At 37.6% G+C, this 62,952-nt stretch overlaps 3 protein-coding genes across 3 annotated transcripts; 1 reads left to right on the top strand and 2 right to left on the bottom strand.

The window, feature by feature from the left end:
* Positions 1–1,950: 1,950 nt before the first annotated feature.
* On the bottom strand, positions 1,951–17,927 carry ASIC5 (acid sensing ion channel subunit family member 5). Its single transcript, XM_057375860.1, has 10 exons — positions 17,888–17,927; positions 14,447–14,753; positions 12,321–12,552; positions 11,080–11,199; positions 9,974–10,123; positions 9,276–9,423; positions 7,728–7,784; positions 5,495–5,663; positions 2,946–3,037; positions 1,951–2,329 (listed from the first exon to the last, which is right to left on the bottom strand). Exons 1-10 carry the CDS (start codon positions 17,925–17,927, stop codon positions 2,130–2,132), a joined length of 1,515 nt encoding a protein of 504 aa, XP_057231843.1. The 3' UTR covers positions 1,951–2,129.
* Positions 17,928–26,136: 8,209 nt separating this feature from the next.
* On the top strand, positions 26,137–36,961 carry TDO2 (tryptophan 2,3-dioxygenase). The gene is made up of 12 exons (XM_057375839.1): positions 26,137–26,234; positions 26,605–26,710; positions 27,800–27,890; positions 28,719–28,789; positions 30,500–30,627; positions 31,782–31,968; positions 32,756–32,863; positions 33,809–33,920; positions 34,042–34,099; positions 34,608–34,687; positions 35,240–35,330; positions 36,172–36,961. Exons 1-12 carry the CDS (start codon positions 26,200–26,202, stop codon positions 36,323–36,325), a joined length of 1,221 nt encoding a protein of 406 aa, XP_057231822.1. The 5' UTR covers positions 26,137–26,199; the 3' UTR covers positions 36,326–36,961.
* Positions 36,962–38,103: 1,142 nt separating this feature from the next.
* CTSO (cathepsin O) lies at positions 38,104–47,100 on the bottom strand. Its single transcript, XM_057375848.1, has 8 exons — positions 46,790–47,100; positions 46,056–46,161; positions 44,962–45,095; positions 43,132–43,299; positions 41,583–41,704; positions 40,212–40,375; positions 39,667–39,759; positions 38,104–38,308 (listed from the first exon to the last, which is right to left on the bottom strand). Exons 1-8 carry the CDS (start codon positions 46,931–46,933, stop codon positions 38,274–38,276), a joined length of 966 nt encoding a protein of 321 aa, XP_057231831.1. The 5' UTR covers positions 46,934–47,100; the 3' UTR covers positions 38,104–38,273.
* Positions 47,101–62,952: the final 15,852 nt, after the last annotated feature.

Here is a 62,952-nt window from a genome sequence, read left to right as displayed (position 1 = left end):
CACTTGTGAAAAGGAAAATTGAATAAATAAGAAGCAAAGTAGTGATAAACTAGGAGGTGATCTGTTCAAACCATTAAAATACCTTGTTTCTGCTGTCCTTACAGATAAGACATTGTCACCTAAGCAGTAAAGCCAGACATTTCCTTAAGACTTTTAAAAATTCTATTGCCATAATAGAGGAGTAGTCACACATCAAAATACAAAAGCATCCTTACTTCTGCTCTGTTGCACAGCACTCTTGCTAAATTTAGCTGTGCTGTGAAATCAATTGCTTTATATAATCTTATCACAAGCCATTGCTGAAAAAAAAAACCATCCAAGTCTGTCACTTGACCTTGGGCAAAACAAGTCTTTGTGCTTTCTGCATAGCTCCTTCTGCCTTGTATGTTTAAAGAATCTGTAACCAAGCAGTGATTTCAGCTGTCCTTGTCCAAAGTCAGTTGAGTAAGCAAAAGTTGTTTTAGTCTTCTTAAACTAAGCAAAGATTCCAGTACCTTCCCTTCCTGAGGTCTAGCACCTTTTTTTGGCTGATTTTTTAGCATGTTCTGTGCTTCATTTCACTTGAACCTTTGGACAGAAACAATACCAGTTTTGTTTTGTTTAGTCCTTACAATACTAATGTTCTTCTATTTAGCTCTTATTAGTAGAAGCAAACAAAACAAAACAAATCATTGTGATTGATAGCTACAAAACACTTTGATCTCTAAAATACAAGGTGTACTAGATTATTATGTTTAATCTTTACCCTGTTTCTATTTTTAACCAGAAGTCTGGTAATACCTGATTCSTATTTCCAAACCCATAATTTTTTCTGGCTTAAGAATTCCAGTGTTAGAAACTATTTGAGCCTGGGAGAAATCTTTAGAGAAGTATTGCATTATGTTTGCTTTGTTCTTTCCATTCTTCCTCTGTGTTGGCCAATACACACCTTGGGTTAAAATGACCTTTTTGTAGGGCTGCTGAGCCAAATGCGCCTGTGCTTGGTAATAGTGAGGGGGAAAAGTCCCAGCAGAGTGGAGTGACCAATAGAAAAGAATTGAGAGAAAAATCTTTGRGTTATGCTCAAGGTTAGAGGACAAAAATCAGGGCATCTCATTCTAGGAAACAAAAACATTTCCTGTATTTACTGAATTGCATATCCTAGGGCTTGTGTTGAGGGGAAGCTGTTGCCAATGATGGCCAAGTGGTGGCATTTTTATTACTTTGTATCTGTCCTTGAGGACTTGGCTGTTTATTAAATACACTTATTATTTTATTTAATCACTGAAGTCTTCTTAAAAAAATGTAAGACTAAACCCCTACTGCTCTATAGGCCAGCACAGATGCAGGAAATCACAGACGCTTTTCTGAACACTTTTAAAGAAATAAACGTTCAAGAAGCATGAATCAGCACCAAAGCCACAAAATTCTTACACTGACTGACTTTTATTAAGACTTAGATGAAGCCTTTAGCCTTTATTACCATCTTTCATGACTYTAAACACTGAACTGGACCCATGTTTGCCCACTTGCCATTGACYTGGATGCTCTGTGGTTCTCAGTAGTAGCTGTCAGACTGGTGGGATCTTTTTGATGTGTTTCAGACAAACACATCAGATAATCTGCAGATAATACACTGCAAATTTTTTTGCTMTTAGGCATATTCCCAATTCTGCAATGTGAAGCTACCATATCCTTCACTGGATTATGCTACCGTAGTAACCTACTGGAAAAGTTGTTAGTAAGGARCCTGCTTCTTAAGAATAGCAATGCTCCATATTTATGGTGGTAAAGAAACTTGTGTGACATAATTTGGTGTATGTATTACTTCTCATCACTCAAAATACAGAAGATAAAAACCGGGTCATGAATGCTAAATTATGTTGTATGTCAGCATCACTTGCTATGCTATTCAAAAAAATAATTTATTAAAATTTTAGGTGATGATTGCATTTTTCTTTACATGAGAAGGAAAATGAGACACTGAAATGCACTCTTAAAAGTTATYTAGCACAGTTAAATAGTTTAGGTAATAAAAGGGACAATAAGGAGTGTAGAGAAGGGGACAATGCAAAATATTACTATCTTCTTTGTATATTAAAAAGAAAGGGAATTTGCAAAACCTGTTAGTTCTGGACTTCTACAAGCCACTAACACTCTTGTATTCCCCTCTTTTTTTCCTTGTGTGTTGCTTGGTTCTGGGATGGATTGTTCCACTGAGGCATTTCMGGAGCTTTCAAAAGAAGAAAGATGCACATCCAACAGAAGTTAGTAAAAATGTACTCRAGCACTTCTATGATTGTAATCATACTGGCACCACAAAACAATCCAAGCTGGCCACCTACATCAGCTGTAATAGAAGGAAACAAACATAMGTCATCTGAAGCATCTGGTTTAGTCTAGCAAGCAAACAAAACCCTGCCAGGCTCAAATGTTAAATAGATTCAATACACATAATCCATCACTTTAAGAAAACAGAATTAATATTCTTAAGAATGTTTACTGAAGAAGACTGATGTGTTTTTGAAAATTCCAAATAAAGTACAAGACAAGACATCCTACTGWGAAACAGATACTTAAAATATTTCCTACTTCTATGTCCTTTTAACTGCTCCCTTGCTTCTCATCCCCATGTTTTCTCTTCCCTCCAAATCTCAAAAATGTCACTATTCTTAGAGTCCTGCTTGTGCTATAGCTATAAGCTGGTGCCAAACTTAATTTTTAGTCTCAGCTGCTGTCCATACTACAGGTTATTTAATGGAATGACAGGAGACAGTATCAAAAATGACCATGAGACAAACATGATTATTACTATTATAATATAAAAAGCATGTCCTCTTGTTCAGAAGCCCATGTAGTTTATTATCCAGCAGGAGAGAATTAAAAAGCAATTTTTTCTATCTGGCATTAAATTATTATTTTAAAATTAWTTATYAATAAATAATAAATATTAAACATTYACTTACCAAGCAACTCAGATATAGTCAAGGCCTTCTGCTGCTGTGTTATTTTGTAGCTCAGATCATGATATTTAATCTCAATACGCACAAGGTTTTGCCTAGTGACAAATACATAGAGTTTTTTTGAGACAGTCTCTCAGGAGTGCTGTTCATTTTTACCAACGTTTATCAGCATGGTCTGAGTTCAGGGAGAGTGATGGTGTTTTTTCATGAAAAATTAGATGAGTGTTATCAAAATCAGTTACATGACAGAAAGAAAAACACCAAAGTCCTATAACAGCAGCAGCTTATCAGGAGTAGATCTTCATGCTGTGTTGAAAAAAGTAGCTCTAGATCTGTACTGTGGGATAGGCTTTTTAAGGGTCGCTGAGAGAAACTTGAGTGGAAACGTAAAGCAAAGTGTAGTCTACCACTCTTGATTATGTGTAACCATGCTATGATTCTTCAGAAATGTGAACAGGTACAGGTTTTTGGGTTGACAGTGACAATGAGCTCACTAACAATATTCRTGAAAATGAAGTACTTTCTATACGAAAGCATCACAGCTGTCTCATTGGGTGGTAATTCYAAAACTCAGGTAGCACTGAGCATCATAAAAATAATCTTTTTCTCTTCTGTAAGGCTCCTGTCCTTGCAGGACTTTCTAGCAGAACTATCCAATAAATATTTAACTTTTCCCTCCTTACATCTTCAGAAATAAATACATGTCTATGTTTTATAGTTTGGAATATGTACTCATTAATGTGTTGGCTGGATTCCTATTGGTTAAAGCCTGGTAACAGGGGAATGTCCTGTATGTTCACTTGCTGAATTGAATAATTACTGAGTTGCACATGATATTTACAGACAATAAAATAATCAACAAAGATAAAATGTCCTCAAAGGATTAATATCTTTTGCATATAACAACAGGTTGAATTTTCATAGTGTTCATTGGGAACAGAATTTTTAATAGGGCCTGTTGATACAGGACAAGAGGTAAAGGTTGTACTCTAGGTATGAGGAAGGCAGTTTTTACAAAGAGGGTGGTGAAACACAGGGACAGGTTGCCCTGAGAGGTGGTAAATGACGCATCCCTGGAAACATTCAAGGCTATATTGCACTGGGCTCTGAACAACCTGGTGTAGTTGAAAATGTCCCTGCTCATTGGAGGGGATTCAGACTGCTTGACCATTAAAGGTCCCATCCAACCTAAACCATTCTATGATTTGTACAGTTCCATTTTCATGTATAAACATATGTAGTCGTTTGCAGACTGATGGCTTCAAAAGTGAGAAAACTGAAGCTGCTGAGTCAATGAAACTCATAGATATTTCATTAACCAAATTTTCTACAGTTGTTTATAAACATACTTTGATGTTGTATATACTATGAGTTCAAGTAGCATGTACCTTAATATTTATTTGTACTGCTGACATCTGTGGCTGTGTACAAGAGGCAATTCAGCCCATGAAAATGTATTAAATTCTCTTTGGCAACTAGATCATATCTTTCTAGCAATAAAAATCTGGAAATAATCCCATTTTTTGATTTATAATGCTTGTGTTTGCAAGGAAGTCTGATCTGACATCAGTTCATTATATCGTAACAGTGAGGCACGTATGGTCTATTAAAGCATAAGGATTCATGGCATCTCTGAATTTAAAAGTATACAGATTAGGTCAGTGCAGTCTGCATACTGAGCAACACAGTCCTATCAGCTTTTCCTGAGTAAGAGATATAGTCTGTACTGTTCAGATGTTTTTACATTAGAAGGTATCTTCTGTTGGGTGTAAAAATACCTTCTTTTGCTGTGTAGTGCTTTCCATCACACAAAACCATCCTGTTTCACTCTTTCACTCTTTTGTTGCCTCATGAGAATTAATAGTGTACCAAAGATTTTCTAAACAACTTTTAAAACAGAAATGGTATTAGGGAATTCTACTAATAAGAGAAAATATTACTAAATTTGTGGCATTGGTGCTACAATAAAACTTAGGTCTTCAGTGCTTACAAAGCTTCCTTTGGGAATAGACTGAAAGGAGAAAAACTTTATATCTATTTGTGTTATTTATATGGAAGTGTGAAGATTTGTCTTCTCCATTTGATGGATGTTTCACATGGATCATGGATAGATTTGATAACTGATTTTTTCCTGCTCTTTATTGAGACAGCAATCAAAAATCCTTGTTATAAGAGGTCAATAACATGGAAGGTAATTGAGAATATTATCTGTTAATTTCATTATGTATTTGTTATCCACAGTCTTAGACGTATCTAAGTACATTATATATATATATATATATATGTATCTATATGTATAATGCATACATACATATGTACGTATGTATATATACATAGAGGTGTGTATATATATATATATATATATATATATATATGAATTTGTATAAATCTTAACCAATTTTGTCCAAGAGACTATGTTATCTCACAGACAACATTATTAATACCACCCATAAGAATATCTTTTTAAGATCATATTTTCATCATGCATTCTGCTAGCACAGTTAAAAGGAATGAATATTTTTTTTGTTAGATAAAGTGTTAAGCAAGATTACCTGATGTATTCTGGGCTTTTCTTCAGTTTTGTAGAAAAGTATTTTATGGCTTTTTCTCCTCCAAAGCTTGAATAGGTGACAGTAGTAGGATAATCTGTTTCTTCACATGGGGTAGGGCAAGTGGAATTGTGTGTTCCTACTGTGCATAATCCTTTTATCTCTATATAATCTGAAATTTCAGGAGAAATCATTAATACAATATTTCTAAAAAAAGCACACAGTTGATAAACTTCCTTAAAAAACTTACTAAATTAATTTTAACTGTCTTCGATAAATGTGTGGGTTAATCATCCTGAGAAAAGTGAATACTTAGCAGTTTTGAAGGAACAAATAAGTATTTGCAACTGTCATTTGGGAAACTGGTGCACAATAAGAGGTGAGATATTGTTCTCATTTTTTCCAAAGAAATCCAGCCCTTCTAAATCTTTCTGCCTTCATCAGAGCTYTATGTACACATTATTTCTCACCCACAGTTAACAAAAATGCAACAGAAGACTTTCCATGTTCTGTGCCAGCTTTCTAATTAAATACCTGAATATATATCCTTGATCTTGGTGCCTTGGKGCCTGCCTGGCTCATTTCAGTGCACAGAAACAGCTTCCAGAGCAATTCCAATGGCAGTTTGCTAGCATCTGATACCTGTACAAAAACTGGGGTAAGCTAAGTTCACTTTACCTTAACTCCTGCCTGCCTTTTGATAAATGGGCTCAAGACAGCTAAGAAGGCTTAGGAAAAACGTTGTCTCTTCAAATACTGCAGAGAAGTCATAAAATTCTGCAGGTCTGGCTGGCTGCTCATGGACGTGGGGAGCCATTCCTCTAACACGGCTCTAACAGAAAGTAATCATTACAGAAATCTGGGAAAGCTAGAGAAAAACAATGTAGAAGAAAATATGTAAAGCATAAATGTTTCCTAAAGCATAAGCTGTGACTCTCAGGTGGGTGCTGCAATCTCTGTTTGATTCTCTGTTTGTCCTGTTTTTGTGGGGGTCGAGGTTGTGTCTGTTCCCTGTGCTTGTGGGCTTCTCACTTTTGCAAAACACAAAGAAGGARCTATCTCAGCCTGTAAGCCGATGATTTGAAATACTCTCCAGGGATGCTGGGGTTGTGGATTTAATGTTGGATAGGCAGCCTTTAGGGTTCCTAAAACAAATGCTCTTACCAAGAGTAKGTCCTGCAGATACTGGATCTGTGTGCTGTTACTTGAGATTTTGTTATCAGATGTCTTACCTCTCCTACACTGTCAAAGGAGAGTCAGCCCCTAAATTGGGATCCTGGGGACCACACACTTACAAACCAGGTTCACCATCCTTCTGGGGTCCAGCTCTTAATCCCATCCATCCTTCATAGGACTTTGGGGTCATTTTTGCTTATTGCTCTGTGGTTTCTTTGAAATTCAGTCACTGAATATCCATTAAGTAGAATAATAAATATCTTTCCCCCATGACAGGCTTTCAAAGATCATAGTTACATAAGAATGGGAATTTAGTGAAATCCGTGTCAAGACAGCCGCAGGAAAAAGCAAGTAATTGTTCACAGTAGCAGATCTTGCCTGACTGTTGCACACACCTAATCAAAACAGTCCCCCCAACCAACTTCTGGGTCTACTAATCACTCAGGCAGAGTCATGTTACAGGGTAAAAACTAAAGCAATTAAAAAGAAAGCTTTCTAAAGTTCATGAAAGGTTGCTTCTCAGATTACCACTTTAAATATTTTCCAGAAAGTCTGTTTTAGTGACTTACAAATTTCATGTCCACTGCATGCAGATTATTTGTTTATGGAAAAGAATTGCATTTGAAGTGTTTTCGAAATTTATAATTATTTTTAAAAAGACAAAACCTTGAAGTCCAGTGATTTATGTTTTTACCAGTTAACAAACCTGGTTTTACTGTGCTGTTTACTCTTCATGCACAAAGAATACAAAATTGGATCTAGAAGGATGATACCAGGAAGATGTGAAAATGCTATCCAGAGGCTTGGCAACTGAAAACAGATTCGTTGAATGTTCTTCTATTTTAAACAATTTCTGATTGCTAAAATGAATTCTATTAGATTTTTAATATACTCACATATATATATATTTGTACACGCTTATTTTTGGAGGGACTTTTTGTGTTTCATTTGTTTTTTAATGAACTGGAATGTACTCCATTTCAGATTACTTTCAGTATTTTGGTTTAATTGCCAGATATTGTCTACTGTTTGGCTTAGAAAACATGAAGTTATTACTTACAGACTGCTGGATAAACACATTTGTAAAACTTCAGCAAGTCACATTCTGTTCCATTTCCTAAAAATAAAAAAAAAATGCTTAGGAGCCTCAATTAACCATCTAACCCTTAGCTCTGTTTGYACTAAACAGAAATGTAATGTCATCAAAGCCTGCTCCCCACTTCACGTTAATGATTACACAACTGAGAAATCAATTCAGTTGGGCACAGTGCAGTTGCCARCACCACGGGGGTACAGAGCGAAGAGACACAACAGACCAAGCCAGGAGGCTGCTGTTGAGCAAACATCTTCATTGTGTCTACCAGCCAGAGCTGCCTTTAAGCTTGTGGCTCATTCTTTGTGTTGGCTTCCTAAAGATGGGAATTTCTGCTTTTCCTAGTGGAAATGAAAAAAGCAAAACCAAAGTGAGGTAGATTTGTTGTATAATTACATCCCCTGTGTTTCTGCAGAAGTTCTGAACTTCATGCAAGAGTTKTTTGGAGATCAAAGGGGTAAGACAGTATCCTGAGCTAGAAAATCTTCAGATTTCAGATGGCCTCAGTTTCACTCCTTTTAAATTTTTTTTTTGCCTCACATGGAAATGTTATGCAGCAGTTTAGCACACAGTTCGAGCAGGTATTGCTCTCCTTTATCTAACTGTCCTTGTATAAAGCTCTCACCCCAGGCATGGGAGGTGGGAGACCCAGACTTARTTGCCTTGGAAACCCCTCTCCATGACAGAAGACTGCCAACCCTCTTTCACAGGGGTGTTCAAACAAAGAGGCTACAGATTACACATTAGTGGGTCTGCTTTAGTAACAGCCTTCTACCTTGCTTGAGCATATTTTAAAAATACAGTGAGTCAGAAAGTGCAGGCTTTCTTGTGATCTAGTGGCTTTCTTGCCCACTTGTGAAATAAAAAGTRGTGCAAGAGCAGAGATTTGGGTTCCAGCTCTTGCATTAAGTGACAATACTGACATTTAATGCATAAAGGTGCGAGGGTTCAGTGTTACTGCTTTGTATTTCTAGAGTGATTAAGAAGCCTGGMTACTTGAGGGCAGTATTATGGTATGCACCTGGTGCTCCACATTTGAGGCTGATTAGAAGACTCCATCCATCTTTTTGGCTTTTGTAGAGCCTTTGCTGCTRCCAGGCTTACCCTGGCTCATGTGGGGAACCTCAGATTGTGTCTTCAAGCAAGCTCTTCTGCTCTGGCTGCTGAACACCTGCCTGCAAAGCAAGTTTTCTGGGGTATGTATAAAATATATGCCTTCTTATGGGRTGAATTCCAGCTCCTTAGGAAGTCAGGTTGATGACTACAGTCCTACCTCACACTCCTGAGGCATAATTGCTTCTTTCAGTTGTTTGGACTGTATCCTAAGAATAGCCAATGACCCAGATGCTAGGTCTAGACTTGACCAAATATCTTACTTGTTTTCTTGGAATTTTAATTAATCTGAGCTGTAGMTATCCCTCAAACATGTGCTGTATCTCCTTTGCTATTCAATATCATGTGAGGTCTTCCAGGAAAATGATCAGTGTGTGGTATGATGATACTCCTGAGAAATACCTGGAAGAATGAATGGCAAACAGCCACACCAGTCCTGTATGTAGCGGGCTTTGCATTCCAGCAAACATCCACTAGTACTATAAATCTTGTGGTGCTGCAGCTTTATATCAGGCTTGCACTCTCCCCATGGATATTCTTGGATAATTGACTGTAGGGTAATAATAACAAAAGATACAATTTTATTTTTTGCCTGTATTTTAAATTTAGGTATTTTTTTTTTTTTGCATTTTAAAGTCCTGAAGGAAGCCAGGTAAAGACATAAGCAGTAACTTTAAGATTTAATTGAAGGCAATTAAAAAATCATCTTCCCTCTCTCACAGAAAAAGTAGGGCCTAATCAGACAGCCTAGTCCAAAATGGTACTCAGCTATGCTTAGGTCCCACAAGGCATCTGAGACCCCCTTAGTGGCAGCAGAATGTGTTGATAGGAAAATGTTATCATTTATCATCATTTGTCAATGAAACTGCAAAGTTATAGGAAAGAAAGGCTGACTTTGATAGAGACAAATTAGGAAAACCAGTGATATCCTCCTCAAAATAGCAGGAATTTTGTTTATGTCTGAAGGAAGTGTTATTTTTTGAGTCATTAAGGCATAATAAATATTTTGCATTCCARAATGTCTATTTCATTGTCAGTGCTTCAGAAAAGAATTAGAGACATTAAAAACCACTACTTCAGTTCATGGACAAAGTCCTTACCTTCAGCTGGCGGATTGCGACCTGTGCGTGCGTTCCAACTGGTGTCAATAAACCTAAACCATCAAAGCGTGGAAGCTCTTGGGGTGAATGGATAACAAAAGTTATTCCAGCATCAGTATAACCAAGAGCAGGTTCATCGGTGAATTTGTCCTGRTACAAAAACAATTGTTTAAAGTAGTTTTGGCTTTGCTTACAGTCTGATGCTTTAGCTATATTTAACATAGTACTATGGTATTTAGTCTTATATCTCTAGTAACGTTTTTGGCAATTTACAGGAAAGTATAGAAGCAAACTGACTTGAATTTCCTTTGTTCATTACCTCTATGGGTTTCCTTACAGTTGCTATAAACTTTCAGCTTTTTTATTCCTTAAGGCAACCCCCAATTTTAAAAGCAAGAAGTCATAGAAGACCATTTACTCATAACTTAGACATTTGTTGCTTTTACTTGAAACTGCTCATCACATTTCAGCAAACTGTTGTTCTCTTCAGAACCTTTGACTCCTGACTCATAATTCCTAGAGAACAAAAGTGAATGTCTAAGCCATTTATCAATCTTTTTGTTTTCTTCTCTATGCTCACAAGGTGATATCTGTGTTTTCTGCTTTTTGTTGGTCAAAGACAATTCTAATGTCAGAAACAATTTACAGTGCAAAGACCAGGTCTTGGCTGGCACTGAGCTGCTGCAGCTGCTGTAACTACATTTTGGTGCTACTTAGAAACTGGCACCAGATGATTTTCCCTACTGGGCCTTTTATTAAAATGAAGTGATCTTATCCTAAACTGCTTGTATAAAATTATATCACTCATCTGATGACATGTTTCAGTTCTGATTGAACAGTGCATGTATGTGCTCATTCACAACCTTCCCCTCCTTAGCTTGGGACAGAGTCAATAATAACTCTGTATTTTTAAATCTGTATTAGGGTTTTTCCTTTAAAATACCCTCTCACTTGGAAATAGTATTGATTTAGAATTTTTTGCATGAAATTCTGGAGGTCTGTGTAAACCCCATCAAACAAAAATCCCAAACCAAACAAAGAAACCTCTCTGCTGATATATAAATTACTATGTGATTCATTTTGTATAATCCTTAGGATAGCTGTACCTGCTGGACATCAAAAAGCAAATGTAAGCCTCTTCCAGACAAACTCACTCTTCTTGCTGAAAGATCATTGTGATTAAAAGTAAAGCAGTTTCCATATTCAGTGAAAACATGTTCAAAATCCTTCAATAAAAGAAAATAGGGAAGAGTGAAATGAAAGAAAGAACACTTTTCTTAGTTAATTACAACACAAGAGAGGGACTGCTGGGGTTGTTGGATTATTTTGATTATTTTATTTTTTCCCCCGAAGTGCTGATTATTAGAAATAGAAAATTGATAATTGATGGAAATATTAAAAAGTAGTTCAGCCCTTTCTGTAGAAAATGAAGTTTAAAGGAGAAATTTCCTATTKTTTATTAATAGTTATAAACTGTTCAGGATAATTTAATGATATCCTGTGTTATTTCTATACCTGTTACATTATATAGAAATTAAATATTCAAAACCAACTTAATTTTTCCCCATTAGCTACTTAGTGAAGACTATTCCTAAACTAAATGTCATATTGCATATGAAAGTACAATATTTTCATTTTTTCCCAAAACTTCCTAATAATTTGATATGASTGTATCTCATTGCTTTAGTTTTAGTTATTAACACTAGTGTTTTCCAGTTGAGAGAAGACTCCAATGCCTAATTTTAGAACCTACAGCACATCTAAAAGTTAGATTAAACTGAAAGAATATAGGCCYGCCTCTTTTGCTCACATTTTCTGTTTAAGTTGGGAATTTCTTTACAGAAGAGTCAACATAAAAATGGGATGATCGTAATTTTTGGCTGTTGTCCAAAATTCCCAAAGATGGGCTATTTTCATTTCAATATGTAGAATTCCAGGGGACTCTGCATGTAGTTACTCTTTCTGTCTGTATTCTTGACTGCAAGAACGAAACTATGGAATCATGTCATGCAAAAAACTTTGTTTGAGCTGTCCTTCGTTGTMGGCCACTGATGGAAAAGGTTGTTAGATACAGCCTGGAGGTGTGGCAGCTTTCACAGGCTGCTGCCTGTGCAGAAGTGGCAGTAGGCAGAGAGTAATTTAAACTGAAGTCCCATCTTAGGGCTCAGAGTCCAGCAGAATGGAGGCTCTCAGGGATTTAATTTAGAGCAGGGCTTTTTGTCTCTTTTGTCTGACTATAAAGGGAACACAGAGGGAGTAGCTGGCAAAGTTAAATTTTTTAAACTGAGTTTGAGAACATATCCCCTTCCTCTCCAAGCTACTGTTTTAGTAAAATGAACATATTTACCTGTGGGTAACATGGCTTTCCAAAAAAATCACATTCTAGCAATGTGCTGCTGTTAAGATAAAACCCATTTTGCCTTGTAAACTCTTTGATACTGAAGTTCTGGTTGCCAAGAAGGAAATCATTCAACTCCTGGGAATATTTATCTTCCATAGCAAATTTTTGGAGAATTGCAGATACAATGTTCCAAATTAAAAAAATTACTTTCAGATTGCTCACTGCATCAGCCTGAAACCTGAGAAGGAGAAAGAATTGTTTGTAATTCTGCAGTTATAGGACTGGCCTCAAAGCTACTCTTGACAAAGCTGTGACACAATTTGTTGTCTGCTCACAAACAGTAAGTGATTCTTGCTCACCAGATTGCGGTTTGATCTCTACAACATAAATAAACAATAGTCTCTATCTCAAGGAATATATCTTCCCTATCTGGAAAGAGAAAATGGACACCTTCCCATGACTATTGTGGTCAGTCATATAGAAAACACTTCTGCTGTATGTGGTTGTTTATTAAAAAAYAAACCCCAAATCCCCTGAGTAGATTAACGTCCACATAAGCCAACAATCAGATTTGTGGAACTGATGACAAGCTGAGCAATTGCATTTACATGTGGAAAACTAGCTGAGAGGAGCTCTCCCTAAAAAAGCTGTCATCYGTAATTTGGAACTTAGAATTCTAAGCGTATCTTCAGTAATCACATGTACCTGYTTTGCTGAGGCACTACAGCCCAGTGTAGAGATAGCCTACCTTCCCGTGAGCTGGTGGCACAGTGCWTTAAATCAAGGATGATCCTTACTCTTTGAAACCTCTTGAAAAATCTTGAAAACATGATGAGTCTTTGGTGGTGCTTTCTTTATGTACAGAATTGAACTTCTTTATTGAAATAAAGTAAGGATTTACAGAAGTTTTAAGTTTGAAAAGAGAATAAGCACAAATGAAACTATAATGCCCTGTTCTTTAGAACTGACATATTATCTTATTTTAAAAAATGTATTAATGTATTTGTGAAATAGATCATAATGGCTGAGTTTAAGAAAGATTAGTAGGAACAGCTCTTCATAACCGAATTTGAGTCAAAAAGAAAGACAAAGGGAGTCATGTGCCTCTTTGTCCTGCTAACAAAAAAAACCCTGGTTACTAAAAACAGGAGGAGAGAATAAGCACAGTGTGACTGGCAGATGGGCATGGCAGCAAGCTGTTCCTTAGATGGAGAAATGCCATGCTCAGCAGCTGACTCCTCACAATGTGCTGCTGCTGCATTAGGAGAAGCGAGGCACGTTGGTGACAGCCATCCCTCTGCAAACAGAGGGACATCGGTCTGCAGAGCACCTTGTGTGGTGCAACCCAGGGGGGCTTTGTGCAGGTAATGGGAAGGTGGCATAGGGAGGCAGAATGGCTCCAGGCATTTGAGACTTGGACTTCTGGCTGATTATACCAGCAAAAGGTAGAAGATAAGAAAACTTACTATTTTTTGAGGACAAAATTTGGATAAAATTTCTGTATGCCTACAACTGTTCCTAAATTACATATTTGCTCTAAGAGCAGGCCATAGTTTTATTAAATTATTTTCAAAGTGGCTGTCGTGAATGTTGGGCATTCTCTTCAAATGTCGAAATGTGTAGTGAAGTTCATTCTTAGACACATGACTTCCRAACAACCCAAATGCTTCCCTCCTGCAAAAACCAGACATCAGCTGTAAAGGCTAAGCACCTCTGAATAAAGAGTGTCTGTTTTACCTGAAATTTCTACTTTTGTGTGAGTTTAAATTCATTTGCTAATCGTTGCTAATCTTGTCTTTTGTTTTTAACTTGGATGTGACTGATGGCTGTCACTGTACAAGCAGCACTCATACAGAGAACGCCACCACCAGAGGAGTTTTTCTACTCCAAYTTCTGTTGTCAAACTTAAAAGTCATGTCATCTGTTCATCTGAAGGAAGGGAAAGATTATAAAAGCAACCTTCCTTTCTTGAATCTCATTTTCATCTTCATTTAATATCATGTGGTGGTGTGGAAGACATGCCCCTCATAGCCATATTTTCCTGTTTCCTTTTGTCCAAACAAGTGGAACCTGACTCCTTTCAGGTAAAGATATGTTGCGTCTCAAGAGCCAACAACAAACGTAATTTTTACCTGTTCAAGTTGCAAAAGGTCACAGCGGGGAATTTGATGTTTTCCACATACTGAACCACCACTGTGGTTGTGGTTGGCCAGCTGAAGTAGTAGATGAAGCGGCTGCAGATCTGCCAGATGACAATGGCGAGGCAGCCCACGACGATGAGCAGCCAGAGCGCTCTGCGGGCTCTGCTCTGTGTGTGCACAATGTTGTGCACGCCGTGAAATGAGGTGGATGAGGCAAACTGCTCATGATACTTCCTTCTGTCTCCCAAACGTGGCAGCAGTTTCTTTATTAAACACAATCGTATCTTTTCCAATAATCCTGAATATGGAACAAAGAGAAAACATTTTTTTTTTTAAAATTAGCATTTAACTGTCACTTAAGAAAGAAATACACACAATTCTGGTACTGAAAAGCAGATGTAAAATTTCTCTTTAATTGTAAATTTTCTCTTTAAGTAGTGAATTTGCTTCTGAGGATAGAAGAATAGTGTGCTAAGAAATAAGCTCAGTGCTGCCCTGAATGCAAACTCTATCTATGTTTAAAGCAATGTTTAAGCACTTTAATTTAAAAGAGTATTTCCACTTCTGGGAGAAAGATTGGATTTTGACACACCTCAGTGATCTAAAGCTGTATGTTGCTGTGAACTTACTGAAAATAAGGCTAAAAAGGAATTACATGGAATGATGTGAAAGGGAATTTCAYTCTTTCAGTATTAATAATTTCAGGATAAGACTTGGAAGGTTCCAGCTTCAAAAGAATATCTAATCTCATTTTCTTGTATTTGTTTGATTCCATAACTTTGAAATGGGAATGGGTTTAATTTTCATTTGCCCCATGTTTTCTACAAACTGATATGAAAATAAACCAAACAATTTTAAATTCTAAATTTAAGTGCTATAACAGTAATGAATATAATCAATGCCTGTAACTATAGTAACTTTCTTGTGCTTGATGCGGAATAATCTTTTCAGCAGGGATTTACACAGGGATTTAGACCAGTGTTTAACAGCAATTAAATGCTTTCCTTCTTCTGTTTTTAACCAAAAATTAGGTTTAATAGTTTCCATGTGTGGTAGGAAGAGAATATAGTTTTTTAACGAATGGTTTACTCGAGGCTACTGCAGTTTCACAAAGGAACAAAGGGTTGTAAGAGTCATTTGCCAGARCCACATCAGCCACATCATGACCACATCAATACTCTGGGATGTGTCTTTGATCCACAGACCCTGGACCATGACAGTAAAATCCCAGATGGTGCTGGATTTCAAAATGTTTCTGAAGGGAAAGACTTTACTTTATGCTGTATGATTTTGATGAATATTACATAATCTACTAGGATCCCAATTTTATCATCAGACAGTTTTCCACTACAAAACTGTTCAAAAGTTTCTCTCCTTGCTCTAGTGACTGTTGGAGCCCACYGCGAATCTGTTCAGCCATGTGTGGTTTTGTACATCATGCTGGAATGCAGAGGATTTCTGGTTTTCTGTAGGCTTCTCTCTCCCCAGCACATGGGCAGTGGGATGAGTTCTTTGTGTGTTCCCTGACAAAGAGCAGAGGGGAGACATTCCTGACATGTCTTCATTTGCTGCCTGTGGACTCCAACAAGAGACAACATGTGAGTCTTTTCTCCAGGAATAATGCTTTATGTTTTTATTCCTCCTACATGTGCTGTGCTAGATAAGAAAATGATAGCATGTCCCTACAGTAAATAGTGGTAAGCAGAAATGATATTTCACCTGAAAGTTTTGCTTTTAATACATGAGATTATCTAATAATATCATGCTGCTGCTTTCATTACTCTGGTCTCTCACCAGAACAATTAGCACTGCTGTCTGAGTGTCTTAAAGAATCCTTACTCTACTTCCAGATTTCTTAAAAAAAAAATAAATTAGGAAGAACAATTGTTAGCTACTCCAGTTAGGGGTCAAATGGTAAACTTCTGGTGTGAAATTTCTCACATGGGATAGATTGGAAAATGGTATCAAATGTGTAAGTTAGGACTAGCCACTGATTTGTGATTTGGTCTGTTCATGAGGAATATATACATTCCAGTGATATATAAATAATAACAGAATGGTTAATCCAGGAGTCAGTGAGTAGTAAGGCAACACATCACAATAATGGATGGGTGTGAGATTATAAATGTTTAACATTTCAGGGGGGTAATCACATCCTATCCTGTGCCAGACTTAATGAGTCCCTGACCTAAGGTTGTGTAACCAACACATCTGAGCCAGCTGTGAGCCAAGAGTATCTGAGCTTCTGCTACATAGACAGTGCGGCCTTGTAAGAGCTTGGACATGTTAGACAATACGGTCTTGGGAGCACAGTGTTCTTTTAGTAGCAATACAAAATACATTTACTGTAGGTACTTGAAAAAAAGTCAACATATTAGTAAACCAAATTTTTATAGCAGATTCAAAGAGTAGAGAATGGATAAGTAAAAAAGCAAGGAGGTAACTAAATGAGAGGAATAGAGGAATCCAGGTTCAGAAGCAAACCACAGATTAGGAAACAAATATAGAACATGCTTGTAAGACCTAGTAGAGTAGCTAAGTTAGCTCGTATGTTCAGGGTGGGCTGCAGATGCTTTGCTTCAGGAAACACTGACTACTGGAAAAAACCTGAGAGTCATCATGGTTAAACAGATAAACCTGATTTCCCAGTAAATGTTGTTAAATGAGAAATTACTTCTTTTTATGTATAAGCAGGGATACATGGACATACAATTGCAGGCTTGTAGCAATTGAAATAGAAATTCACATAGTAATAGGGGCATTCAGAAATTAACAGTGTCTTTAATGTTCTAGATATAAATTGGATTTAAAGGTTCTTTTTTTTTTTTTACTTCAGTTAGCAGGCAACTGGTAACCATTTATAATTGTTTGTACAGTAACTGGTAAATAATAAGAATAGGCTCTTTGATCTGGGGGGCAAAAGATGCAACAGGACCAAGTGGGAAGAACTGGTTCTCTCCTAAGTAGGAGAAATAAGGTACAACACTTTTAATTTTGTGTTCCCAATGTTTAATTGTGATTGGATTTTCATTAATATACAAAAAAGAATGGCTTTGTAAAAGATCACTGATCTTCAGCCAGAGCTCTTACCTAAAAGGAGTTATTTCAGGAAGGTTGTGGGGCCCCTGTGCTTGCCTTAGGTAGTCCAGATAGATTTCTGATTTCCTCTTTGCCTTAATTTAAAAATTATTCAAGTATTATTCAGAGAAGCAATTGCCTAGTTAAAACTCTATTAACTTTATTCTAAATACACAGAGGGCCAAGAGCTAAAGACTTATTTCACTTCTTAAGTAAGCATAAAACTTTTTTTCTACAAGCTTTTCTGTGCTCTCCCTTCTTTGTATTTTGAAAAGGTGTGCTGCTGTTACTTTGGGACAAGGTGACAGGTAACAAACCCCTTGGTAAAGTGCTCTGGTATAGCTGGTCACGTACCTTTGGCATCCGAGTGAATGAATCTCCTGAGCTGGTCCATGAGGCCGTGCTTATTTCAGTAAGGGAGGGATGGATGACARGCTGCCTTACCCCTGTGACCACTGCTGGCTAATGGCTTTTATAGAAAACTGAATGGGAGGTGATACTCGATGACACACGAGACCAGGTAATTTACCTGCCAGGGTTGCTATGTTTTGCCTTTCATTAACACAGTCTGCAATGTAAAAGAGATTATTTTTATAACAGGATCAGATATATGCATTTATATGCATTTCAATTACATATTTTGCTAATAGTAGTGCAGGTGCACTCCTGTATTGCATCATCTTGCAAATTTCTTTCCTTTTGTTTTAGAAAGGTCAATTATCTTTACTAAAATACTCTGCTGTTCAGAGTATAGCTTTTCTTGAAGTAGACCCTTTCCAGGTCTGGAGGGCAGTCAGTGTCTCTGACTAAGTTCCTACCAGGAACAGCACGCAGTTCATCCACACTTTGCATAGCTCATAACTTTGCATTGCTTCATAACCAGCTCCAGGTTTCATGTTCTTCTGGACTTCTGCAAAAATGAGCTGTTAAGAACTGAGCTCCTCAGAACTAACCCTGTGGATGAGGATGAAAACACATGCAGAGTCAGTCATTCCAGCAACTCTGTATACAAAAGGACAGAGACTGCTTTTTTATTAGATGTGCAGTATTGTCTTGTTTGAAATTTATTTCAAGAAAACAACTGAACATCTAATAGAAGTGAATAAAAATACTAGAAAATTGAAAGCTGGCATGTACTTGATTAATGCTTTAGTAAAAAATAAGTAAAAAGCCCACCACACATATTTTTCTGATCTTTTTTATGTCTCTGTTAGTAATTGTCCAATTATACCTACAGTGTTCTTGAGTTATCACCTGATACTACCTTGGCTGCCTGGTTAGTTCTAGCTGTGTTGTTAATGCTACAAGCAACAATGTAAAGCACTGAACTCCATTTAATTATTCCAGGCTGACAAGATTTCTGTACTCTACTTCTTGGAATTCCCAGCTCCGTTTGTCACTGTTGCCTCACCGGTGGAACTCTGCCAGGGCAAGCTTTGCACAGCACTCAAGCAGTTTCTCGAGATCTGTTTGTAATTCTGATGCTCTGCTGAGCACTGCAGATTCATTGAGTCCTATTAATGCAAACCACTGTCATTCACAGAACCCAGGCAAGGCCTCTTGCCTCAGTTGATTGCATTCATAARACAAATTATATCAATCTTTTACACTGTTACGTGCATAGAATTAAGAAGTATGAACTTGCTCTAACGAGTAAGTTACTTGCTCTCTATCCAGCAAAGTATTCAACATTTTTTTTGTTGCTGCCTTATGAAGAGTTGTTATACTAATCTAATACTTTAGATGAACAAGGCTTATGTTTTCCTGTGGTGTTTTATATTCRAAATTGGTTTAAAATTTCTTCTTTCTTTTATGGTTGTTTTATATTAATTCTGAAGCAAACACTAAGGGGCAAAGGCCAACCATCTTATGTTTGTTCATCCTTCCCAAATGGCCTGGGCAAACAGCTTCCAGGTTGTAAATTGGTCACAGGGAGCTTGCTCTGTCCATTCACTCCTAGCATGTATATCTGGTTATTTAAACCACACATTCCCTAGTACTTAATGCARTAAAGATTAGAAAAATCAACGGTTGACAGAGGTGGTCACTACTTTTTTTATTAATACATAATGTAAATTTTGTACTCAAATCGTTATTTGAAGTCAGGCTTAAGTGCTGTTCAGTCCTTCTGTTATGGTGCTAAATTAAAAAAAAATAATGCTGCAGCTAGCATAGCTACATAGCTATTTCCTGAGACAAATAGATAACATGTTTCTGATAAAGTTAATTCTTYATAGCCTAGTTGCAGCAAAATGTCTTCTGAGAATTCTTATGGGCTGCTGAGATAAAATACAYGCATACGCAAGTATGTATTTGGTGTATATTTAGCTTTCATTGGACAATTTTGTATTTTTAGAACACRTTAAAGTGTTTCTTTCCAATGTCTGTTACTTGCATGACACTCTGAGTGCTTTCTTGACATTATTGGTTCTGATGACTTGCTTATGTCTTTTAATAGAAGTATCACAAATATCATCTACTTTAAGACAGAAGTRATGCATTCTGTGATACAGCAGACTACAAATACTTTTACTCAATTAGTATAAAAATATTAGCAAAAACAGGAAAACAAAACAAAAAAAAATGGAGAGATCACCATCTGGATTGTTATGATGTATTGTCATTGTCATTTCACGGAATGCTGGTGACTGATTGTATATGCAAGCATCTGTTTTGCTCCTGCATTCAAGCATGTACTGCCAGTGGGYTCAGCAATGGGGGGCAGAAGGGGCTGCAGCAGAAGGTGCTCAAGGAGAGTTTGAGGACTCATTGAGTCTCTCTCTACATCAAGGAGGAATTGGCTGTGACTGGAGAAATTATGARCTCTCATCATTATTTTTTAGTGCTTACAGATAGTAGAAATTTCCTTACTCTTTGTTTTCTTATGCCTATGTTAACTTGCCATGATTTAAACTGGTTACTACTTTTCCCATCCTCTGGTATACTGGAAGCTGCTTATAACTCTTCCTTCTGAAAGGGAGGTATTTCTCACTTTTAGCCCACAATCTTCTTTTAGTTATATAGGTCAATTCTTTCCAGCTTTCTTAATAGGCCGTATTTTCTACATCAAACATTTGTTGTTCTTGCCATCCTTCTCAGAGCCCTTTCCACACTGTGCCCAGGTAAATGGTGGTGCCCAGGTAAATTCTTTCTATGCTGGATGGAAAGAAGGAACTCCATGCCATGTAGAAAGTTTCTATTAAAAAATTCCAGTATAAGRTTTGCTCTAAAGAATTTCCTATTTGCAAGTTTGGCTATTGCAGCTGAAGTACAAAAATACTGCTGAAGCTGCACATTATTAGTTTCAGTGCATTAAGGTAATTTTGTATTGTAGCTCCCGTGTACCAGTGTACTGTTACACCTTCCAGGCTGTTCTCATCTGTGAGTTAAAGCAGTGTACAGCCTGTGCCATCCTCCCAGCCATTAGTGATGACACTGAACAGGATGAGATGAGCAAATTTGTATCAACATTTGTCCTGAACCAGCCCTTTGCACTTGCCAGACAGCGGTACCGGGGAGTAAACAGCAGCACGAACTGAGCCACGTGGAGGCAGGGGAATAGTTTATGATTCCAGGTTTGTGCTTCACTGGACCTGACTGGGAGCCAAAACTGGGAGGGAGGGGAAAACAGCAACCTTTTTGTCCTAAAGAAGTGCACCCTGCAATGTGTGACTGCAAGGCATTAATAGAGGGTAGATTTGCTTTGGTACAATGCTACCTGTTTCTCCTAAGCTTATGGTTCTAGCTGGCAGTGGTACATTTACATTGAGGAAAGGAGGGTGTTTTGGCAATAGAAGTGAAAGAATATTTTCTCCCTGCTTGGGGAATAGTTATCAGTCAGATATTATCAGAATGTGAAAGAAATACTGCTGCATTCTGCCACAAATGAGGGACAGAGGCGGGAAAGTTGTGCTGGGATGTGTGAAACTTAAATGGAAGTTAAAAGTATGCTGGGAAGTGATGACACAGTTCTTTGTGTTTAAGAATTTGAACAGGTGCAATATTTAAAAAGAAAGAAATAATCTAGCACTATCTCGTCTCTTTGTTTGTAGTTTGCAAGACCTTGAGCTCTGCTCCTCCCCCAGGTACAAATGTCTGATTGGATTATTAATATATTGCATCAACTTTAAGCTTGTTTGTTTTAGCCCAGAGTCACCAAATTTTAGTTTTATTAAGACCAACTGTTAATTTCAAATGCTAGTTAGATAGCAAGYCCAGTTTTGAAAATCACAAAGCATTCATTTCAGCAGAGGACACATTTTGGTGCCAAGTTTATCTTCTGCTCTTCACCTTCCTTTTATGTGTCTTTCTTCACCTGTGTCTTGGTATGTTATTAAATTGGGTGAGGAAGTGACTTTTGTTCAGCCAGCACGGTGGGGTTCTGGCTTAGGACACTGGGGGCTTCACCTCTGCAATTKGAGTTGTTTCTTGTCAACCAAAACAGCAGCTGCTGTTCTGCATTTCACTATTATAGTTGTGTGTTTGTTGTCTAAATTAGTCCATCACTATAATTTTATGAAACAAACAATGTAGAATCTATACATAGAAAATGTTTTTCCTTTTGAATACTTAATCTCACAAAGGTCACAGCAGAATCTGCATAAATGCAGAACAGGGTGAGTGGGATTAAAAAAGTATAGRACACTTATTTCTCGTTAGCCATGACTTAGTACCAAGCAGAAATGAAAATTACTCGATTATTTGGCAGGAAGTTTGAATTTGCACAGGGGAATACTCTTCTACATGATACATACTTTAGTTATGGAACTTATTGCTGCAGGCTGTGGATTCACAGAATCCACAAAAAGGTTATTAAATGCAGCGACACAGGTATTTTAGGTAATCCTGGGCTATCAATACTGCAAAGTTAGATGAATATGCTGGGCAAATTATCACACTGTAGTGTGTGATCTGCCTTTTAGTTTGTTGGGGAGTTTTTTGGTTTGTTTGGGTTGTCTTTGTTGATCGCGTTTTCTTTTGGTTTTTAATGTTTGTTTCTTGTTTTTCTGATAGCTCTTCCAAGACATCTTTTACTTTCTTTTTGGAACTTTTCCACATGGCGTGACCTACTTGGATCTTTGACTCGCTGTTGCATAGGTAGAAGCCATGTGTGCTGGCTAGCTCCTGGTCTGCAATCTTTGGACAACTGTGCTGGGAAGCTTCAAGCGTCACTTGTTTGTAGTGAGAAGTTCTCTGAGCACTTCCTTCGAGTTAGCAAACAGTAGACAAACAAATTGATCTGTGATGATTTCGTAATCAGAATGAGAGTTCAAGAGGTGGAATGGGTGACACTGTCCAAACCACTTGCGTGTGCAWTTTTTTCTTCTCCATAAAGTTATTTCATGTAGGAAAAGTTGAGATTTGGCTTGGGTGAGCAGGTCACACCAATTCACACCCGTGTTGATTTCATGGCAGTACACAGGAGGTCAGTCTTACCTGTCCTCATCAGACTATAGTGGTTTAGGCAGAGAGCCCCGCAGTGAGAACACAGGTACTTGGCTCCAGCTGCATCCAGAAATCATGCYACAGGCCACCTCTGCCTCACATCGAGCCTCCCCTTGCCCAGGCTCGAGAGAGGCTCCTTTTTTGCCCATATGAGTCACTTCTCTCCTTCCACATAAGTTCAGTTTGTCTCTGATCTGCAGCCCTATAGCAACCAGTGCAGCCACCCTACATCCACCTGGGGAAGGGTGGATAAACAGAAAGGGGGCAAGGGTGGATTAAGAAGGGGGCTGAACAATTCCCATGCTTGGTCATGAAGGCCATGACAGTTCATTTGAAGGCCACAAAGAGCAGTTCTGGGAAGCTGTGGGTTTGGGTTTTTTTTTTCCTTCTGCTGTATGTAACTGTCTTGTGTTCAGCCCACTCACAAAACAGAACATTCTCACTGTCTGCTGAAGGTTAGAGTCCTCTGTGATGAAAAGAAGGCTTTTTATGTGACTTTCATGCTTTAAAAGTAAATAAACAAATAACTAAATAAAAGCAGAAGGGCACACACACWCTTGGGTTTCACAGCCTTGCTCAGTCATCTGCAGCATAAAACCAGCAAGTTCTGTATGTGGTTAGATCTGCTTCTTTGTGGTTCTAASTGTTCAACATGAAAAAGGGAAATGAAGGTACATTTTGAGAAAAAAGCAATACCATCATTTAAAATTAAGGTTATATTTTGCTTTCGGATATATTCACACTGAAGAGCTTTTTTCATCAAGACTTGTTTATGATTATGATAGTRGAAAGAGATAACAAAGTGGCTATAAAATCTCTGTCAGGATATAAAGGCTACTCAAATAAAAATCAGGCCTCTACAGCAAGCCCCAAATTTAAGCAGTGTGGAAGAAGGACATTTATTTCTGAATGTCCACAGCCATGCCACAGTTCAAGGCTCTGAGCTGATCCAAACCTGAGGGCTCTTGTAACCTGTGCTATCATCTACACTGCCAACAGACAGTTTCATAATCAGGTCATATGAGTCACTGAAAAGAAAGATATTTTACTGGCAAGTTCATTGAAGCCTTACTTTGAGATCAGATGAAGGCAGCAGTAAGATGAACGAATGATCTGTGTTGTCTGTGGTTTTATTTCAGGGGTTTTCAAGTCCTCATCAAGATGCCTTTTTCCCACTGATCTTGGAGATTTTGAGATGTGTTGTAGTTGCAGTGGTTAGAGAGCTGAATTCAGCTACTGTGAGATTAAATTACTTAAATGAATGGATGCAAACATTATCCATTATATTACCCAGTTTTTCTGAAATTGGTCAGTTTACAGTTTTGGGACCAATCAGCTATGAGGTCATTAAAYAAGGAATTTGAAGTGTTGGAAACACTGGAAAAAACTTTCTAAGTTGCCCTTGTCTGGCTGATTTATTTGATTGACTGAAGCTCATCTGTTGCTGATTTGGAAGGGGCGTTTTTATAGTTCGTGGCTGGACAGTATCCCTAGCTAGATTTCAAGTGATTTTGCTAACCCAATTAGAAAATAGAACCAATTAATGGTACTCTTACTTCCCAAATAGGGCGTTAATGTTTTGTTAAACACAGAGTGTAAAAGGGCTCTGATACTTCAAAGTCCTTTGCCTRCTGGGTAGGCAATGTAAAGGTTGCCAGTCAGAGATCATTGCCCTGGAATGTTATTATTCTCTGTGTTCCACAGAAGAAAATGAAACTGCACAAGAAAACACATTAACAAATTTTGTGAGGTTAAGCACTCAGTGTTTTCCAAYTGTYCTTATTTTTACTAGTTTCCCACTCYTTCTTTTCTTGTGCCATGAGAAAATATAACAGAAAGCTTGATTTTATTATGCAGGCTCAGTCWGGATGTTTCAGGTGAAGATWCACAGGAATGACAAGATAGACCTTCCTTTTCCAAGCCTTTGAAATCTATGGATGGGCAAGATTTTCTAATTTGTAAATCAAGCTGTTTGAGTGCAAATATGTGCAAAGCAGTTTTCAACATTTAATTTCTGATGTCTTCACTTTCATCTCTAGTTGTCTGCATCACTTAGCACATGTGTAGATGTGTGTGAGGAGAGGATTATTTTCCTCTGTCAGGTTTTAAATCATGAAGGAAGAACTCCTTGAACTTGCTTGGTGGGTTGCTTCAGTGAAGTCCTGCTTTTCTTGTGGCTTCAACTTAATTTAAAGCTGATATGTGTAAAGCCTGACAAATGACATCTGGCTGAACAGAATATCCATCCCATCACCCACATGCATTTTTTTTATGAGCACACTGCTCTTAAGTGACTGCAACAGCAGAAACCACCACACAGACACCACTAAGCAGAATAAGTTACAGAGAACAAATGATCCAGGGTCACAGAGGTCCYGTAGTTTTGTTTGCAGTGAAACTGAGCATTAACTTTTTTTTCAGAAAGGGCTGGCAGGCAGAAAAGATGGGTATGCTAGTCAGATGTTACTTCATTGTGTGTTAAGYTGATGACCAGGTAGAATTGAGTAACATTTGTCAATAAATGAGAGTGAAACTTTTGTGCAAAGAGATAAAACTAAGAAATTATTGCAAATTAAATAACTGGAAAGCCAGCATGAGAGATACATGRTGCTTTTAGTTCTTTATTTAATCTGTGTATATTTTTTTAAAATTATRCATATTACTTGAAATCCCTTTGAATAACAACTATTTAGTCTGCCATAGAAATATATTTTTCCCCTTCCCCTCCCCTTTTCCCTTTCCATGTGTTTGATTTTTTAAACTTAATAGTATCTTGATAGAAAAAGGCTGCAGGTTAAAAACTTACTTTAACAATTCCTGAATTTATTGAATATTGCCTTTTTATCACACAGACCTCTCATTTCTTACACCTCACACATTACACCTGTGTCCAAGGAAACAACTGGTGGAAACCTTGCAGTAAAAAGCACAAAAATCATGTGCCATAGGACAAAACAAGCATGTCATCCATTCATTTTTTAAACTGGGAGAGAAAAACACAATCCTGGAGAGCCAACAACACATGAACTTCCTGACCTTTGTGCTGCGATAGTYTCTGTAATTATTGAATAGTGGGGATGGGCTGAGGGCTGAGGAGGGGAATTTGGGGGCTGGCCTGGGCAGTGAGATAAGGTTACATATAAGGGAGCTGCAGCAGGTTTGGGAACACCAACAGAGTGCATTCCCCAGTGCGCAGCTCGGCGAGTTTGGATCCTGAAATCATGACTGGTTGCCCCTTTGCGGGGAAGAATTACCTGTGAGTCCTTCCTCTCTGTGTTTTGCTTTATAGATTAAATTCGAATGATATTGTGTTGCTGCAAAATAGGAAATCTCAGAGAGGAATTACTTATTATCAACAAATTGACAGTTGTAGCTATCACTAGATGAAAAGCGATCATACAAGGATGTGTCTGAGYGCCTGTTATTTGATGATGAACTAGATGTAATGCTACCAGCTGTTACTGCGGCAAGAGGAATTTTAGTTTTTATCAAAAGCCTGCTTTACTTGTTCTGTTTATCAAAATAAAACATTGTTTGAATTGTAGATGCATCTGTTAGTAAYAAGGCAGGTATATTCCTAGTTCTTTAATGAAACAGTTTACATATTTACTTCATTATCTTCTTAGATTTAATTTTAACAAGTTATCTTTGGAAGATGAAAATGAAGACAAATCTCAAGAAGGAAAAAATAAAGCTGGCAAAGGTGGGCTTATCTATGGAGAATACCTACAAGTAAGTTTAAGGATTTYGTGTTTGCTGTCCTGGTTACACCTTGAGGCAGGAGCTGTGTTTGACACTTCTCTAAATCACTGAGGTCACTGACAGATCACAGTRACAGGCACAGGGGCCTCAAGGTGGGCTCAAGGTGGGAATGCTTCTCAAACTGCAAAGAAGATGGATTTYTGGGGGGTTTGGTAGGGAATTATCCTTATTGGTAAGCCCAAATTGTAAAGTGACACATCGCAAACAGCTTTCTTTGGTCTGACAATCCTTATTCAGCAATTTCTGCATGTCAGCAGACTGTGCAACTTCCTTGAAAACCCAGAATACTTGGCTGGAGAAATGTATTTCAGAAATCTAGGGGGTAGGACAATGATGGGGGTGGGGGCAGCAACATAAAAAAGCCCCAGACAAAAACTGGAAGTAATTAAGAACTAAGCAAAAATAAAATGCCATAGCTAGTAAAAGAATCCAGATTTTTTTTTTTTCCTGAGAGCACGAACTGAAGGGAGGGGAATTACTCGCTGCTTTTGAATTGATTTGTTGATGTACTGTTTTGAATCTTGCAAAGATTTTTTTTTTTTTTTAAAACAGCTATGATTAGATTGTAAATTTGACTAAAAAAAGAATTCAGTAATGTCAAATGAAATTATTACTACAGCCTCAAATCAGTGCACTTATGCAGATATTTTTGTATGGTTATTCAAAATTTTACTGTAGGAACTCTGTTTTCATGAGACATGACAGTATAGGTCTAAAATCTGGAAAGCATAACATGACAGTATAGATCTAAAATCTGGATATTTTGTTTTCTCTCTCTTTTTCTTTTTCCTATGTGTGTACATATATATAACTAAAAATACCCTTCAAATTATTTTCAAAACTTTGTTACTTGAGTTACCTAAATGTTCCATTTTAGGCAAGATTTTTTTCAGTTAAAAAGTAAAAGTCATACYTGAGACAATTTAGTGAAACTTCTCATGTTACCTAGAATGTGAAGTCTGTATGTGTATTTTTAAAAAATAGCTGTATGCAGTAGAACTACCATTGCTAGTAGCAGAATTGAGAGCTTTACAGAGAAATCTTACCTTTATTTTTAAGCTGGATAAAATACTGAATGCTCAAGAACTTGAGAGTGAGAAGAAAGGGAAGAAAATCCATGATGAACATCTTTTCATTGTGACACATCAAGGTAAGTGGAGAAGTGCAGTGGTTGTTGACCAACATTTTTGCCACAGGGAGTTATTTGGTGCCAAAACATGCAATACACAATTTATTTTCATTTTAGACACTAGCAAGGTTACAGTTCTGTCTTTTATCTGTTTTTATATTTGTATATATCCCTATATAAATTGTAGGGCTGTAATCACCTCTATGCTTGTAGCCATAAGTATAACCCTTGGATTTGGTAAACCAAGATATGGAGAAATTCCTAGAGAAATTAAGGTGGTGAAAATCTTGTTGTTGTCCAAGCAACAGGCTRCTATGCAGTTTATTGGAGGAAATTTTGTGTGCTGCCTTGTACCTTCTCTGAAACTTCAATCCAGTTTTAACCATTTAGAATCTGTGCAGAAATCATCACACTAGTTAGGCACTCCCTAGTGCTCATATCTGCCTGTTTTTCACAGCCTGGCCTGTTGATACTTTCTGTTATTGATGGAAAACATGCAGATTATAAGCAGCTCTGGAGTTAGATTTTATTGAAGTACCAGATCTGGATTTTCTCTTTCCTCCTTTTGTAATGAACAATCTGTAGATCAAACACCTGGTGTGTAAAAACATATTTTAAAAAATTCTGTCAATATTCTTGACTCTAGATTATTTTGTGTAATACTTTAGAAAAGGGCAACGCACTGTAAAAGGTAATAAGTGTATGTGTCAGCATCTTTATRTGCACTGGCAGTGTAAATGTAGACTATTAATTTCAAATTAATAAGTAAGATTTTTTTCTATATTGGTGCTAAGAGGAAAAAACAAAGTAATCTTAAAGTTGATGCTAACAGAGTTTTTCTTGTTTTAGCATATGAACTTTGGTTTAAGCAGATTTTGTGGGAAATGGACTCTGTGCGAGTGATCTTTCAAAATGGTCATGTAAGTTGAAAACAAATATTAATTTTTGGAAAATTCAGCTCTGTTTTTCTCTTGTTTCCTGCCTCTCAGCCTGATACACTTGGGTTTACAACACATTTGCTCTTTTTAAAAACAGCAACAAAAGACCAAATAAAATTTGGCCGAGTGGCTCTTATATCCTTCTAGTACAGATTTTTGAYCAGCAAAATCTGATTTCCTCCTGAAGTATGTTTTTGTGTAGATYACCTTTCAAGGCCAATTTCATAGGGCAAAATACTCTCATAGTCTCCTACTAGAGCTGGTAACTGCAGAAACTTAAGTTGGAAATATTCTRCTGCAGATAAAGCAGGCTCAAAGGCAAAACTGAAAAGCAGAAGGCTCATAGGTATTATGCTGAAAAGTAATTTCTGCCTTTGTTCAGTTTTTGAAGTCCACATACTACATCCTTCCATCCAGTATGGGCTGTGAGACGGAAAACTCGTTTTCGTAGTTGAGTAATAGTAAATCCAACAGAAACGCAAGAATCCAAAGGAGGGTAATACTGTGAGTTTCTGAAAACTACAAATATAAGCAAATCTTCACATTTGTCCAAAGCTAAACACACATTGTAACAAAAGGTAACAGTGGAAAACTATTGACTTGATACACTACAGAAAAAAATCTAACTGCAGGCAATTTGAGAAATATACTGAGTATATCATGAGCATGTGTCTACAAAGTAAATTTGAATCTAGACCAGACTGACCAAGGAACCTTCTTTTCATAAGGTCCAATTAAGATGTTCTCTGTTGTCCCCTATATTCCTAATTTCTTTGGCTTTTTAGTTTCACATTTTATCAAATTATAATTGACCAAAATCACTTCTTAAGAAGAAGAATTTTTCATTATTTTTGTGAAAAATGAAGCCTCGCTTGTAATTAGAATTTGAAATGCCAGTGTTAAGGTCAAGTACACAGCCAGGCAATTTGAGAAATGGTCATCATCTGCCATTTTTTGTAGTCTGATGTTTTCTGGTTGCATGCCCAGATTTTAGACAGAGTTTAATTCCATTGAAACTGAAAGGAATTTTAGCAGAGTCCTCTCAGGCAAAGTGTTCAACTTAGCCAAGAAAAGTTGTGTTTTCCATTTAATATTTTCTATTTCCCACCAGATGTAGTCTTTTGTCGTCTTCTCTGCTTGCTAATGCCCATTTCTGATGAACATGTTTTAGACGCGCTCTCCTGATGCAGCTGTCAGATTATTCCGCTTCTCAACTTTTAAATGATTCCCATACCTGCCTTATGGCTTATTCCTTCACAAGAACAGAAATTATTCTAGAAGTAATTATAACACAAAGTATATAATTATCATATTATATAGTAGAAACATACAGCAATATTATGATGGGAAATTATAATTATATAAATGATTCTRCTTTATAATTTAATTTCTTTGACTTTTATTTTAGTAAAAAACATAGAAAATTAAAAAGAGCCCTATATGATAGGCCTACTTGTAATATAACACGAGTCAGAAAAAAAAAATGGATTTCAATCTTTGAAAATAACAGTTTCAGTTTCCATTTAAAACCAGAGCTCTCTGTTCCATATGAGATTGTGCTGCTATGGATTTCGTGTGGGAAGATCTTGCGTACTATAGTGATGTGCAACAGTGAAAAGAAGTGAAATTATCCTAGGTAGGATTTAGAGAGAGCAGCATTCTGTCTGGTTCTGATCTTTATTTTTTCTACAGGTAAGAGATGAGAGGAACATGCTGAAGGTTATTACTCGAATGAACAGAATTTCACTGATTCTGAAATTACTTGTGGAACAGTTCTCAGTTTTGGAAACTATGACTGCACTGGACTTCTTTGATTTCAGGTAAAGATTTACTGTTCCTCTACAGTAATCCATGAGCTGGTAATTCCCATCGTTAGAACTGACAGTGAACTTTGCATGTGTGCTGGTGTGTTTCAGCAAGCTGAGGGTTCACCTTGGAGAGGCAAACATGACGTTAAAGAGCAAGGGTCAGTTACGAAATTGGGCATGAGTGTGAGTCCAGCATGTTCTGCAAAGAAGTGCGAGTGAACTGCTGACACTTTTGGGGTAGGGTGCTACTGACTGGTCTCAGAGTCAAAATAACAGAACAACAAAAAGTGCTCTGCATTTTGGTACCCATTCCCTTCTATCTTTTAATGTTCCCTAATAAAGAGAGCAGGAAACTACAGTTTTTCTTCACTTGTTTGAATTTTGAAACATCTGTACCATCTGTCGTTACTCTACAGCAGGGGAAATCCATGGGCTAATCATCTGTTCTGTTCCATACTTGCTTCAGCTTTTCAACCACATACTGTCATTTATAAGTAAACATAAGATTAAAGCAATRATCTGTCTCTTTTAAATCTTGTACTTGCAATTCAAAATGCATTACAATTATCTAGCAACATGGGATTTCAGGTTACTTTTATTAGTAATTGTTTTGCAGCATGGTCAGACAATTTCGCTCTTGAAGACTCCCATTAATGAATTCCTCAAAAAAAGCCCACTGGAGATTTTTTGAATATTATTCTACTGTATATATTAAGGCAATATATAATATTGCACACATATATGTAGTAATAGATAGGAATTATGCTGTATTACAAGACTTAAAATGCATTTGTTGGCACTTTATTGCTGTGAAAATTTRTATAACTGTGATTTGGGGTGAAACCACTTATTCTGTTTGGAAAAGAAATCATGTTCACTCATGTTGCCTCCTGTACATTACATGCACAAAACTGCCATTTTAAAACACATAAGTGTGTGAATGTATCTCTGTATGCAGAAGCAATATAGAACTAGATTGTAGTTGCATTAAAATTGCTTGTTTTTTTTTCCTTTTCTTAAATGCAGTCATATAAAAAAATCCTCAGATAGCTGTTTGATATTCTTCAAATGTGAAATATGGGTGGGGTATTTTGAGAACGAGAAAAACTCACCATTATAAAATGATGTTCTGCATTTTTGTATCTTCTTTTCTTCTGTTCCCAAAGATATCACCTGAGCCCTGCCTCAGGTTTTCAGAGCCTGCAGTTTCGCTTGCTGGAGAACAAAATTGGTGTTCCCCAAAGTCTGAGAGTCCCTTACAACAGAAGGCATTACCGTGATAACTTCAAGGGACAGGATTATGAACTACTGCTTCAATCAGAGCAAGAACCAACACTACTGCAACTTGTGGAGGTAACAATGTCTGTCWTAGACCTTGCTTCWTTTTCCCCCATCTCCCAAGAATGTCTTTCATTAGTSTCAGCAATAAATTCTCCTACCTGAAGAGAAGCAAKCATGTTGGCAAATTCTCTGTCAATTGTGTTATGGATTATTAATGAATTTTGCTTGAAAAAGAGTCATTAGTAAACCAACTGATTTTTTAAAGCATGTCCTTTCCTCTGWAAATTCTGACTGTTAAACTGGTAAATTGCACTGTGGAAGTGTGAGCTAAGAATATAAATGTGCTGTTTCATTTGCTTTTCATGACTGCTTTTCATGCTTTTCTTCCTTTCAACAAGAAAACTTTAAAAATAGTCCCATTGTTAGTGGTAGCTATTAGAGAAGTTAAAAACTATAGTTTTCTTTATATTTTCCTTCTGAGATTTATCATTACTATTATCCTGTTTATCTGTGCAATAAGATTGTTTTCCTGCAGTTGGTTTTAAAGACACCCTTAGAAGGAGACMGCTTTTGCCTTCCAKCACTGGCCTTTTAATCTGGAACCTGAGGGSWKYGGCATGGCACCAATRTGCAGGTGTAAATCTKCRTGGACATGCTGAATTTAGCAATAAGCTCTTCCACAGGATACTAAACCAGAACTGTAGTAGAATCATTTATGTTGCTATAACTGTACTCTAGGGTAATGCATTGTTATTGTTTGAACACATTATTATTATTATTATTATTATTATTATTATTATTACTATTACTATTACTATTACTATTCTTATTACTGTTCTTATTACTATTCTTATTACAGGCATGGCTGGAAAGAACTCCAGGACTCGATGCAGAAGAATTTGATTTCTGGGGACAATTTGAAGTGAATGTTTCAAAAGGTCTAGAAGAGGAATTTGCCTTGATACAGGTATAGAATGTGCTCTTGAGCCACCCATAAGCAAAGACAGCTGGCAAAATGATACTCTGACATAAATTTAACTTCTGGCTCACTCAGTTTCTCACTCACTTAATCCTCATTAGCCTTTGTCTGCAAGAAGCAGAAAGAATTGCAAATTCTTTAGGAAATAGGAGTATTTTTWAAATTTGACATCTAAGATGATTTAAAGCATGAGGTACATGGATGACTTTGATTGCAAAAAGGTTGAATTAATATCAGTGGAATGGCTGATTTTTCTGAAACTACAACTTTACCTTTAGTTAGAACTTGCATCTACAATCCGGAGTAAATAGAAGTTTGAGTCCCTGAGCTSTGAATATGGAATGTCACTATAAACAGCCCATTTCTGTTTAACAGTATGTGGCAATTTGGTGCCATGTGATCATTTCAATTATGCAGGCAAATGAGGACCTGGAATCCCTGACTTTTTTAAGACCTGTGGCTTTAAATAATATTTTTAATTTTTTTATTTTTAATGAAAAAAATCATAAGAATTAATCAACCTCCTGGGAATATCTATTTACAACATTCTAACTTATGTAAACTTTTTTATTTATAATTTTCTTCCCCACAGCTCTGCAAGGATGTCATTTTTTTTGCCTTGAAAACAAATAAATCGAACTTCAAACAAATCAATATTAAATGCATTTAAAGCCTCTTGACAAAAAAAAAAAATATAAGCTGCCCATTTATTTGGATATTTATCTGAGTGGTGTTGGCATCTATTTAATTGTACATTTCCTGGTAATTGTACTTTTCAAAGGACAGTGACTMGGGTCTTATTTGAAAATACAGTTCTTACTTAATATGCAAACTTCAGAGTATTTATTTAAATAGAAGTTGCATAATGAGTTGTTTGAGTGCTTAATTTTGCCTATTGAATTCTAAAACTTGTCTTTGTTTTAAATACCAAAGGCCAAAGCAGAGTCAGAAGAAAAAGATGACTTATTGTCTGAATACCAAAAACAGAGAGATGTATTACTTTCGTTATTTGATGAAAAACGCCATGAACATCTGCTCAGTAAAGGTAGATTGTATTACCATATGTCAATTTTCACTTTGCATGTTTTAGACATATTATTTATAATCACATAATAGCATTACCTTTGCAGAATGAGCAACAAACTAAGCACACTTGTATCTTGCAGGAGAGAGACGACTGTCGTACAAAGCACTGAAGGGGGCATTAATGATCTACTTCTACAGGTAATTCAAAATGTGTCTTTAATGGTGACTGGCAGGAGGGTARGTGAAGGTTAAGAACAGCAGCACAGGTTTATTTAGGTTGGGATGGGCTGTGGAAAGSAATCTATTTCAGCCCTCCTCAGGAATCCTGATTAGGCAGATACAGCTCCAAGGTCACACCAGGCTGCTCAGGGCCATGTCCAGCCGAGTTCTGAATATCTTCAAGGATGGAGGTGGCACATCCCCTCTGGGCAGCTGCTTCTTGTTTGACCAGATRCTGCTTCTCAGGACTGTAACTAGTAAATGCCTTGTTCTACCTGTCCTAGAAAGATTTGGAGTCYTTTTCCAAGTACAAGGGAAAAGGTGCAGATCAAGTCTTAAATGGCAGAAGCATTTGTTAAAATGTCTATTGATATTTCAGTACCAATTTAGGAAWGAGACTTAAGGTCACTAAGCAGTGGTGAAGTGCAACTTTGAAAAATACAGCACATGCTAAGAGGTCTCACTGTCTACTCTTTCATTTTCCAAGGGAAGAGCCTCGTTTCCAGGTTCCCTTTCAGCTTCTTACTTCCCTTATGGATCTTGATGTGCTCATGACTAAATGGAGGTGTAAGTTTGACTTTTTTGACTGTGACACTCCCTCTTCTACATGCAAGCAAATTGTTCTGTCTGAGTTACACCTGGTATTAGAATTGAGGTTTGGAGTTTATAATTTAGGAATAACATTTTTTAATTTGTACTTCAGCTAAGAGAAAAGATAAAGAGGTGCTTCTGTGATCATTAGATACATAGGTAGAGCTATCACTGTTGTGACCTGCTTTTAAGAGACAAGTATATATTTTCCAATGTATCCCGAAAAGTCATAATGACATCTCTTTAAATGCAAACATTCCTTCTGCTYCTTCCCTATGTAGACATACATAAATGAATGTATAATTCTGTATTAACAGAGCATAGTAACATATAATAATTAGTGTGTTCATTCTGAATTAAGAATCATTTAATATTAATTGACTGAAGAATGGCAGAATTAACTCCTGCATATCCGAAGACCTAGTTCTGTATCCCTGTAAAGATCTCTGCATGACCATTAATAAATGTGACAGTGCAGTTATACCTAAACACTGAACATGTGCCATTTTCTCCTTTTATATCATGCAGATAACCATGTCTGTTTGGTGCACAGAATGATTGGCAGCAAGGCTGGCACTGGAGGCTCATCAGGCTAYCACTACTTGCGCTCAACAGTGAGGTAGGAATAACGTGTTTCCTGTATCCTGCAATAATGCAGTTCCTAAATACTGAAAGATGTATTTCAGACAGCTCACTGCAGGCCAAAGGGCTGCTGCTTCTCTTTTGGGGCTCTAGCTTCTCTCCCTGGTTGTTGTACRTTTATTTATCAGGTGACATCTATAAATTCCAAGCCTTCCAGGGCAAGAACCCCTTTTGATCATTCACTCAAAGTGCCATCTGTACTTCTCAGTCAAGTGGTCCAGGTGTTACAGTGATAGCAATAATATTAACCCTGCATTGTTTAGTTTGTGTGCCAGCTGGCCCAAGTTAATGAGATGACACAGGATGGGAGTAAGTTCCAGTTAGTGTGGGACTGAATTTCTTTATTCCCTTGCATGACCTCGAATTGCACAACCTCCTTACAGGAGGACCTCCTTTGAGGTTTGGTCTCAAAGGCCATGAACCACCACATATGGCTGTGGGCAATGACTGCTATCACAGCCATTGGAACAGAGGGCAGAATAGAATACAGATGGTTGGACTGATACTGAGCTCCACTGCCTTTTTTAGAAAGCGCTTCCACTCTTCCTTAATGTCAGGTTTACATTGTTCCTAGATAAATTCTGCTGGAGATCACACCCTATGCACTCTGCATTTTCAGAAGATGTYACTATAGAGCCCTACTTTTTAAGCCTAATCTGCTATACCCTAGAAAATTAGGACTGGATTCTTGCTCTGCAATATTCAGGAGAGTTAGTGCAAGGAATCTTACTAAATAYGTGAGTAGGAATGATTACTAAAGATTTACAAATTATGGCCTTCTATGCTGATGTAATTATTGTTCCAATTGCCTTTTTCAGTGACAGATACAAGGTGTTTGTGGATTTGTTCAATCTTTCAACATTTCTAGTGCCAAGACACTGGATACCAAAGATGAACCCAACCATTCATAAATTCCTTTACACYGCAGAATACTGTGACAGCTCCTACTTCAGCAGTGATGACTCTGACTAGCCTGCCTTTCTAGGCTGGTTGCTGTAAAGAACTTCATGACTTCCACCTTGAGTGTGGCTACCAGCCATTCTCACAGTGTGGGTGTGTAAATATGTATTTATGTATGACAGCTATGTGAATAGTAGGCTCCTGAAAGAAACCTAATTGCCTGTAGAAAAAATAATCTGTATTGAGTTAGACTTTGTTAAAAGTAAAATGATACCCCAATACAATTCAATGACCAATTTAACTCTTTGTTGGCTTCTTAAAGCCTACACTTAGATAGAGGGAGCAAATTRCAGTTACCATGATCGTGACTTTTTTGTACATATTTTTGTATTTGCTTGTTTGCCTAATGGCTGTTACTAATTTATGACTAGTTGAGGACATAATCAGTCTCAACATCTTCAGAAGACTATTAGTTTCTGAGCTCTAGGTACAATTTCAAAAGGAAGTCTGTGTTAAAAGTTTCAACAGCTASATTCAAATAAGTCCTGCATCTATAAAAACCAAAGCATCCTGAACTTATAATACATCAAGAATCATATTGCTRTCTATGGATTACATGAGAATGTAAATTCCTTACGCAGAACTACGGTTAAAAATAGCAGATTCAAGTACTTACTTTGCATTTCAAATAAAGCAGTATTAAAGCTCGTCTTTTGTTAAGTCTTCTTCTAAAGCAAACTATAAAGTTCAAACAAGAGTATGACAGGCATTTAAAGTATTTTTTATTCAATCTGATACATAATAAAAGGCAACTTTGACTAGGGAATATTGATAAAGCTGTGTCACCTTCTCATTAAACCAACTTTTGTCTTTTTACGTGCTTCCTTTGGAAAGACAAACACCTAGACTGTAGGCTGGAATTTCTGGTAAATTCTCTACCATAGACGCTCAAGTAGTTATACATGGCAGTAGCACCTCAAAAACACTGGTGGCACAGCCGTGTTTCATACTGGTGTAACAGCACTGCTCCTATCAATGCCCATTAGGATCTTTGGCAATTGTTTTCCAGTTATGCAGTTGTGCTATCTGTTTGTAAGCCACTCAGGGAAGGCCAGACTACACAACACTCAGACTACAGATGATTTCACATTTTGTTCAACTGATGTTTTCAGCCAAGTAAATTCGGTAAGTAGCAAAACCTGAAGTAAAAAACATCACACTTGGTCTTCTTTCATTTAAAATATTAACAATTAGAAGGACTAAAACAGCAACACTTAACAATAGACAATTTTAAATACTCATTGCATTTGTCATAAAAAGGTTATAAAAACTGTATTTATTAACATGATACAATAATTGATGCAAAAATTACAGAATTGCATCAATRCTTTTCATAGTAGGCCTTCTTAAAAGGTACAGGTAAAACATTCCAGGTGAAAAGTTCAAAGCATTTTAGAATTACATGTTTGGTTCTGAGTTCTAGTTATATTCACCCRCAGCTGCAGTTTCACTGCTCAGCAAAGCTGGAACCCCTTTTAGATTCCCAGGAAGTTCAACCTCTGAATTCAACTAATGAGGGAAATTTAAAACTCAGTCTATTCAAGGTATTCTGCAATTGCTGACTTTCTTAACTGTTACTCATGATTCTTCTTATTTTCAAAGATAATCTTACACTGTTGATTTTTTAATCCAAATTCCTTTGCCACCACTTCTTTCAAGATTTTTTTATGGAGAGTAGTATTCAACATCTGGGTAAAGTTCACATTTGAACCATCTTTKTAACTTCTTTTTGTGCACTCTGCAGTTGATTCTGAGTCTTCTTACTCCATGAGAAATTTGATATTCAATCAACACAAATTCCAAATAAAAACATTTTTAAAAACTCCAGCTAGGAGATGAAGGAATTACCCTTACAGCCATTTCTTATATTAGAAAACGTTGTTTTGAATTACACCTCATTCAGAGTGCATGTCCAAATGGTCTTGTGGTCTTTGATGAGTTGTAGAGGTCCAGAAAACTGTCAAACAAATACTGCTGAAACTGTATCTGCTATACCTACAAAAGAAGTAAAATTTGGTTTTAATAAATACTGAAGTGTAGACTTCCCAGAATTCATATTCTTCTAATGCCCTCTCCCCTCCATGCCATGACAGTRGGAATCCAGGKAATCATCTGCAACCCTTTTATTTCTTCCTTGCCTGACACTGTGTATAACTGAAACCTAATCTCCTCCTTCTTCTGCTTTTATATTAAAAATTTTACATGCTGGTGGTATCAGAGCATCTCTAAATCAAAGACATCTCTGTGGAAAACTGAGCAACTACTATTCTTTATTGGATTATTCTTGTGTGGTACACTACAGAAAAGGTGAAAACCCCTGCTTTTCTGGAGAACAGATTTTGAAAATAACACATCTGTTCTCCCTACCATCTCTAGCTGACTTGCTTTTAGGCTTCTAAATTTCTCTTTCCAAGTTGTTTGTTTACACAACAACAGTAAGAACAGAAGATTCAGCAACATGAGAAAGCTATGACTGGACAGCTCATTGCTCTGAACTTTACAAAGTTCAGGCAAACTGAATATTATCTATTCTTATTTGCAGAAGATTTAGGTAAATTAAAATCGCTTGCAACGACTGAGGGCTACTGTGAAACACACATGGAAAGGAAAGTCAATGGAAGACCTCCAGTGTTACTTTAACACATAAAATTACTACAGACACACAACATTTCCTATCTAGTGGTAATATCCCAGCAATTTGGCTCAGCAATCTCTGATGGGAAACAGGAGCTTGACTTGCCTTACTCCATATCCAGCAGAAACTGSGTACTTAATGCTACAGAAATCCCTCAAACACAAAGAGAAATTTCATGCAAACATTAAAACGGCACAAGATGGAACTAGCATTAAAAAGATGCATCTCTATTCTACAAGAAGAGCCAYAAGCAGGGTACACAATTCCTAAGCAGATTCACTTTTCATATTTGTTTGCTAAGCTGAGCCTAGAGATAATGGCAGCCCCTAGCCAAGGACAGCAGATGTTTCTTCTACAGGGAGTAGAGTGATGGCACCCACCTAGAGCCACCACACGTGGCTGGATACTTTACAATGCCATTTCCTCTATATGGGCAGAGACCAACACTATTTAATTATTTGTTATGTCTTATAAGCTATACCTTTACATAGTGCTTTTCAATCATTCTACTACATTGAGCTTGCTTGAACTAGCAACCAYTTTATTTTTCCATCTGGACTCTTTTAAAGCATAGCAATGTTCTGTATTGCCTCTCTGAGGAACTCATTATATCTCTGTCATATTAYTATATTTTATTACTTTATTATAGCCTTACTTAGATGGAGAAACATCCCAGCCTGTGGCCTTTAACACTTCATTTATTTTTTGTCAGACTTACCACAGATGTTGCTGCCTATCTTAACACGAACATATCCATCTATTCCCCATGTTGGCCCCCAAGAATTCTGTACAATCCAGTAAGGGATGCTACCTGGAAGAAACATTTCGTGAACAAGAGACAACATAAGATTCAGAAGCTCTAGACTCCTAACATTCTGCAAAGTTAATTTATTAGCATTTTACTATCTCATAGTTTCCAATGGGTTGATGAYATAGGCCAGTGAAACCTACTGTTGTTCACACAGAGAACAGAGCTAATATTCTGATAAGGGAAGAGTGGATATGGGCTCTTCTAGCATAAAGACATACATAGCCATGGTCTTGACTTTACAAGGACAAAGTCTCACAGAACTGAAGAAACAATGACAGAGTTTTTCTCCTGGGATCAGGCTGCATTTCCAGAACTGATGTGACATCAAAAGACACAGCTTTCAAGAAAATATCAAGTTCTCGATTTTAATCCCTTATCCCACAAAAGGCAAGTTGCAAGTAAAGAAACCACACCAAACCTGCTGTGCTGAAGTTCAGCTGGTGGAAACGCACCTGTTGTGTCAAAACCAGTGATAAGAACAGCATGGTTTGCTCTTCCACTGGAGCAGTGATATTGGATGATTCCGCCAAGATAATCCTGCCAGCTAACGGCATCGACTGTCACTGCCAAAGGGCCCCAGCTGACAAGCATCCTCATCATTTCCTCTTCTTGACCACTGCAAAAGGAGTGAGTAAAAAAAGCCAAGTTACTGAAGTTAGCACACTAATGTGATTTGAGAGATTGTAATTTACTTGTTAAGGACAGTTAAAAAATCAAATAATTAAAACTGTTTCCTCTGAGTTCTACATACCACATAACATACATCAGTAATTATGTATTTCATACACAACAACACAATGATCCAAATATAGGACACACAAACTATGGGACATGTGCAGATCCAAATACATTATGCTATTAAAAAGAAGCAGGTTTCTAGGTCAAGCTAGTGGGCAATGGAGAGTACTACGTCATCACTCTTGTACATCACTCTTCCCAACCAAAACCAGCATTCAAYGAACTATTAGTTCTGTATTAGAATTTCCCATTGTTTTTAAAACCTACAGAAGTACCTCTTATACATAATAATACATTAAAACATGCACCTCAAACATATCAAACCACAGGACATTTCCACTGTCAGACATTTACCAGTAGCATCTTCATACATATTTATTTATCTAATTTATTGGAACAGGAAATTTTTATCACTGCATATTTTCAATAATGAAATTTGGAAATACAGACTGGCAAAGATATGAYTGATTTTATTTACTTATATCTAGCAGTAACACAATTCCTAGACARAATAGTATTTCTTGTCTTTATTCAGTATGTAGCTGTATTGTACTGATAAAAATYAGAAAAGAAGTTTCTTCACACAGAAACATAAAAAGCTGAAGTCTTTACAGAATTCAGYTGACAACATTGTTTCTAAAGTCATGGGCTGGAAATGTGGGTAAATATGAAATGAATACTGAAGTAATTGAATGCTTCCTAATTTTTTCAATAAATTCCAATTACTATTGGTAGGATTTATTGTTTCCTATAGTAAAGCAGTGTAATGTKCATATATTAAAACCTGTAACTGACTCTATGTTCCAGTTTATACAATCAATTTAAAAGACCTAATTTCAAGACACAAGCTTCAGCTTTCCCATTTGAACATACTTAGTGATAGCAGTGTTGAGTGGATTTGTTGTGGCAAGCCTTAATTCTCAAAGACGTTGTGCATTAATCCTTCTYCAGCACACAGCTACAGAAGTGATGCAATCAACCTCATAACCTTTGCCTGGTCAATGCACTGTTTCCTCCAGCTTACTCCACAATTGCTGARCACAGAAGGAAAAGTACAGCAAATAAAAAGAATCAATAATAACTACCTGAAGTCATATGCAGCAAATCCTGTTATTGAAACTCCAAAATCCGAGTGATCAAAGTAATGGCACARTCCTGTCTGAGCTTTAAAAGTGTATTCTGAATCTCTCACGAGTTTTACTTTTGTCTGCAAGAAGGTAATTGAACAAGAACTTAATGCATTTGACTTTACCACTATGCAGCTCAAAACATATAGAAAATGACCACATTACCCACTCAAAATTCAGTGTGCTCTGGGCAAGATTAGAAATAAGAATGTCATATTGTGAAATAAGTATTTATTATCTCTACATTCCTTGTTTATTGAGACAGCTTCAGAAGGGATTCAGAAATCTTTAAATAAGGGATGAAACTTAAAAGGCATCTCTGATTTAAACTACCCTCATGGGCAACCCTGTCAATTTCAAGACACAGAGATACTCATTCAATGAACTTGAATTCAATGGACTACTCATTCAATGGACTACTCATTGTCTTCAAATGACTTCCACACACAAAACTATCCTCTCCTTGGGCAGTTCAAGAAGCACAAATATCCCAAGAAGTTATATAAAATACTGTAAAGTCTAATTGTGTTCTTGGCATCAAATTCTCATGCTAGTATATGATGTATTGCATCAACCTTTTACACTCTCCATGTCTTTTGCAGTACAGGATGTTTATGGCAGTGACTTCTTCAGCCTAATTCATTTGTGGCCCCTCTGTTGCCAAGCAAGAAGGAATTTTGCTTCAGAGGAATCAAGGGGAGTATCCTCTGTTGTTCTTGATATTCAAACTTAAACAAGCTATCTAGATTGATATAAGCCATGGTTATATTGCTCTTCAGGGGCAGAATTACAGTTTCTTAAAATCAGGGGTTTTTAAATTCAAAAAACTGAAGAATTATTTTTATATTCTTGTCATTCAATCTGAGAGAGTACTTTTTACTTCAAAGATATTAAAATGTTTCTGTTAACATATGTTATTAACACACATTTTTATTTTTCACGAAATGAAATGCGCAAGCAAAAGCTGACGTAGAAACTTTCTCTGCATTTTCAATGTTTTGGGCTGCAAGTGAAACAAAGGTAAAYATAGTTCATTTTTTCTGAGGTTTTTCCCACACATGATTTTACAGTGTTTGCAACAGAAACTATTGAAATTAGAGAACAGAAAATGTCAAGATCCTTCCTTGTTCCCAGATGCTGGTGCCACAAATCCACAAAATGGTAAATGCACAAGGGGCTCTGTCTACACTGGTACTGCATGCCTGCAAATGATTCAGGAATGTTTTTATACCCTGTGGACTGATTTGTTACATTCACAGGAAYATACATGGACCATAAAGTTCCAATCAAATTTCAGTTCTGCTTGAACCAATTCTCTCTTKCTTCCAAACTAAATAAATAAGCATACATACAGATACACAGACACATATGTGTATGCATTTATGCATGCACACCATACATTAAAAAAAAAGGTACATTTCACCTTCCCCATCACTTTTTTCCAATAAATAAGAATGCTAATGTGAAAGCTGATGAAGTTTTCCGAGGTTTTTATRGAGTTTCAAACCTGGTTCAGCCAGCTCAAGGCGCTTACAGTGGATCCCCCGTTGCAACCATAATTATTGTATGAGCAGTCAATAACTTGCTGCACACTGAGCTCTTCCAGGTTGTTTCTTTTAATTGCATAGGCAGACTCTATGCCACCTACAACACTGAAAGCCCAGCAGCCTCCACACTGATAGAGAGAAAAGGGAAATGGGGGAGAAAGCAAAGTCAGCTTTGTTTTTGAAGCCTAATATGAAAAGAAAAAAAGAGGCAAAAGAGGTCTTCTAATGCTGTTCATTTAAAACAAATAATCCTTGAATTCCATTTTACAATAATAAAGAAATGTAATAATCCACTTAAAACATGGAACTGTTTTCCCCCCTGCATTGCCCTCTGAAAGCCAGAAATGCCTTATGGGTGTCTTATTTTAAAGACTCCCTCCTGACGAATTTTTGCTCTTGAAGATAGGTCTGAGGATGCTTTTTACTGTGAGATATCCATTTTCCAAAGAAAAATGTGGCCTCAGGGTAAACCTAGATTTAACCACATTAGTAAGCTTTTCCAGAATTTTGTAGAAACAGATTACAGTTTCAGAAATGGTAAAGTGAAATTAAACATAATACAACAATTCTAGGACAATAATAATCTATACTGCAGTTCTAAGCTTTTCGAACTGTGATATTTAAAATAAGAAGCACCATTTATTTCTCCCAAGGTCTTATGTGAAGCACAGAAAGGAGACACTGGGGATTGAACAGCTTGTTTTTTACCAGTGACCATAACCACTATGGAATAAACTGTAATTGCATGGGTCTGGTTACTTTCCTATCATGAATGGTTCCCCTGAGGCATTCACTGGTAAAGATACTGGTGTGGACCAGCCAAAGGGATTCAGTCATGGGAGAAAAACAACAGGAAAGGATCTAAACTTCTCTAGGTGTGCCYAGGTGTTCATGATGAACAGATGAAGGGGAATGAGGTCTAGTACTGAACGGACAATGGTTCCTTCAGAAAAACACAAAATTTGAATTTTTAATTTTTATGTATTTTTAATGCCATTAATTTTGGCATTAAATATTTGCCAAATTAGTTTACTAGATCAAAAACTGTATTACACACAGTTTTTATGATGCCGCTATGATTTTTTGCCTTTTTCTTTTGTACATCTGTTATATATTCTCTGTATTCTCAGCACACATTTTTGTAATTTTGTAGCCTGATACTGTAAGGTCAGTTTTGGTATTCTGCTAGGCASGGAGACCAAACATCCTAAAGACCTTTCAGTTGGAGGCTGGAAGCCCCTGTGCTATCTTGGCTCTCCACAGGAACCAAGGTTTCAGCCAAGGCTGTCCCAGCTCTCTGGGACACATTTTGTAAACAGGGTTCAAGCCTCATTTGGAGGGGGGAGGACTTTACAGTAGGGGGATTACTTCATTTATTAAGCTTCCTACTGGGGAATCCTTGTCACATATGCTGATTTGCAAGGTCTATAAAAATTGTATATGCATCACATGAGATGTGCATTTTAGCATTTACCACCTTGATGAGCTGTGCAGCAAAGGACCCTATTAAATACCACGGTAAAAACCCTTTTATCCCTTTAACTGTGTCTGGCTCATAATTCTAGGACCAGAGAAAAAGGCATCATCTAAATGCACAATTTTTACACCTCATTCTTTTAAGTCTAATACCACTTTGCATACAATGCTACATGACTTTGTGTAAGTTCCACTGGCCACTCTTGTGCCAGKGCTCCAACGAGCCTTCAGGCACTGCTGGTCCCTTGCAAAACCTTCACTTTGCTCTACAGTCCACCTGCTGAGAATCAGGRAAGGAAAACACCAGGACTTACTGTCTGCTGGTTTCTCACTGCTGCAATGACCTTCTTGTCCCTCCAGTCAAACTTCTTTGGCAGCGGTTTTTCATTTCCCTTTGGCACTTTTATGTATCTGGGAACTTTGTGAGGTATGCTTCTTAAGTAAATAGCTAAACAGAAAACAAACATCTGTAAATATATTAACAAAAAAATATCCAACAACTACTTTACTAGAATTCAGAGGTAATTTTGATCTAGAGCTACAACCATAAGATTACATCTCATTTTAAAATCTGCAAAAAATAATGTATTTTAAAATAACCATTAGAATAAATGTAAATATTCCTACAGTTCCAGAAAGAACAGAAATATTCTATGTAGGGAATGTGGGTAGGAAGTGTGAGGATTTTCTGAAATTGAACAATAACCATAACCACTCCATGAAACAAATTTTGCTTGAAAATTTCCACATTTTACTTACTTAAAAAATACTTTGCTTTAGTCACATATAAGCGGAAAATAAGAAGAATAAAGATTTTGAAACACCTGGTTTTTGTCGAGAAAAGTTGCTCAATTATTTAAAATTTAAAAAATATGTTAAATCCTCTGATGAACAGAAAATGTAACAACAGACATGAATAACAAGAAGGGAAGATTAAGTTAGGTATCACACAAATTTTCTAGAAAAAAAAAAAAAAATTAAGTGTGCCATATTGCTCCAGAAAGCYAAAACGGTCACTGTGCAGCCTTGGACCTCCAAGCATTGTTTGGACTATAGTCAATTTTGTGTTGGGGTAGAGAATATGAACTTACTTGAGAACCTTGTGTATCTTCCTTTTTTGAAACTGCTGCAACTGGAGAGAGCTTTAAAGCAACAGTGACAAGAAAGAAGGAAAAATGCAGCTGCCTGAATACTAAAACATATTCAGGTTGTAGGCAATTCAACCTTGCAAGACTACAGAACATGAAGAGGATTGTTGTATCCTCAGAAGTACTTACAGTTTGGTACCAGCCATTGTCAATTAGCTGACTATCAGCAGGGGAAGAATCTGTAAACGTGAAAGACACAAGTTTCTGGGAAAGAATAAAAAAACAACAGAAAAAGCATTAGAAGTAACCAGAAAATGTACCTTTGAACTCTTCAGGAAACAGGTGAGAAAACTGATTTATTCCATAGACAGCAGTTGTATTATCTTTTGATGGTGAATTCAATAATCTAATTCTTTTTGCGCTTTCCTGAAAGAATAAAAAAAATAATTGTGAGCAATTTTAAGTTAGCAGCAGGGATAAAACCGTAAGAGTAGAAAAAGAAAAGGACAGCAACAGAAAACATGAAATTAGGTAACAAGAGCTGTTCATCTCAAATCTATCCTGTATCCCTAGCAAACCAGTAGGAAAGCCATTAGACTAACTTCAACAGATAACAAATCAGCATTTGTTAAGCGCAAAAAATTGACATGAAAACAGGCCAGCTGAGAGCAAGTTGTGTCAAACTCATCTGATGTCCTTTGACAGCGCAACAAACCCTGTGGTTCAGAGATACACAAAAATTACTTCAAGTAAGAGTTATAACCCCACCACTTCATGTCTTTTATAGAGCCAAAGAAGAATCCAATGCCCCAAAGGCCTCGCCCCTCCTGCCAGCCGCAGATCCGTGGTCACGGAGCGGGCAGGGCCGCGGGAAGCGGCGCCGGGAGGGCCCGTCCCGGGACCGCCGGAGCGGAGCTGCGCCCGCCTCCGCCTCCGCCTSCCGGCCTCCATCACCCCGCGGCTCCGAGCCGCTTCTGCTCCTCCGGCCGAGCCGCACCAGCCCCACAGTCCGGCACCGATGGCGAGGGGAAGAACCGATGGCTGGGACACCTACCCGGAGAGCCGCCGCCGCCGCTCCCTGCTCCCGGCCGCCGCCGTCCTGCAGAAGCCGGGTGCCCGCGGGCGCCGTGAGGGCGGCACTGCCCGCCCGCASCAGGCACAGGAGAAGCGCCAGCACCCGCATCGGCCCCCATGCCATGGCGGGGTGGCCCGGGCACGCAGCTCCAGCCGCGGAGCTGGGGCCCGTCGGTTTCCGAGAGGGAAAGGGGCTGAACCCTCCTTGTCCTTCCCGGCCCGTGGCCGGAGGCTGCGCCCCGCTGCCGCTTCCCGCGGGGCCGGCTCCCGGCGGGGCGGGACCAGGCGGGGCCTCAMGGAGAGCCCGCCCCGCACCGCCGCTCCCGCAGCACCGCCCAGGCCTGGGAGAGCCCCTCCCGGTCCCGCTGCATAGGTGTTGGGAATCGAGTGCCCGCTGTGTCTGAGGGTGCTCGGTGGCGCTCGGGCAAAGCCATGTTTCCAGCGGTGTTTTCCGTGTGGGAGACACGGGCCTGGCGCGCAGGGCTGCAAAAGGAGAGTCGAAGGGCAGCCGAGCGTTCAGGTACCTCCCAGGTTATAAACTTGTTCAGGTACCTCCCAGGTTATAAACGAGCCCTTCGCCGAGAGGAAAGGTAGTTGGTACCTGCACGTTGGGCTGCCAGCAGGAAAGGGCAGCAGCAGGAATGCGGGTTACAGGCTGGAGCAAGGGAAGGCACGGGTGGGGAGGGCAGAACTGCCCGGTCCCGCAGCCCCTGGGCTCCAGTGAGATTAGCATGTGCTGCAAGGACACACGGAGAGAAACCAWTGCTTTCTTTGGAGATGTCTTGCTGGTGCTTGAGCAAGCAGGTCAGTTTCTCAGCGTTTAAAAGCTCTATGAGGCCGCTGCGAGTTAACAGAGCCCTCTTTGTGAATTTCRCCACCAGGTGTTTTTACGCAGTGCCTGTAAATAGGAGATTTGTATGTTTTAAACCCTCTACATTTCAGTCTTCTCTGTTGCTTCGCCCCCACTTACCCTCTTGTTAACACGATTTGCAGTCACGGGTGCCCTGTTCTGTGGTGCCAGTACCAACCTGGCAGCGCTATGCTTGGGGAGCAATCCTGTGGGGATCACGATCCAGCTTTGCCTTTGCCCTTCTCCTCCCATGGCATGGCTGTTGGGAGATTGGCTGAACTGCCCCCGGCTTTGTTACAGAGAGGGCTATTTACGGCTTATAGCCAGAGTATGGAAGAGCTCGTTAACAGGGCAGATGATATTGGTTATTCTGATATGGTTTATCATTGTAAATCCAGGTTTGGTGATGGAGATGTTATTACAATTATAAACTCATTACAAACTCATATTGATGGATTGAGGTCTGGGATTAGCATAGGGATTGGATAGTATGGAGACAATAACATAAAAACTGTATCTCAGCAGCCAAATTCTGGGGCCAATTCCATCAAACTGCAACTGAGCACTGAGACCCTAGTGAGAAGTGCAGGGTGTAGTGGCCAGCAGGAGTGCCAAAGACCAGCTTTGCTGTAGTCACCACAGCTTTGGATGTACTGATTGTGAGAGTAACAGAAGCCTWAATGGAGCACTGACATGGTTTTATTCTCCATGGTACGGTATAATGGGACAGGACAGAAGTTACTTTGCTAGTTAGTGTAAGCAATAGAAAAGTGCTGAAATTATGCTTTATTTAAAACATACTTTTCATTAAAAAGTCCAGATTTTATACCAGTCTAACATGATCAACTTTTCTAAACTAGCTTCCTGGCCTTGAAATCTGTTGTTCCAGGATTATGATTATCTCAAACTGAATACATTTTCTAATAAGATTTTTTTTTAATATATAGTCATTMAATTTTAAACCAGGCAACTCAGCTTTAATAGAACAGAGATAAATTTTCAGTTATTTTTCGTGTTTTATTTCTACAGACTGCCTTTTTCAAACAGAACTGGTCTTGATTGGAGGAGCCGTTTTTTGTGTAGGCTTAAGGGTTACTTTTCCTCTGCAACGCATGAGGGCAGCAAAGGACTTCTGAAAATGTAGTTGGAAACCACAGAGATTTCATTTTAATTTTAATWATAATGAATAACCCACAAACAGACATGCAAAAAATCCCCTCCTATTTGGGGAAAATAGATATATCTCAGATTGATTTGCATTAAAATTCTGTATAGTATAGGAAGAGGAAAAGGTTGGTTTCGCCTGGATTTGTTCTCTGTGTACTAAGCAGATGTTTCAATTTATCTTCTTCAAGAAGAGAGAGTGTAAGAAAAGCAGTGTCTCCTCTGGTGACTAGTGCAGGGGGAATAAAGTGTAACAAACAGCCAAAGGCGGACGACTGACAGCCAAAGTGTTTCAGAAGGTTTTATTTTTCCWCTGAGCTACTACTGTGCTAGTAAAACATTTTGTACCTGTGCTTGGATGAACAAAATCCCACCAAAGTACACGGAGAACTCAGTCAACAGGCGTGCAGTCCCTGCTCTGCTTTCAATTACTCYGGTGTAAATTTAGCTGTGCTTCATTAAGATAAAAGAAAATACACTTGTAAAAATAGCATCAGAATAAGGCCTATAAAAAGAATAGGGTATAAAGGTGTTTGGTGTGTGTGTTTGTTTCAGGTGTTTTGTTTGGTTGAGTTTTTAAAAAGGCTTTATTGATACAATTCTTATTGCTTCACTGACGCAGATAAGCCATTTATTAGTAACACTATTCACCTCACACAGGTGGTGAAAATATTTTTGTGCTTTTTTTTCTCCCCCCAGAAACTCTGATTTAGAATTTTATAATTGTAAATAGTATTTTAAAAATATGTTTTAATGAAATTTTATGTATCTTTATCCAATTCTGGCTGTTTATTAGAAGTATTTGATGAGCTGAAACAATGCATATTAAGGGAAGAAGCAAGAATGAGTACATATGTTTAGGGATCTCTAAACTCATTGTCAGATGTTGTATTTAAATGAGGATATTTCTTGATTAAGAGAACTCGCTTCCCATCAGGTGCAAAATACTAATTTCTAAAATTGCTTGTAACATAGTGTTATCAGTGGGTGGGTTTTTATAGTATTACAGGTTAAGATTGAAAGATCATGTTAATATTTACTAGTCAAGCTTTGTTTTTTTCTTCCCTCCAGTGATTTTTGCTTAGCTGTTTGAAATAATTAATTGAATCTCATTAGACAGCCTACCTTCAGTGCTGCCTGGCCTCTGTGTTTGCAATTATCATAGCAAACAGGGCAAATTACAAGAAATTACTTCTGAGTTGGTGGTGGGTCCACCAAGGATGGGTGTTGCTGCTCCTAAGGGCAGTAATGAGAAGTGTTATGGAACTTCAGGTMGAAGTGATGCCCTTTTTTTACCTTTTTGCACTTTGGGGAGGTGTCTACTTAGCAGCAGTTTGGATTCCTTTCATAGGCATATAAGATGTTTAACAAATGGAAAATAAATCTATTTGTATTGTGTGATCTTCAGCCTTAGAGAGAAATAATCTAAATCCAGCAGATGGAGCTGAGGACCTTTTCTTAAAAAGACTCGTAGGGAAAAGTTATATCAGGGTAAGTCCAATGATTTRCTTATTTTAAGACCTTGCAGAGGTGTTTGTTAATACAGTTGCACTGGTAACAATTATTAAATGTAAGCAAAGCAAGTGAGAATTGCAATCTTRGGATGAAATCTATTCCTGTGAGGATGAATGAATGGTGTTGATGTAGTCAGCGTTTGCTTGTCTTTTCTGAACCCCAGGGAAGACTTATTGAAATTTATGAGAAGCAGAGAAAATCAGACATGGGAGCAYTTGGGTTTGCAGGAATAACCAAGCTGTGCCAGGGGCTGCCTTAGGTAGATCATGACAAACATCTGTGTTGACCATGGAGTCTATCCTGGTAGAATGATATTCCTTTGCAAATAATGAAATAACTGTAGGATCTGCTTCTCAAATCTAACTTGTCTGTGTCTCAGCTGAATATCCTAAGCTAGAGACCAGGAAGTCTCTAGCTCTTTTAAAAATGTTTTTCTTCAGTCTTCTCAGTAAGGGATGAATTATGAATGAAGAAAGCTGGCAGTGGAGCTAATAAGTCAAAGCAAACAACGAATCAAAAAATAAAAATGCAGAAAGGAGCAACACCTATTCTGAGACGGAAATAAGAAGTCTTATCAATTTTAGGGAGCTGAGAATTGGCTTTTCTCAGAGAAATCTAATCTGCTGATACTCTTGATTTTCTGTCTTCATTGCCAGTCCCACCTTGCCAGTGTCTACAAATTTGCATAAAATATTCTCAGCTGAGAAAATTTCTCAGATTCAAGTCATTCAAGTCTTATTTTCTTGTTGACTCTGCTTGTTTGTTTCTTTCTTTTCAATATTTAATCATCTCCAGAATGTGGGTTAAGTGGTCAGTTTTTCAAGAAGAAATTTAGGCGACATTTGGTGCATCTTGGCTTAAGGGCAAAAGCATTGATAAACATTTATTCACTGTAATTGTTCTTATTTCTTCCCTCAAACTGTTTGACCATGGGATGTGTACAAAGTGCTCATATGTCAAAGTAATGCTGTATTATAGAATCTACTTTGCAAATTTCTGTAAATGCGCCAGTTAATTTGTTTGTATATCCTTCATGAATTCATCAGTGACTTTGTCGGTAGAGGAATCCAGCAAGAGGTTAAGAAGGCTTTCAAAATTCACATGAAAGCAGAAACAAAATTGAAGAAAAAARCACCATTTAGKAATCAARGTATTTCTGTCCTACATCGATTTTKGGGCTCATTTTTGGAGGATCTGGTTGCTGACTTTCTCCACAGATGATTATAGTTAAAAAATGCTGTTAAATCATCCCAACCTTATATTTTTTCTGTTTCATATGTAGTACCTTCCTCTTTTGTATTGTATTTGTATTGTTTACTGTGGAACTTAAAAGAATGGATTTTGCAGGCACATTGAGGTGAATCAGTTATGACTTACTGCTGTGATTATAATACTGTTGAAATATACCTTGTCCCTATAGTTCTTTTTTATCCATGGAACTTCAGTGCCCTTTGTGGGAAGGTCAGGAATGTAAAACCAATATCAAATATCCTCATCTATGGCCAGTATAATATTGCTGTGTCATTATCCTGGTGTTTTAATCAAAGAGTGGGTGAGATTGGGGGGGACCACTGGAGGTCATCTAGTCCAGCCTCACTGCGCAAGCAGGGTCCCCTAGAGCATGTTACTCCGGGCTGTGTCCCGATGGYTTTGAGTATATCTAGAGAAGGAAAATCCATGACCTCTCTGGGCAATCTGTACTGCACCACTGAGCAGAGTGTGGCTCCATCCTCTGACACCCTCYGTTCAGACACTGACCGACATTGATGATGTMCCCTCTCAGTCATCTCTTCTCAAGGCTGAACGGGCCCCGCTCCCTCAGCCTTTTCTCATAAGAGGGGTGGTCCAGACCCCTCATCATTTTTGTAGCTCTCCACTGAACCTATTCCAGGAGCTCCATRTCTCTCTTGTCYKGAGGAGGCMAGAACTGAACACWGCACTCCAGATGTGCCTCACCAGGGCTGAGCAGAGGAGCAGGATCAGCTCCCTCATCCTGCTGGAATGCTATTCCTAATGTATCCCAGGACACTGTCAGCCTTTCTGGTCATCAGGATACTGTTGGCTCATGGACAGCTTATTGTCCACCAGGACCCTCAGGTCCTTCTCCACAGAGCTGCTTTCCAGCAGTTCACACTCAGTCTGTCCTGGAGCATGGGGTTATTCTTTTCCAGGTGCAAGACTCCACCTTTGTCGAATTTGGACGGTTCTTCTTGTTCAATTGCACAAAATTATTATTCTTTTTAGAAAGAAAAAAGTGCAGTAGGAATGTGTCATATACACTTGTGCTGATAAAAGTTTGGAGACAAAGAAAAGGTAAAAATGTTTTTCTTMTGCAGAAAGGCAAAATGCTTTGGGATTCATAAAGATGTCCTTTCACTTGACTTAATGCCGTCATCTTATGAATTGGAATTTGAACATATTTTGAAGTAGGGAGTCAGAATAATTTATATGTAAAGCAACAGTTAAGCAAATGCTGGGCTTGTAGTTGTCTATATTTGATGTGAATTTTGAATTTAAGTTGTTATTTTAACAGAATTTCAAAAAAATATTGACTTTTTAATTGAGCTGATRCTTTCTAAAGACTAAACAAAAGTTTAGTTTCAATAACTAAACTTWTAGTCTATGGTCCTAGTGGTGGATTCAGATGGTGTGAACCAGGAGGAGCTCCATGTGAGTGTATAATTATACTGATGTGACATTAATGCCATGGTGAGAACAGCTGAGCCTTGTGTATTTGTGTTAATTATGGATTTTGAACTTGTGTCTACGGCTTGTCAGGGGGAAGAGAGAAATCCTATTAATGCTTCTAGTTTTTTTTTTCTTACAAACCAGTACTGTTGGCCTCCTGTGTGAGACCATACATGGCAGTGCACACAGTTTCCCAGATGATTAAATTACATTGTTTTGAAAAAATTAGATGATACCAGGACCTGTTGCACAAAAAAAAAAGTTCAATTATTACTCAAATATTTATTGTATTTGGGTTGATTTAAAACACAATGACAGATTGCTTCCCCCTTTCTCTGTTTGCARAAGTTAAGTCTGGTTGTAAAAGGGTAGTGCCAAGTTTTGAGTCTTGAGGTCTGACTTGCTTTGGTTCATGAGGATACTGAGCTGTCTCCTAATTTTCCCAAGAAGCAGAAATTTTATTTGTCATATAAGGCAGTTTCTTAATGAGGAGGTTAGCATTCCCTGTTCTACATCTCGCAGCTTCTCACATGTAGCTGAGCTCAAAGGAGAACTGAAGAGGCAATTTCTTCTGAAAATCCTGGTCATGGCAAATGTTACATGTTACCTCCTAAAAAGCAAAACTGACTTGTATCTCAGCTTTTCCTTGGAATATTGAGAGCTCATTCATGTCAAAGCCCTTCATCCCAGGGCTTCACTGAAAACATTATTCTTTAAAAAGGACTCAAGAAATACGTTCTGCTTTTTCAAAAAGCCCTTGACACTATAATTTTTCTCATAGGTTTTTTTCTCATCTTAATTACCAGGCTAGCCACGTGCACAGCATCTACAGTGTGTTGCAATAGCACAGTATCCAAAGGCTATGAATACACAACATGCTAGAAGGGGAGAGAAAATTATACATGAAGTATTGCATGAAAAGGATTTAGTATCAACTTTAACACCTACATTTGAGGTTCGGTTAAAATGAACAATATTAAAGCAATTTTTTTAAAATAATGTTTTTAAATAGATTGAGGAAATTCTTAATGAGACATTTTGTCTGAAGAAATTAATATGTACACAGAAGATGTTCATGCTAAAACTGTCTATATTGGTACTAGTGTGTCACTGGTTTTTAATACTAATGGTGAAACACTGTCAAACTATGTTTTTTGTCTTTTGATGGTCATTTCTGGGGAACATAGATACTATTCATAGACAGATGTGTATATGTGGCTGAGATTGGTACATGCTCTGCTTCTCTAAGAGAAGCAGCTATCTCTGCTCRTTGTTCACGGTGTGTTGCCAGTTGCTCTGAGTAGGGCACTGCTCTATATTAGCAGGTTACCATGYATTTTGCTATGCACATAATTATTTTTTTTTGAGACTCGCGTGATTATTCTTCTTTTGAACTTAATTTCTCTTTGGGGTGGTTGAAGAAGTTGTAGTATCGTCTACTGGGCTACCTAGAGCCAGCACCAGACATGATGCTTCTTTTGAAGCATCATGAACATGCAATAAGGCCAATATTTTCTGGTCACAAAACAGTTTTTCTCATTGAGTTAGTCATGCTTGATTATTTGGAAATGACTGAGAATCACCATTTATTTCCAGCCAAAATGAATGCAAAGACATTATGAAGTCCTGCGGAATTTTATATTTCACATTTCAGACTGCAGAAGGAAATGAGCACTATTAAGTGCTTAGAAGACTTTTATTAGATACCTTTGTGGTCCAGTTTTGGGAAGAATATGCATTACCTGAGATGTCATCCATTTAAAGCATAGACTGCCCTAGCACTTAAATGACTGAAATGTTATTTGCCTTAACAAATTTATTGTAATTTAGAAACAATGTTATGGTGAAATGTGTGCAATTAAAATGGACACTAAATGCTGTGGCAATGAGTGCTGACCTAAGCCCAGCTTCCAGAGCAGCCAGGAACTCATTTTCCCCAGCAGGCCTGCCATATTACAGTCTGCCCTTGCTAATTTGCCTTAAACAGTGCTGAGTTTGAATTGCCACAGGACCTTTTCCTTTATAAAGAGTTTATTACTTTGGAGCCTGCAACCACTCTGCACTAGCTGTATCCTCTGAACTCCTCTTTGCCATGTGGTAGGCAGCTTATGAAGCAGAAATAATGTGCTTATCAGTGAAGAAAGTGCTGGGAGTGCACTTTTCCTTAAGATTGGYCTTATAGCTTTGGGAGAACTTTATTCTGAGCCTGAATAGACTTGGGTTAATTTGGCTTCTTTGTTTGAACTTTATTAAAAGGAATTTAGTATTTCTCATTCTTCTGTAGAGTGTGATTCTGCAAAGTCAAAAGTATCCTCTGGGTCATGCAGCAGACAGGGAGCAGCACAGGCAGCCAGCCGGGCAGGGGCAGGGAGGCAGTGCAGGGAAACACAACCAGGGAAATGGCCAGAAAATCACGATTTCCAGGTAGGCCTGGCCTGGCAGTATTTTCAGTGCATTGCAAAGGAAGTGAACCTACTAGGGTAGGGTGACTTTATTGCTTTATAACATTAAAAATCACATATTTGATGGAGTCAAATGTATTGAAGAGAGARCGACTTCTGCCTTCACAGAGAGAATGTGTCCTCTTCAAGATTCCCAGTAATATCCTGCAGGAGCCAGGGCTGACTGCAGGCTTGGCAGCCACCCATGTCCCTGGTGAGCAGCTGGTGCATCCATCCCATGCTCAAGAGATATCAGGTGACATGGAGATATTCATTGTTTTATTTGGGTATTGGGACAAGTGGCTGGTACTTTCTCATTTTCCTAGGAGATTTTTCCTTTTGGTAAAAATGTTAACCATTTTAAGGACCACAAAGTTAAGACTTGAGATAATTACATCTCATTTGAAAGCCAAGTTTGCAGTGCTCTGTTTTCCTTTTTAATCAGAAGAATATCCCATCAAGCTGTATTGTTTTGATCATCCCTTTATTCTACTTGGAAAGTGAAGATTGTCTTCTTTCATRTTTTGATTCACAGGAGGTTGGAAAACAAAGGCCGGCATCTGCTCTATCTGCTTTAAATCCAAGCATAAGTCTCTCCTAAAGGGTAGATATAATCCCTAGCTAGAATTGCAAGAAGTGCTGYACCTTGAAAACTCAATAGGTCATTGAGTCACACACCCCTCTGGCATGCCTGGTTAGCCTTCCTTAAATTCATTGAAAAGCTCTCAAGTGGATTTTAGCCTTTGACTGCTTTTTTTTCTGGACTAATCCTGCAGTTACTGAGTAACCACCTCTGGGGGATAGGAAGGGAGTGTAATAATATGATAAAAATCTAAAGATTTCTCCATGGCTTTCCAAATGAAATATCCCTGCAAATGCACTTGGTTCACTGAAATTTCAAACTCCAGATTGTTGACGTAGCATTCAGTAATTGTAGAGAAGATAAAGTCGTTTGAATACAAGCTTCTCTCTTAAATACTGATTAGTCATCAGAGATGACTCAAATTTTGACTTCACAACTTAGTCCTTGTCCATTTACCTTGATTCTTGTAATCTTGTAATCACTCTGAAGACTGAAAACTTCAGGGCAGCAGCTGTGTCACTAACCAAAATGCAGTACTAAACTGGGTGCTCAGTGAGTTTTACTGAGTAGTCTTATGTTCTGTGAGTAGGAAAAAAAAMCTTGAAAATAAGTGGTCCCACTGCTTTGGGCAAGAATATTTGAAAAGGATAATTAATTTATGAATTCTTTTCCCTTTAATTTTAAATAAATTACGCTGGAGGCAATTGAGAATTTCTTCCCATGTAATAAGTTAAATTGATGAATTGTGATGGTCTATAAATGGCTTAGATTTATTTTGGGCATGTACAGTCTATCAAATTAAAAGTTAGTAATTAATTTTCTAACAGTCTTTCAATAAACAAAGAAGCCTCACTGGSACTGGTTATATAAATGCTCTTTATAAGTGATTTATGTTCACCTCAGTCTTTGAGGTCTTTGTCCAAGAAATAAGTTCAGCTTTTACCGGATATTGTTTCACGAGGACACAAAATTAATGCATGTGAGTCAATGAGTTATTGACAAAAGATATTCAACTTTGTTGAATAGTTTTAATCTGATTAAAAGATACTTAATGAGCTATATCTAGTATTTTGGTTACCACCTTTGAAAATACTGTAAGCAATTTTACTTTTCTGCACTGCTTGTACTTAGCAATAGTCAGGGATTTAAAGGATGAGTTTCYTTGTGTTAAAGAGTTACTTTGAAGGAGAAACAAAAAAAAAAAAAATTGTGTAAAGCCTGTGGAGAACCTCCATCACCAATTTCTAGTCCTAAGGCCTCTTAAATATTTTCTAMATACAAAATATAACTAATGGTTTACTGTGGAGTTAATTTACTATTAATCAAMTATAAACCAAGAAGGATCAAAAGTAGAGTTCTGCAAAAGGACTTGAACAATATATAATTTCATCAACYCTCAGCTATTTCTTGTTAACCTGTAACTAAAGGAAAACTGAGGTGCCCCAGCTAATAGCGTAGTATTTTTGAGTATTATGGAGACATTCATGTGTATTCTTGCTGTGAGCAAAGAGAAGTCCTCCAGGAAAAACAGTGGCATAGCAGAGGACGTTGTGGAGATGCTGTAATTCCTCCTTCAGTCTGATCCATGCCAGCTTATACTGGCTCTATGATATTCCATTCCCAATCTAAAAGTAAACTAATTACTGAGAACTTGATGATTATAATAATAATAATAACATTATATATATATATATATATATACATATATATATATACAGTAATAGAAGATGATTATAATATATATATACAGTAATAGAAGATGATTATAATAATAATAACAATAAATATACAGTAATAGAAGAAATGTATATATGTATGTAATTAAAACAGTGAAGTCTTAAACACAAATAATATTTTTTTATTATAGGATAAATACCTACTTTATATACATAACTATATCATCTAAAGTTATAAGCTTGAATTACAGTAACTTTATTTGAGGTGCCTATTAATTATAAAAAAAGCATTTAAAGGAGTTGAAATGCAGCAATTGAAATGTTTTTTGAACAGTATTTTACAATTCTTTTGACAGTTATTTRTAAGAGAAAATATTTTAGTCAGGTATTATTCAGAGCACCTTTCAACAGATGACAATTTTTTTCCCAAGACATTCTGAGTGGTGGTAAAGACCAACATTTTCCCGGTTGCAGTTACCAAGACAGAGAGRGGCATTCTCAGTCTTTACTCAGTACCCATTATTTTAATAACAGAAGAACCACTTGATGTGGAAGTATTTGCAAGGGTGCATGGCTTTTTGTTGTATCATATTTTTATCTGTCAAACACTGTCAATCTGTGGGAAAGAGGATGAATGCTTAGAAATATCTCAGTGCAGCGTAGGTGAGCAGTATACAAAATGTAAGCACATATTTTAAAAATCTGTATATGGAATGTGAAATCACAATAAGGTTCAGCAAAATTAATGGGCATAGAGGTGATCAGGACTTTTAAGATCTTGTCATCTGGAAACTGTCTTTAGGTGTATTTCACAGCAAGGGTCAAGTGGGCTTTTTGTACACAACAGGAAGTCAGACACAAAATGCATCAGTAAAAAGTATTGGATAAACTGCACCACAGTGACATGTATCTGTTCTTAGCATTTCAAGGGTTAATTTAAACCTTAATCTTGTACCATATTACAGTTTTAGACTCTGGTCTGATGTATGCCACACGCAGGCAGTATCAGGGATTGAAATGGTGTTCTGGTGTTGTAGAATACTGTATGTAGAGAGGTGCTCGTTGAAATCCATCTCTGTGTAACTGTTCTGACAGAGAATCAGCTGCACTCAAACATAACTTAATATTAGGGAATAGWGGTGTGATATCTAAATCTTAATTTCCAGCACTTTTTCATAAATTATAATCTGCTGCACCATGTAAAAATGTAGGCATTTAAAGAGGTGTTTCARTGGGCAGCTGTGGAAACATCAACAAAAGGGTTTTATTATTCTTGTGCTGTTGCATGTTACCTTTCCTAAAAAAAGCTGCCAAAATAGAAAGCTAAAGCAGTCAGGGCTTCTGTGCCCTATTTTTAGTCTAAACCAACCCTCTTTCAGTTTAAAGCCCTTCTACTATGTCCTATCCCTACATATCCTTGTAAATAGTCCTCTTCAGCTTTCTTGTAGGCTCCCTTTACATACCAGAAACTCCCTTTACATCCTGTACACTAAATTCCCAACTTTTCTTTTTTATTCTGACCCTGTGCAGCTGTTCCCCCCCGCCATGCTTCAAAAGTTGATTTTACCCATTTCTGTGATCAGCAAGTGAGCTTTGTGACAGTGCTTCTTCTCTTGAGTCAGGCTTCATATCTGAACTTCAGATTGAACTAAAATTGACTTGTTCTTTTCTATCCTATGTCTACATTATACCTATTTAAAGAAAGAAAACTTTAAAGTGACAACTCCAATTTTCATCTACAGTTTCCTCCCTGTGAAATAGGTGTATATTTCAAAAAGAAAGCTGCACCTACAAAGATATACAGACTAAGAATTTCCAGAAGGTACTATTTCCAGTTGCACTTCCTCGTGCAGTTAAGCATGATTACTGATAAGCTAGCTCTGTAGCTTCTTAACATACTTTGTCCTAAGAGACATCAGCTGTGAATTCTGCTTTTGTTATTCCCTATGCTGCAGAGTTCTGTCTGGACTCTGAAGACTCTCCTGGCTCCCCAGCCTGTAGTATCACATCTTGTTTTCTGCTGTGTTATCCCTTTCTGTTTTCCTCTGTTTCACTCAGGCTTGTTCTAATGAGGCTGTGAATAGGGTTCCTTAGTCTACACCTCTCTCCATAAAAGCAACTGTCTCAGGCTGGCAGGACTGCAGTGTTTGAAAAAAAAAAAAAAAAAAAAAAAAAAAAAAAAAGTTTTACATTATCTTTACAGTGCTGCAGTTCTTTTATTAAGTCAACATCATAGTAATGAGTGCCTTAACCACTCCAATAATCTCGTTTACTTTTCTTGCTGTTGATATAGAAATTTATAATTACAGTGYTCTGAATTAGATAAGTAAGTTAGTAAAAGGTGAAAATAACATGARAAACATGGAGATTATTACTATTTTACTTCCTTGGAATGTGATTATCTGTAAAACCCTGTTAGCTGGAGCAGATATTGAAATAGAAACAGCTGACATTAGGTGGGTTTTACATGATATATGAAATAGTGTGTCTGATCATGAACATTATAGGTGAGGAAATGACTTAAAGCTGTGAAAAAGTAAGTTTCGATTGGCTGTGAGGAAAAAGTTGTTCACTGAGGGACTGGTCAAGCATAAGAACAAGATCCTTCAGGTGTTGACCATGGCCACAAGTCTGTAGGTGTTAAAGAAGTGTTTKCTCTTAGATATAAGGTTTAATTTTTAGATTATCCTGTGTGGATTCAGGGGTTAGATAATYCTTGTGGGTMCCATCYGACTYRGRATGTTCTATAGTTCTACATGTGCCRTTGAATTTTCTTCTGGAACTCTTTTCTTCTCAAATCCTTGTATATTATCGCCATTCTGTAATACATTTCAAAGTATACAATGCAGGGATTTTCTGCTGTTCTATTTGTGACTGTGCAACATATCATAGTTWMAAAGCAGAACTTTTATTGAYTYATACACTTAYMTATAAGATGGCAAGAAAGAGAGTGATATGGGTTTTTTTTCCTTTTTAAATGCATAACTATAAGAGGAGCTAAGAAGTAGGAGTCAGCACTGTGTGACCAYTTTGCTATCTTTTGATAGCTGATGTGTCCATACTGTATTGTTGAAATTATTCCCCAGTACTGCCTTAAGATTTTTTTACTAAGTCTTCATGGAAGCTCACTGTTGTCACAAAAAGTTGTGTTTTAGCAGTAAAAATCAGTTTCAGGTGTAATGGCTGCAACAAAAAGAGATCAAGATCTTGGCAAATCTTCTTTGAGGTGTTTGAGAGATTTCACTYTTTGCTTAAAGCAGGAATATCTTTCTAAAATGGTAGTAATTTACTCCCATTGTATAGGAACACAGGCTGTAAAGGAGTAAAGAATTAGGCATTCAGTGTTGATATTRTGCTGGTAAGATCATTCTGCTCCTGGTAAGCTACCTCGGGAAATTACAGTATCAAATGCTCTGCAGCTTACATTTATTTTTCCAAAGCAAAATTTTCAGTGTATTACATTATATATCATTCTAACTTCTGCTTATAGATGCATTGATCTTTATATTGAGGTAAACAGTGCAAAGAAAATGAGACTGAGATTTGGTGTCTGCTCATAATGAAGTACTACTTCCAAAACTCCCCTCCACAGAATTAATTACATAAATTAGTGGCCAGACACCTACTGACATGACAGAGATTGTTTTTCTGAGCCAAATGAAGATTAAGAAATATTACTTTCTGAACATCACTTATCAAAGGACCAGAACAATGAAGAGGAAGTAAATGATAATATGTTCATAAACAAAAGTCCCAAATGCTTATTTTGTGGCTGTAAGGTGATGTTATGAGGTCACTGAGGCTGGTGTAACCTTACAGCATTTGAGATGTGACTCATAGCAGTCTTTTCCTAGCTCCCTACCAATGTGAACAGAGTCCAGGATTTGTGAGGTGATACACAATAACTTTGCTTTTTGTCAGCACTGTGTTKGCCTTGGTTAAAAATCCAAGTTCTTTCTTGGCTAATGAAAAAGTTTGGTTTGGCTTTGGTGCTTCCATGTTATGCTAGAATAGAGCAATAAACAGAGCTTGCCTGGTTTGCTGTGGAGAGTTATGACAGTATGAAGTGCTCAAGTGTGAGATACTGTMGCCTATATGCTCTTAAAAACATAAGCAATGAGGATGAGTTTACTGTCTACAGGAATCAAGCTATAAAAGTCCTGTCAGGAGACTTGGAACTGCAGAAAAGAATTTAGGTGTCCCTGTAGACAAGCTGAACATGTGAAAGTGATATATCCTCTCAATAAAGAAGGCCAACTGCATAGTAGAGTAAAAGCAAGGGCATAGATAGCAGAWGGAGGGAMGTGATTATTTCCCTCTGTTTGGTRCTTGTGAGACTGCAGCTGAAATACTGTGTTCAGCTTTGGGCTCCCCAGCACAAGACATACATAGATACACTGGAGTGAGTCCAGAGAAAGGCCATTGGGATGCTAGAACAAATTATATACAAGGAGAGGCTCAGAGAGCTGGGTTTGTTTGACCTGAAGAAGGAAAGATCTTTTACTGTCCTAAACTTTCTAATGCATTGTCACGGAGAAGATGGAGCAAAACTTTTCTGGTAGGTGCACAATGACAGAACAGGAGGCATCAGAGAGAAGTTACAGTAATCCAATTAAATAGTAGAAAAACTGTTTTACTTTGACGGTGGTCAGACATTAAATCAGAGAATGATTGTGTAATCTCCACCTTCATATTCAGAACTTGAGCAGAGAACCTCACCTAGGCAAATTTGATCTCATGTGAGCTTCTCAGTGTGTATTATTCTGATCCTTATTYTGTAGTCTGCCAGAAATGGTAGAAAATTTTACTCATAGTTACTACAAAAGGCTTGCCTTGAGGGGATATTTCAAAGTGAAGTACTGATTGTGGAAGCCCATTCGTATCTCAGTTAAATGTAGCCTTTATTTCTCAGAGCACACTAGAGTGAAAAAATGTTCAATCACTGTTGTTTGRGCCAACAGCTCTGTTTCTCTCCAGATAGCTAAGAGAGAGAAAATGTCTTTTTAACAAGGATATATTAGAAAGGTCTGCTGTATATCYCAGTGTATCCCTTCAAACTTCTTCAGCTTTCACCAGAAAGTAAGTGGGTTGACTTGCCCTTGTGTTGAAGCTGACATTTTATGCCAGAGAATGACAGASCAATTGGACTTTATTGCTATGTTTTGGCATAAAATTTAGGGTAGTCTCTTCCATCAAACAAAATGTTCTGTTTGTTAGTGTTTTGTT

This window comes from Malurus melanocephalus, unplaced genomic scaffold (genome assembly GCF_030028575.1).
Source record: "Malurus melanocephalus ecotype Western Australia unplaced genomic scaffold, MMel_1.1 scaffold_9, whole genome shotgun sequence".
NCBI lineage: Eukaryota > Metazoa > Chordata > Aves > Passeriformes > Maluridae > Malurus > Malurus melanocephalus.
This window is presented reverse-complemented; position numbering and strand designations above follow the sequence as displayed.